This window comes from Artibeus jamaicensis, unplaced genomic scaffold, assembly GCF_021234435.1.
Source record: "Artibeus jamaicensis isolate MK-2021 breed Jamaican fruit bat unplaced genomic scaffold, CSHL_Jam_final contig_786, whole genome shotgun sequence".
Classification (NCBI taxonomy): Eukaryota; Metazoa; Chordata; class Mammalia; order Chiroptera; family Phyllostomidae; genus Artibeus; species Artibeus jamaicensis.
The window spans coordinates 4,409,499-4,480,373 of record NW_026521971.1 but is presented as its reverse complement, the minus strand read 5'-3'; the positions used below and the strand labels follow the sequence as shown (position 1 = coordinate 4,480,373).

The following is a 70,875-nucleotide window of genomic DNA, read 5'->3' as shown; positions in this document are numbered from 1 at the left end:
TCACAAAGGGCGCGGCAACGCTGTCCTGAGTACTAGTTAAGAGCTTATTAGTCTCCTCGGAGCAGTGTGATTCCACTTTGTTCCCGAACGGCCCGAGCGCGCCCTTTCATGCTATTGTGCCGCCGCGATTTAGCGAGGCCTTTGTGGGCCTGAAAGGACTGAAGGCTTCTCGGGGTGCACATTCCCGCGGCACCAGCTTCCGCGATGTTGCCGCCCCACCAAGCCCCAGGCTCGAAGTCCCCAGAGCCACTGCACCCTCCAGCCTGTCTTTGGTGTGCGGCAGCTGGGGTCGATGGCACAAACCGCTGAACCAGAGAATCCCTCAACCCCCGCTCCCGAAAGCTCTCGTCTCCTCCGCCCCGCTTCCAGTCAAAGTGAAAAAAATGTCTGTGCACCCTTTACCTCTACTTGGAGGCAATTTGACTGGGCTTAAAGAGCTATTGAGGCCTGGAGAGGCCGCCTCTCTGAATAGCTTTGTGCAATGTTTGTAGAGACATTTGCATCTGTTTGCGCTTGGGGAAAGGGCCCTGAAGCCTCGGTAGCCCGAAAGCCTGAGGATTGTTTTGTGTCGCCCCTCCCCGCCCTCCCCGCACCACTCCAATCCCGGCTGGCCCACGTCTTGCGCCTAGCAGAGGCATGCAAAACCGGCCGGGTTCAAAGATGGGGCACCCTCGCTCTCGGGTCACTTTTAAACAATTGCTGTTAACAATGCAATTTTAAGCAGAAAATCGTCTAACTAGATTAAATCCATATGACATAAAAACCAGAGGGGGAAAAGTCCGCAACGGTACAGGAGTGCGGACGCCTAACAGGATAGAAGAGTGTGAAATGCATGCAGAGGTGGAGCGACCGGCAGGTGCCCTGGCCTCCCTCCCGCGGACAAGGGCCGGACTGTCACTCGCCTCCCTCTAGGTCCAATGCCCCTGAAGAGGAAGCAGCTCGGGGGGGGGGGGGGGGGGGTGCGCCTGCGCACCTTGGTGTCCCACCTTGGGCAACCCAGGGAGGGGTGGTTTGTGCCCAAAATCATGCCCTTGGTTCCCCAACATCCCCGCTACCCCAAACTCCGCGCAGTCTCGGCTATTCCACCTCGGTTGCACCCTTCCTTCCCAAGGGCCGGGAGCGCAGGACAAGGCTGGGGAAGCCGGAACGCCCTCTCCACTTGGAAGACTGAGCAGGCAGGTTCTTTATGGAATCGAATCAAAGTCAGGCCTCAGAAACCCACATTGCTATGGCAGCAAAGATCCCTGAAAGCGACAAAGCACATAGCCCCTCCCTCCCTCCCTTAGCCGTCCTGTCCTCCGCTCCCCTCCCCCGCGCTGCCATGTGCCACGCTCTGAGCGCGCTCGGACGGGTTAATCACTGTAAAAACAAAGAGATGAAAGGCTCTCCAATTGGAGAGCTCTCAGAGGCCTAGCGAAAAGGAGGAGACCGCTAGGGCTGAACTTCCCCGGCGAGCTGAGAAGGAGCTCTTGCCCTCGACAGGGTGGGAGCCACAGCCCACCATCCCCAGGCGACGCCGCCCACACAATCTGGCGCCTCCTGAAGGGTAGGCTGACGCTGGCAGACGGGGACAGTCTGCCTCTTCCCTCAAGCCCCACACACCCCCATCAGCAGTCACAAACCCACAAAATAGAAGCACAAAGCCCCAGGATTTTTAATGGGCCCTACAGAAAGGTTTGAGATGAAAAACATTACTAGCTCTAAAAAGCAAAACAAACCCCCAGCAAAATATATTGATATTAATAAACATTTGTGTGTAATATGATAACATTGTAGTTAGCCAAGTTTAAACATGTCGCTCTATAAAAATTAAATTTAATATAGGACCTGGAGTCATTTTGATATCTTTTATATATTGTGGGGTATGACTCAGGAGGAGTTTTTAAAGGCTTACAGGTTTCATTGTAAACCCCCTGCCCCCCCTCCTGCTGAGGCATAGAGTCCAAGGCTGACAGGTCCCTGTTGATTCTGTGACTGGTCCATTAGGGTCCCTGACCCATGCTACACATCACCTCGGCCCCACCCCAAGCTCTCAGGCCAACTGACAGGACCTCTGTTCATGTACCGGGAGACCCTGAGGTAGGAAACAGGGTAAGGACCTATCTAGTCACTCTGCCTGTCAACAACCAGGCAAGCATGGGTCTGTGGTCTCTGACTGGTGGTTCTTCCTTCCTTCCTTCCACTTCTGAGTTTTTGCCCTTGGAGGGAACAGGGCATTTGGAGAGACATGGCATAGAGGGACTAGTCTGCAGTGGCCTCAGGATCCAGGGCTCCCGCTGGAGGTGGACTTCCCAGGGACTGTCTATGAAGTACAGGGAGATCACTGGGCATGTGGAGGGGCTGGGAAGCTTATGCTGGCCTTGCAGCACTGCCTGCAGGGACAGCTTTCAGGAACTCACTGTAGCTACCTGGAGATTTTTTTTTAGCCTTGATGCTGGACCAGCCAACCCAGTACATAGTATCACCTAAACCAAGTATTATCTAATCCCCTCACTGTTATCAAATTCCCGGGGTAAAAAGAGCACCCCACCCAACCTGATTTATTTCCTTAAAGCTCCAGGCTTAGGGTCTAGAACGCTCAGATATTCCCATAGTCAAGAAGAACAGTCAGAAAATCTCCCCCCTTTCTAATCTCGGTATCCCCATAATAACAGTAACCAATCCCTAAAAAGCTTTTTGGGCAGTGAATGGGGGGAGAAGTGGCTTGGGTGAGACCCATCAGATGTCCCTCAAAGTAGCCCTGAGGATGCAGGGGGTGAACAGTGGCATTAACTTCACTTCACAGTTGGAACATTGTGTGAAGTCACCCAGGATGAAATGGCTCTGCCACCTCCAGCCCTTGCACAGAACCATCTGTCCTCTCTGTCCTGGCAGGGCCAGCTTTGCTAGGGCCCCAGACTGTTCTCTGGGTGTCACTGGGGCAAGGCCCCCAATGATACGAATCTCAGGGAGGGAAGGATCTCTCTTGGAGAGCTTTGCTCCCGCCTGACCCCTCCCTTCAGTGAGGTAGAGGTTCCTCCTCTCTTCCCAGCTGCTTCTCTGGGGACTGCCATCTATCCCTGATTGCCACATCCATCATGGGGGGGGCAGGGCAGGGGGGGAGTTGATGAGCCCCACTGGGAGAGGGAACAGCATGGTGCCCACCCCCATCCACTTTGTTTCAAAAGGCTCCATCAGGGAGCCTGCTCCATCCAGACAGTGGACCCATATCCTTTGGTTCCTGCACCAAAACTTGCTGTGTCCTGGGACCCTTTCTGTGTCCTGCTGGAGTACAACCAGGAACCAGGCCACCAGAGCAATACCCCCTTCCTTTAAAATCTATCTTCCTGCCTTTAAAATCTATTTTCACATCTCCTATTTCTTCTCTTGGAGACACAGGCTTTCCTCACCCCTCCCTTCTTCACAGATGAACATAGTAACAGGGTGGGGGTACAGTCTTCTGACTCTAAGGGAGTATCATGCTCAGGGCCCAAGGCTGGGGGGCCCCCAGGATCTGGGAAGCCTCAAGCCCCCTCCTCTGGTGAAGACAGAGGGGGCTTCCCTTTCTATGCTCCTTCCCACAGGACCAAGAGGATGCTGGGACCCCAGTTTCCTTTTTCTCTGCCTGACCCCAAATCACTTTCTGAAATGGCTTGAGACTAAAGGGCAGGCCCACATTACAGTCCTGAGAACTTTTGTTGAACGGTTTAGACTCCCAAGATCTGGCTGAAATCCACATCCACCTCCAAGCCTCCATGGGCTCGTTTGGAAAACAAGGACAGTAGCAGCCCCTTCCCGTGGGGCTGCTGGTAGGGGCAAATGCCACAAAAAGCATAAAAGGTTGGCACCTGTGCTGCAGGACGCACTCCACAGATGTCAGCGGTTATTGGTGTCCACCAGGACTTTCATCCCCTACTCCCACTCTGGGCTCAAAGGGGCTTCCCATTCACTTTGGACATCACACTCAGTATCCTATCCTCACATCTCCTTCCTATTCTTGCAGCACGTGTCATTACTGAACAGTTCTCATGTTGTGGGCACTGCTCTAAGTGCTAAGTGCTTTCACATGTTACCTCACTGCCCCTTCACTATTACCCCAGCTTACAGATGGGGAGCCCACAAACAAGTACAGAAATGTCAAGTCACACACCCAAGCTTCACAGCCCGTAATGGAGCCAAGGATTCCTCCTAAATCCAGAGTCAGGCCGTGAAACCCCAACAGGCCCCTGGTCATTCCTGTGTCCACATCTGGTGTCCTTTCCTCAGGCCAGCCGCCTCCCTCTGAGCCACCCAAGATGGAAAAGGACAGTCCTGAAGGAGCCTGTGGCCTTGAACCAAGTACCCTGGAGAGGGAGTTTGAGCACACCTCTGAATGGAAACAGAAAGCCCCAGGAGGGCAAGGACAACCAGCATAATTTGTCACCTCCTCCACCTCCTTCTCAACCACTTCTTACCCACGTGATGCTCATCAAAGCTGCATCTTCTGTGGTGCTTCCTGCTGCAACCCACAGCACTTGAGGTGCCCCTTCTGTGTGAGACTGGTGCCTTGGGTGGCCCCCCTGGCAGGGATGTCGCTATCCTGATAGGTGTGCCTTGGCACTGCTCCTCACCAGTCTAACGAGCCAGAGGCAGGCAGGTGGAGGAATATCCCGCCCACTGGACGGACTGTGCTCTCAGGACAAACTAGCCCCCTCAAGCCTCGATTTTGCCCCATTGGAGGGGCCTGATGGACTCTGGCCCTCTGGATCAGAGCCATGCAGACAGACAGGTGGAAGGACTTGGGGCTCACCCACTCATTGCGCCAACACCGCCCAGCAGAGTGTGCTCTAAACCCCATGATCCATGGAGAAAACAGACTGCAGCCCCTACAGGAAGGCCAGGCAGGGCCAAACACCTCCCCTGCTATCCACCTTATCTAGCCTAACTTCCTCTCACTGCCCAAGAGCAGAAATATATTTAGGACTCCAGTGGACCAAGACAATGAATTCTCTTCCAGTGACTGTCAATCAATCATGTCCAAGTTCCTTATTGGAAAGATGGGAAAACGGAAGCCCTGAAAGTCAGTGACTAGCCCCAAACCAGAGCCCAACGGTTAATAACAAGAAACTGGAGTACAGACTGTCCACACCAGCAAGATGGTGTTTCCTTGGTAAATGAACGGCCATTCCCTGCGGGCCTAACTGTGCTTTAGGTTTCAGGGAAATACCTGTGAGGGACTTGTCTCAGGGCTGATGACGTGACCTTCTGGGGTGAAGGCTTAACCCCTCTTAACCTTTGCTCTCTGGCCATCAGTCCCCATCTTGGCCCCAACTCCTCTCAGGCAAAGTGAGTACAAATCCGGCATCAGTCTACACAGAGGCCACCTGGGGGGACAGAGAGGCCAAGAGGCCCAGCAGGCATAGAGCCCCTTTAAGCCGATCAGCCTTGCCCCAGTGAACCCTGGAGAGAGCGAGGTGGCTGCTCAGTAGGGTGATTGCTGCAGCAGGGCAAAGCCAGGCAAGACCCAGGCGCCCACGAAGGCCCCTCATGCCACAGGCCATAGCTGAGATGTGTAAAATGCTCTCAGGACTGCGGGGAGAACAGGTGGGTTTGAAAATCCCATGGCCCTGTCTACACAGGCTCCTCCAGGAGCCTGGAAAGGCCTCCGCAGAGACTTTTAGCCTACTTGAAAGAACAAACAGCTTTCAAGTGCTCTCTAGAGCACCTATTTCACAGCAAACTCTTGTTATGCTAATGAAAGACCTTCTTCTGTATTCATTAGAGCACATCTCCAAAAGACCTCCTCCCAGCTGGTGTGCACCCGCAAGCCTTCGTGTGTCTAAGAGCCAAGTGGGAACTCCAGAAAATGGGGCTGGGGCTGCTGCACAATACACCCCACTGGCATTCCTCTGACGTAGAAGTCACAGGAAAGGACATATCAGCAACATCTTCCCTACTTAGAAGCCACTTCAAGGAAAACTGCCCTTTCAGGGAGCACCACTAAGAAGCAGGTGGCCAGTCAGGGGAAAAATGTCTAGGCGGAACAGGGGATGTCACTGAGCTATGCTCGGGGCCACAGTACATCACAGTGTGTGCTCCTGAGTAGACAGGCCCCTGGTTCCAGTCTTGGCTTTGCACTCACGAAGCAGGATATCTGACACTGCTCTGACGTGTCGAGGCCGGGTGCTTTGGAGAGTCCCTATTAGGTGCAGGGCTGGCACAGACCAAATGAGCCCTCAAGGAGCCTCTGCTACCGTGGGCCTTGCCCTGGTCCCAGGCTCAGCACTTCACACCCAGTCAGATGGAAGAACCCGAGATGGGCAGGTTTGGATGAAGACTTTGGGGGAAGCTCCTGGTGTCTACTGAAAGATCACAGGGGAGAGTTCCCAATTCCCTCTGAACCAGGCTGGGAGGGCATGCCCATGGTCTGTGACAAGGTTCTAGGGACTAAGTTGTGGCCCCTCCTCCCACATTCATATGTTAAAGTACTAACCCCCAGTGTGGCTGTACTTCGAGACAGGGCTTTCAGGAGGTAATTGAGGTTAAATGAGGTCACAAAGGTAGAGTCTGAATCCTACTGGACTGTGGCCTTTTAAGAGGAAGAGAAGGATCCCTTCTCTCTCTCTCTCTCTCTCTCTCTCTCTCTCTCTCTCTCTCTACCATGTGATGAAGCCAAGTGTAAGCCAAGAAGAGAACCTTACCAAAACCCAACCATGCCAGTACCCTGACCTCAGGCCTCCAGCCCCCAGAACTCTGAGAAAATGTGTTTCTGTTAAGTCCCAGTCTATGACATTTTATCATGACAGCCTGAGTTGACTAATATGCTTGGCCTCTTCACGCCTCAGTCTCCTCATCTGTAAGGCAGGATAATAATAATAATGCCTTCCGTGTGGGTTATTAGCCACATTGAGGGAGCTTAGCCCAGCACCAGGCACCATGGTAATGGTTCAATGTATGTCATCGCCACCACGATGGTCCTCCTGTGGTACCATGCATCACATCCACTATATTCCCGGTGCAAAGTGATGTGCAGACCCTAAACGATACAGCAGTCTGGAGAAGCAACATCTTTCAGGCATCTTCTGGGGTCAAAAATGGCTTTCTGGAAGAGGAGAACATTAAAAGCTGTTTCTAGTGGCTTCGCTGCCCTCCCCCTTGGGGAGATGGGAGGATAAGACTAGAATAGGGATAAGAAGCCAGCAGGAGGAAACAGCTGTAGTGTGTAGCTCACCTGTGCCCCTTCCCTATCTCCCCCCTTACCTTGGCCCATTCCGGGGCCATGCAGGGGCAGGATGCTCACACAGAGCAAGAAGAAGGCTGTTGCCTTGGGGAAGAGAAAGCCCTCAAGAGCAGGCCACTGATCTCAAAGGGAAATAATGGGATTTTCTGGGATTCACATTGATCCCCAAAGGAGAAAAGCTTCTGTTTGCCTTTTTTTTTAAGCTGCCAAACAAGGAACTAAAGCCTCTTTCAGCCTTGAGTCAGGGCTGTCCTTTCTGAAGTCCTTATTATCCCTGGGGCACTGGGAGCACGGGCCCCAGTGCCCAGCCCTCCACACAGGGAGCTTTCCGCTGGTCAGAGGCCTGCCTGGTTTCCTAGCGACCCACACCCCACTGGACTGCAAGCGCTGGCACCTTGACCCATAGATCTTGACTGTGTCCTGGCAAGGGCCTGGCTCCTGTCCTTGATCTGCGCTGTGGTGCATTTCCATATCCAGGAGCAAACACAAGAAGCAACAGCTCTTCAAGCCACCAGACGCCACACACATCCCTCACCCCCGCTGACCAACGATGATGAGTGGTAACAGTCACAGGAACAACAGACCAGACAGCTCTTGAGGGGCATGATGCTCCAGGGGCTATCCTGCTCTCCACATGGCCTGACCTCTGAAGATCTCAACACCTGGTAGAACAGCAAACTGTGGCTCACAGCTCCAGGCCTGCCTAAGTGATTCCAGTGACTGTCACCTTCTGCCACTGGAGCTGTCCTTCTCATGACCACACTCTAGCTGTGGTCATCATCCACCACTGCTCCACCTCTGAAAGCTCCCGCACACTTAGGCAGTGGTGCCCACATACTCACCCACATAACATCACACCCCCACAACACACACACACACACTTTAGACTCAGCTTCTAGCCTTTTCTCCATCTAGCTCTCACACCCGGACTCCCTCAGACACTCCTTCACCCCAGCTGCTCTCCCCACCCCTGGCCAGCTTCCTTAGACTCCACAGGAGAACCGGTCCTCTGCCCCGACCCACCAGCCTCCCAGCCCAGGAACCGGACAGCTACCTGCTCTCCTCTTACTTCTCCCCCCTCAATTTCTCATGCAGATTTGACTTCCTGAAGGTTTCAGTTTAGAAAAATTAAACTACATTTTAGTGCAATTGACTCCACGCTGCACTTGGAAGAGATATAGCTGAAATTTCCTTTTGAGATGCTTAGGGCACATGACTTGAGACCTGCCCATCTTGACAGTGCCCCCCCCCATCAATATGGGTGCATGCACACGTGCACACACCTGTGCGTACCACCCCACCCACACACACACGCACACAGCATGCTGCTACACATCAGTCCTGTGCCTTCGTTGCTCACACAGTCCCCTCTGGGCTGCCTGGTCTGCCCTTCCCCCTCCTCAGTGAATGGCCAGCAGAAATTCGTGTTTTAAGACACCTGGAGGCCACCTTCTCCCCTCACTACCATGATCACCTCCTTATAGCACGTGCCTGTGGCAGAGACTGATGGTTGTCTTTCTCCTTCTGCATTAACAGAATGAAAAAAATTTTTAATTTTTATTTATTTATCCTTAGAAGGGAAGGGAAGGAGAGAGGGAGAGAAACATCAATGTATGGTTGCTTCTCGTGTGTCCCCTGCTGGGAACTGGCCTGCAACCCAGGCATGTGCCCTGACTGGGAATTGAACCACAATATTTTGGTGCACAGGCCTGTGCTCAATCTGCTGAGCTACGCCAGCCAGGGCTCTAATGGAATGAAATTTTTTAGTTCAGCCAACGGTCAAGAGACTTCCCAGCCTCCATTGCGGCTAGACGTGGTCATGTGACTAAATTCTGACCAATGGAATGGAAGCAAAAAAGTGGCACGTGGCAGCCTCCAGGTCCCCCTCCCCCCCTTATTTTGGAGAAAGTGAATATAAACATGTCTGATTGTCAGAGGATGGCACTTGAATCTTCCCATTTCGTTATATAGCTCCTACAAAATCTTTACCCCCATAAAACAGCCTCTTGAAGACTTGTAAAGTCGTGGAGGAAAAAAATTTATCATATTCCAAATATGCATGTCCTTCGAAGTATTAGCCACGGAGTATACTGGACTATAAAGTAACTCACGGAAGGGTTTTCCTCACTAAACATCACATAATTTCGGCCACAACATAGAAGAGTTTTATACCATTAAACCACTGGGATTGGAATTGACAAATACAGAGTCTCCTAAATATACACGAAGCAGTCAGGACCGGGGTCAGGACAGCAGTCAGCTGTCATAAAAGACAAAAATCACGTCCTACCTGAGGCGGGTTCTCCGGGGCCGCACAGGCAGTTCCTCGACGGAGGACGGCGGCCCAACCGCACAAACTGACACTGGAATTCCCAGCAGGCCCCGCGCACAGGCGGGCGGGCGGCCAGACCCGGATGCTGAGCCCCAGGCGCACGCGGGGCAGCGGCTGGAAGAGTGCGCAGGCGCTCGCTCCCACCCCTCCCTCCGTGCCCTCTGCCTGGTGCGCGTGCCCAGGACCCGCTCATCCCTCCCCCACTGCAGCAACGTTGGCACTACCGGGTCTGGGGGGGGCGGGGGAGTGGCAGGGGGCGACGATCCCGGGCTGGGATGAGGGCAAACCCAACCCAGCACCTTGTCCTGTCCTGTCAACGCTGCTGGGGACATGGGTATGAGCTTCTGCTGGAGAAGTTGCGCCCTGAGCTGCCTTCTTGCTGCTGCTTCTCAGGGAGGCGCCCCCATCACTCCTCAGGGCATTTCCCTCAGGAAGTTAGGAACCTTTTTTAAGAGACCGCTGGGATGTGTGTGCCTCTTCTTCATCTCGTTCTCCGTCCGCCACGTGGAACAGAGCTACCATCTTGGATAATCAGATGAAAGGCATGGACTAGGAATGGCAGGTTCCTGAGGGTTTTAGGGAGCAGAGCTATCCTGTTAGCCACGTACAGGAAACCTGGAGAGAAAGAAACTTTCACCATGTTTAAGCAATTCTTGCTTTGGATTTTATGTCACTCCAAATAGTGTCCATGGTTCCCTCTTATAACACAGGATATTTCTATCACCACGCCCATCACATCATGATACAGCCACTATTAATAGGTCTAGTCCCCAACCCCACGTAGAAACTGAGCTCCCTGCCCCCAGGGGTTATGTCTAAGCCTGCCCAGTATCCCCACAGCCCGGAGCGTGGTAGGTACTCAATAATAAATAGAGATAAATGGATGCTTGATGATCAGACAGGCAGATTTGAAATGAAAGACTTACCTGGGGAAGTCAACCGTCAGGTGCCATAGCACAGAGACACTGTTTGTGGACTCCATTCATGTGTGCCAGCTCCGATGTGCATGCTGGCCTTACACTCCAGCCTTCATTGTTCCAGTAGCTGCTTCTGGTCATGCTACAGCATAACCAGACCTGCCCCTTACTTCCCATAACCAGTTCCTTCCACTAGGCCTGTGAGGCTGCAGGCCACAGGTGGGCAGGCTGGGAGCGCTGATGCCATGGGCAGGCTGGGAGCAGCGCTGCAGGTGCCACCACTGCTGTTTGGGACCTGGCTTCACTAGCAGAGGGCCAGGTGGCACAGCCCAGAAGGACAGGGGAACCGATGCTCTAAGGAACTGAACTTTGACCAACCAGAGACAGAAACTAACAGATTAATTCTTCTCTGATCCTCCCCTGGTCTGTTTGGAGACAAAGTAGCCTTGTACCTTCTCTTGGATGATGTCTCGGAAGATGTCTTGCAGGACCAACCAGTCAGCTGTGCTGGTTATGAGCAGCTACTGAAACAATGACCAATGCATAACCCACCCCCTCATTTCCTCTCTTACTCAGCTTCTCCCTTACTCCTGCCTTCCTGGGATGGAACTCCCAACGAAATGTTACCACTTGAGTTTTGTGCTCTATTTTCTAAGGATACTAATGGTCACCACGTTTAGGGGATAGTGAGCTGCCTGCTGTGGTCAGAGAACAGGAGAGTGATAGGATGCTAGACTGGTAAGTTAGCTAGTGCTGGTTGAGGCAGCCGGGAGTGATCAGTTGTCAGGCCAGGAGTCTATGTTTCTTCTTGAAGCCACTTGGGTACCACGAGATGCTTGTGCTATTGCTGCCCCACCTCCTAGTCCCTGCCATGCAGCCAGGGACTTCCACGGTGCACAAGCAGCGGTGGAGCACTTTGGCTGTGTTAAAATGAGCATCCCCTCTGGCCTACCATTTCACTTCTAAGAAAATGTCCTACAGGCCCACCCACACATGTGTGCAAAGTTGAATATGCAAGTGATTCGAGCCAGGCCAATTAGACTCCATTCCAGGACCTTCGCTGGAATTAATGAGATCAACCCTCTTTTTGCTGAGGTTGTCAAGCTCATAAGACATAAACTTGGAATAGGATAGTGGCTTTCTTGCCTTCACGTGGAAAGAGCCTCTCTGAGAACAAAGCCAGACAGGAGCAAAGCCAAGAAGAGGAAGGAGGGAGGGAACAAAGAGAGGGAGAAAGTTAGCTGAAGCCACCATAGGGGCCGCAGGAGGATTCCACTGTCAAAGTTGAAGCCAGACTCCTAGCTTTTCAACTACACAAACCAATACATTTCTTTTTTCACTGATGTCGGTTTGCCTTCAGTGTCTATTATTTGCAAGTGAAATGTGCTCATGAATACAATGGGTAAGGGTGTTTATGGCAGTGTTGTTTTAATAGCAAAAATGAGGCCCTACCTAATGCCTGTGACAGTACTTTATTTAAATAAATTGCAGTATATGTACATAATGGAACTGGGCAGCCGTCACAGGGGAGTAGAGAGAGCTCTACCTACCCACACAGAAAGACACCCATGCTGTTATTAACACATCACTGAAAAAGCCAAGGAGCATGACAGTGTATGTGACAGTCTCCAAAAAGTGTGTGATGTTTGAAGGGTGGACAGACATCATCATATATCACATTTGCTTGGGTTTACATGAAGTTTTCGGAAGTCACACACATGAGTTTGTTACTAAGCATAGTTTCTATGTGTGTGCATTGGAGCGTGCTCAGTGAAGGCACCACTCCAAGGTCTCTACACACATCATCTTGTTTATCCCACCACAGTCCGATGGGATTGATAGCATTGTTACCCCATTTTACAGCTGCAGAAACTATGGTGCTGAGAGCTTGAGCACAGACCTAAGACACAAGACAGCCAGTAGCCCCTCCCTGGCCCAAGGTGCTGCTTTCCTCAAGGCAGTGGACAGACAGGTCAGGAGGGGTGACTCACTGTTTGCACTGTTCCTTTCCATACTGCTTGTTTGGTCATAAAAGTCACTCATGCGCAGGGCAAAATGCAAAGTAACTGAAGAAGAGTTTGCAGAAGACCGTCCTGTGCGTGGTGTGGCAGACTGAGCAACCAGAGCAAGCTGGCTTAGCTGAGGGAACAGCTCTGTGGCTCAGACAGGAGCCTGGGGTAGCAGCAGGGGCCCTGAGTCCCCTGGGACTTGGGGGGGACCCCCAAGTCTCTGCTTGGGCTGAGCCTGAGCCAGTGGGCTGCCTACTGTCTCCCTCGTCCAAGCAGACAGGGCCTGCCGACAGTCACCCAGCCTCAAGGAGGTTAGTCCCTACTCCCCAGGTTCAAGGAGTCAGGGGGTATCCGGACCCCCAGAAGAAGGTCAGCCTGGGCTGGGAGGCAAGCAACCCCACTCTTGCTATGAGTGACATTGCCTCAGATGTCCAGCATGGTGTCCGTCACACTGGACCTCCCCAACAGAGGCGTAACCCCCACACCCGCCCTTGTCCCCAGGGCCATGCCCTTTGTTGGGGGACTTTAAGAGGCTCCCCTGAAGGCTTTGACATTGCTGCTGCAGTGACCTCACCTCCTGAGGAAGAAGATTCAGCCATGCAGGGAGCGCCTGCTCTGGTCTCTTCGTGCTGCAATTGGCCACAGGTTGCCTGTGGGGCATTGTAAGTAGCCCTGGCCTAGGGATTATCTCTGAGCTCAGAGCCCTCCGGTGTGCCAGGTGGGCGGTCAGCCCTGTGAGGGTTCGGGGGCAGTGGTGGGGGGCAGAGGGCAGCACCCAGCAGACCCCCATCAACCCGTTTGCTGCGGGATTAGCCTGAGCTGACCCCACCCCCTCCTGCACACTTCCATCCCACTCCTTCGGTGAAAAAAAAAGTCTGTCGCCCCCACCCCAACCCACCTGCAGCCCCAACTTGATAATGAGCCCTGAAGCTTAGAAGCCTCAGTCCTCTGCTCCTGTGACCTGTCTTCCCAGGAAGCCCAGGAAGCCCAGGGTGGCCAGGTTGAGAACCCAGGTTTGGCATCCGAGCCCTATGGGTTTAAATCCTAGGTTCCTCACTTTTTATATGTGTTCAGTCAACAAGCATTAACTGTGTGTCTGCTCTGTGCCAGGTACTGTGCTAAGCCCTGGAGACAGAGGTGTGATAGAGTGATAAGAAAACACACAGGTCCTGCCTTCTTAGAGCTTACAGTCTGATGGGGAGAGAGATTTTTAACGCACTGTTTGTGTGGATCTTTTGGGGAACATCTTACTAGTACAAAGGATACAAAGAAGGGGCACGTATGCTGAGACTGCTGAGGGTGGGGGTGGTGGGGGATCCCAACCTAGTCTAGGAGGTAGGCTCTTGGGAAGAAGTCTGCTTAGGAGCTCACTTTGGAAGTGGGGGGTAGGCAGAAGATAGTCCACTTGGTAGAAACGGCATGTGCAAAGGCCCTGTGGGTAAGGAGAGAGTGTTACACAGAAGGCCAATGTGTCTTTAGTGCAGAAAATATGAGGGAGAGTGATGAGAGACAAGAGTGGGAAGTTCAGCAGGCACAAGAGCCATGGAGAGGCCCTGGGGTGGGGGGAGGGGGGAGGTAAGGCAGGGGGTCCTAGGACCAGTTCGTGTTTTTAAAAGACCATTCTGGCTGCAGACAATGCAGGATCACAGCCTGAACAAGCCACACACCTCCAAACCTCAGTGCTCTGCTCTGTTAAATAGCAATGACACTGTTCCTGCCTTTGAGGTCGTCCAAGAGGATTACACAACCTCCTCTGTGAAGCATTTAGCACAATATAGGGCCCATGGTAGCAGCCCAAACCAGGAGCATTGCTGTCATCGGGAAGCAAGGCTGTCCTGGGACCTTGGAGTGGGGGAGTTGGCAAGGCTGAGGAGTGAGGCCCTGTTTGCAGGTCTCCAAGTCCTCATTTCATTGAGTGGGCCAAAAGGCTCCCCAGAAGACAGGTGCTGCTGCAGTGGCTTCCACAGGGAAGGAACTAGAGGCATTCACCAAAAAGTGAGTGCAAGAGAGGGCCTGGGCTGGAGCCCAGAGGAAGGGCAGGATGGAGGAAAAGGGGCAGAGCCCGGGGAGGGCTGGCCTCCTGTGTGCATGCGGCTCACACAAGCCTCAATTCAGGGACAGATAGGGAAAGGCTGTCTCCATTGTGCAGACAAGGAAAGTGAGGCCAGGAAGGTGAAGTCAGGACCCCTTAGCTGGTGAAAGGCAAAGACAGGCTGTGAGCCCAGGCTGTTCACTTCTAGAACCACAACTACTGAACCAGATTTATGTCAGCAATGAGGAGTAGGTGTCCAGGAAGGGACAGATAAGCTGAGAGGAAAAGGGGTTGAGGACAGAAGGACAAGGCCCACCCAAGAGCTGCCTGTTCTTCCCAAGGCTTGATTACCCAGCACCCCTGGGTGCTCTGGCAAGTGGATCCTTTCGATTGCTTCTCTCAGCTCACTGGTCCTGCTCCTGACAACCCGACAGGACAGGAGGGTCCTGGAGGAGGCGTCAGTGACTCTGAGCATTGAAGGATGGACAAGAGTCAGCAAGGACATTCCAGGTGGAGTCACAGCAGATCAAAGGGCTGGAGACAGAAGTGGGAACTGCTCGGCCTGGGTGGGGAGCGGGAGCAGCCTGGCCCAGCTGTGATGAAGGGAGGGCAGGGGAGGGGGCACTGGGAGATGCTCTCGGGGCAGGTCCTGGGGGGCCTGGAGCATCAAGCTAAGGAGCAGATTGTGTAGACAATTGTGTGTGAGCAGATGACTCACAGGCTAAAGGTATCTCTTTATCAGCAAGATGGACTTGGTGGGAGGGGGCGGGGGGCAGTGTAGCAGAAACCAGGTCAGTGCCTTGGAGGCCCATCAGGGCAGGTGTTTGCCTGGTGGCTGGGGGGCAGGATGAGGCAGGTGCAGAAGGCTTCAGCCCTGGCCCACCCCCACTCCGCAAAGGCCGCTCCAAGGCCTGATTCTGGCCCGGCTAACTCCCCTGCTGATGGCTTGTGTCCCCTCAGACCCCTCAAGGCTAATCAGCTTAGGATGGCTGCAAAGGAAAGGCTCCAGACCTGAAGGGCCGTACTCTCTGCAGCTACAAATTAACACTTCGATTAAAAGCCAACCAAGCCAGACCCGACATCCACACTCTCACTGGGCGAGGATTTAATTAAGACATGGTGGGGAAGTGGCAGGACAAGAGGCGACCTCGGAAGGCCCCACCTTGAGCTGACCATCTCGGGCGACCTTTTGTTTCCAGCTCAGACCACGGGCTCCAGACCACTGAGCACACTGCAGGCAGAAGAATTTCCCAAGATGCCAGGGGTTTCTGTCACCAAGAATACCCATTCCTAGGCCCTACTTCAGGGCCGCTGAACCAAACTCTCAGAGATGGGCCTGGGCATCTGCATTTCCACAAATTCCCAGAGCAGAGTCTGATGCCTGAGTGTGTGAGAACGCTCCCTGTGGGGCACTTTGGCAGCGCAGCACCTTTCAAACTGGGGCGACGCAGCTGGAACATCAGAGTAGAAAGTATCAGAGCACATCGCACAGAGTGGAGGGAAATTTTATTTTGTGAACTTTGGCTTTAGTTATATATGTCTGTTGCTTATATATTGGGTTGCTATGAAAAATATATACGTGCAATAAATATACAAAATGTGTGTGTGTGTGTGTGTGTGTGTGTGTGTTACTATGGGTTTCAGATTAAAAAAGAGTTTGGAAGCCCTGCATTTACAATTCGTCAGCAACAAAGAGGCACCCACGTCCTCCACAAAGTGCTGGGCACCCAGTGCACGGATGTGCCCACACCGCAACCTCACGACAGCTGTTCCTCCGAGCCTACTGGTCCGAAACGCCGTGCCCACTGGCAGTCTGCCCTCCCCCAGAAGACAGGTGGGAGGACGCAGCCACCCGCCAGCTGCTCCTGGGGGTAACAGCCCCATTCCTGGCCCAGGCTGGGGCAGGTATTAGAAAGACGACCCCACCCCCCACCCTCGCATGCACGCACACACCACCAAAGAGACTGGAGACCGGAGCTGGGACTTTCGTACTGGTGGCAAGCAGAGTCCCCAGGTTAGCCTCTGAGCCTGGGACAGCAACGAACACACCCATACCTTCCAGAGCCCACTGCCTGCTTGGGAGAGAGAGAAGCAGGTGCAGGAAGGAGCCTGAGGACATCACAAGGCCTGTGGAGCAGAGAGAGGGACATGGAAAGAGGCCTGGGCGTGCAGGAGGTGGGCCGGGCGGGCGGGCAGGCTGTCTTCCGAGTGCCACATTCCCCAGCCCTTGTGGGGCCACGCTGGGCCTGCCCTCTCTGCCTTGGAAATCCCTTTGAGCTCGAGAGGGCAGATGGGGGTCAGAGAGTGATGAGCCCTGGCCCCGGCCCTGTTTGAAATCGAAGCATCCTGGGCCAGGGGCGAGGCCTTCGAGGTGGGGTCGCCACCTCCAGGGCAGTGGCATCCTCCCGCCTGGGCCTGGCCGTTGCTAGGGCCCCTCTTCGGAGGCATCAGGTTATAGGGCCGCGTGGAGCAGCCCATCTGCCGGCTAACTTCTCACTTTCCCCCCTAAGGCTGCCTGTGACCCGGCTCCCCAGGCTCTGGCCCGTGTGTAAAGTGGCGGGGGGCCTTTATTCCCACCGAGCCCCTCTCAGCAGCTCACAGCCAAACTGCTCTTGGATTACATTTTGATGAGTTTTCAATTTAGACCCAGCAGACAAGGGAAAGGAGGGGAGGGGAGAGGGGGCCGGGGGTGGGGTGGGCAGGGGAGCCCTCGGAATAAATGCAACAGATGGGTCCAATTGTGCTGCCTAGGCAAATGAAGGAAGACATCTGTAGCTCCCGAATACTGGTGGTCTGAAACGCAATTAGCCCTCTGTGAAAGGGGCCCCTCGCAGCCCCCTTGGCCAATCCCCTCCGAGGCACTGCTCATGTTACAATGGCCTTGACCACAATCCATTGAGCAGAAAAAGGAAAAAAAGAAAAGAAAAGAAAAGAAAAGAAAAGAAAAGAAAAGAAAAGAAAAGAAAAGAAAAGAAAAAAGAAAGAGAGAGAGAGTAATCCAGGAGTTGCTGGGCGCTGGGGCTGCTGGAAGACTTGCTATGCAGGAAAGGAAAGGCTACTTACATTTCTGCTTTTCTCTTTTTTCCTCTCAATATATCTGATGCACGTTCTTACTGAACAGAGGGAGAGGAGGGAGTGTCTTATTTTTTTGACACGGTGAGGCTATGTGGACCCACATCTTGAGTGGTTATTAATCTGCAAATTGTTCAGAACCCTCAATTTTGTACTGACATTCGGAAACTAGTGAATGAAGATGGAAGTCCCTTCAGTTGCTAGAGGGCCCCACCTCCTGCCCCCTGCGGGGCGAGAGAAAGTTGTTATGTGATAAGTCCCCTTCTGCAGGTGATAATTATAATGGTTGCTGCTAGTCACACACTGGGCATTGGGTTCTGCCTGGCTCCTCTGAGGACCCGCCTCTCCCCCATTAACAGGGAGCCCAACTGGAGAAGTGGGAATGGATTGGGGCCTCCTTTATTCATGCATATTTATGATTGGTGGTGCCTGGGAGAAAAGGGGGGAACCCCAGTACAATGGTGCGTGCTGCCCCTGGGGGGTCAGGGCACCTTTAAATTACCCTCTTGGCTTTGTTCCCCTCCGAGCTCTCCTGTGCCTCATCTGGGAGCCGGCAGCTCCGCCCAGGGAGGTGAAAGAAAGCCCATATTCAGCAGCCCCCCTCTTCTGCTTTCTGCTGTCTGTGCCCAGGGAGAGCCAGCGGGCAGCCCACCGGCTCTGAAGCCCTGGTCTCAGGGGCCCCTCTAGGACATGCGTTCAGCGGTCCAATCCTGCCTTTACTAACAAGAACCTCTGCTCAAAGTGGACGGGCACGCTCCCTGTTTGCTTTGTTTCATTGTGGCAAAATGTACCTACAGAACAGGCCCTGGCCGGGTAGCTCAGTGAGAGTGTGTCCCACCGTGCCAAGGTTGCAGGCTCCATCCTCCGTCAGAATCAACCAATAAATGTATAAATGCGTGGAACAACGAATCTAGGGGTCTTTTTGTCTCTCTACCTTGCTCGTTCTCTCTCTCTCAAATCAATGAAACATATATACACAATATAAAGTTTACTGTTTTTAAGGGTCAGGGTTATTAAATAGCACATTTACACTGTTGTGCAACCATCGCCACCATCCCTTTCCTGAGCTTCTCCAGCAACCGGATGTGAAACTCAGTGCCCATTAGTAAATAGCTCCCCGTTCTCTCTGGCCCCAGGTGCTGGGCCAACACCATCCTACTGTCTGCCTCTACAAATTCGACTACCCTGGGCACCTCACAGAAATGGACCCTACAGAATTTGTCTGTCTGACTGGCTCACTTCATTGAACTTAAGTCCTCAGGGTTCATTTGTATTGTAGCACACGTCAGCATTTCCTTCCATTTTTAAGACTAAATAATATTCTACGATATGTATAAACCACATATGAAAAAAGATTTATTTCAAACTTATTCATGAATATAATTTCGTACTACTTTTTATCCTCACCTGAGGATAAGTTTATTGGTTTTAGAGAGAGAGGAAGGGAGGGAGGAAGAGAGAGAGAGAAACATCAAGGCAATAGAGAAACTGCAATCCCTTGCCTCTCATATGCACCCCGACTAGGGACTAAACCAGCAACCTAGGTATGCGTCTTGGCCAGGAATTGAACCTGAGACCTTTCAGTTTATGGGATGACGTTCCAATCCCCTGAGCCACACTGTCTAGGACATATAAGCCACATTTTATTTACCCATTCACCCATCGACATTTGGGTTTTTCCTGCCTTTTGGCTGCTGTGTATAGTGCCACCATGAGCACAGGGTACAAATACCTGCGTGAGTCCCCGCTTTTGGGTCTCTTGGATACAGACCCAGAAGTGGGAAAGCCGGATGATGTGGTAATCCTATGTTTCATTTTGTTTTGTTTTTATTTGGTTTGTCTGTTTGTTTTTTTGTTTCCTTTTTACTCCCAGTGTGGATACTCCGATGAAGGAAATATCAGTTCAGTCCCAGGAAGATGCATTTTAAAGACTGAATTTGATGATGAACCTGGTCCCTAGACTCATGTTGAAGTCAGACCCTGCAGTTTTCATTGCTTTGATTTGGAACCATGCACAATACATGCCCCAGGGGTCTCCATGGAACTCAGCTGCTTATCGGAGCCAGTTTGGGGTTCACAATCCATTCGGCTCAGGCCTCCGTCAGGCCTGCTCCCTCCAGCCCCTCCCTCTCCCCAAGTCAGGCTGAGGGTGCTTTTGTGATCCAGTTGTTTTGGGGGGTTTTCCTTGTTATTGTTTTAAAATTATTCTCGAGGGCTTAGACAAAGTCATAGGTGGTTGGACTTAATTTTTTTATATTTTATTTATTTATTTTTAGAGAGAGGGGAAGGGAAGGAGAAAGAGTGGGAGAGAAACATCAATGTGTGGTTGCCTCTCATGAGTCCCCTGCTGGGAACTGGCCTGCAACCCAGGCATGTGCCCTGACTGGGAATCGAACCGTGATACTCTGGTTTGCAGGCCCGCGCTCAATCCACTGAGCTACGCCAGCCAGGGCTTGGACTTAATTTTTTGAAGCTTCCAAACCTAGTGCTATGAGATTCAGGGATGTCCCGACTCATCGGCACCTGACGCTGATTTACTGCGGAAGCCAGAACGGACATGCGCCGTCCACGCTGCGTGACCGAATTCCTGAGAACGCCCAGTGCCTCTCCCACACAGGCCCATGTCTTCCCCTTCCCCAAACCCCGGCACCAGCCACAGACTCAGTCTGGAAAACTTGGCAGCCACCCATCCCCGGTTTCTTAGGGTGACCCTGGTTTCAGTGTCGTATTTCATAGGTCATGAGGCTTCTGACACAGTCCGAAAATCTCAGTGTTCCATCATCCAGACTCGCTCTGCTGTCCTGGCAACAGGACCAAACAAAGTCTGTGTCATAGACCCCGGGGTTTGGAAAAAGAACTTCCATGGGCCATCAGAATGTGGAAATCACCAGACCCTCATTGAGTGAATGCCCCCCACGCCTCAGGAATCTTCTCCCAAGTCTGAGCCAATTCCTCCAACGAGACCATGAAAACCCCTAGATGGGTTCTGCCTCCGGGCCCCTTGAAATGGGTCAACCAGGCAATGCCAGGGCCTGCGCTCGGGGCCGTGCACGAAGCCCACTTCCAAGTACCAGCTGTCCCTCCTAAACCACCTGGTCCTTCACCCCACTGCCTAACAAGGCTAAGTTCTCTCTTAGACATGACACCCTGGCTCAAGCCAGATGTAAGGGCCCAGTGGGGCTGGCTGATGAGAGTAGCGACCTGCAGTGAGGTCATGCGTGTGAGGCCATTTCTGCAAGGACTCCCCAAGCTGGTTCTCAAGAACTCCTCGCAGAAGCTGCAGCCCAGGCCTTGCCCTCAGCTAGGCCTGCCCAGGAGAAGAGGGGTCCCTGGCCTGCCAAAGGCAACCATGCTCTCCTCACTAGTGAGTTGCACCCGAGTCCTTGTCATGGAGAGCTTTCACCCACGGAACCAAGGCCCCACCTCCAGGCAGACTGCCTGGCTTTGCCCAGCCCCAGCATCTAGACCTGTGCACAGCACATTTAGATAAAAACAGCCCATGTGCGGGCTCAGCTAATGCACGTCCCACACTTTAGGGCTCGGGAAGCATTTTCAGACTCAGCCCTCACTGGAAACTCCAACCATCCGGACAGACCAAGGAGACAGTGAGAGCCCTTCCCCATCCATCCACCGTTTCCATTTATCGAGGCCACGTAATGTGGCAGGCCCAGGTCCAGGCACTGAGGATATAGCAGTGAGCAAGAAAAGACAAAGGGCCTCCCCTCCAAGAGTTTACCCTCTAGAGAGACAGAGTCTATAAGTAAACAAACACCTAATACGACAGTGATGCTGTGAAGAAAAATAAAGCAGGGGTGCTACGAACTCCTGGTGCTCAGCCAGCACCAGCTCCCTCTTCCAGAGGTTCATGTGTCCCTGCCCCTGCAAGAGTCATGAAACCAGGCATGGCCAACAGGCCACATGTGGAAGCAACACAGGTCACTCCCAGCCTGTGGCATTTCATGGTTAGTACGAGATTCTCCAGCCCCCTTTTCCTCTGTCACAGTGGCCCACAATGTTGCAGAGAGTGGATCTTCCTGTAGCTGTTTTAATGGGTTATTATCGCTGCAGAGCCCAGCCCATTCCCAGTAAAATAGTTAGGTGCTACAACAGGGTTCTCAAATGTTTCCGTCTGTCAAACATTATTGAAAACTGCGGAGGGCTTTGGTTTCTGTAAATTACAACTGTTTACCTTTTTAGAAATCAAAAAAGAAATATTTATCTAATTTATTCTAAAGTAGCCATCACAGGGGAGGAACTAAGCCAGTGACATAGGAGATTCCTGAACTTCTCTCCTCTCCTGGACACCCCAAATGTGAAGCGATTTCCTCTGAGGGAAACCCAGAAACTAGCTGAGCTGCTCCTACACCCGGAGAGAACGAGAAACACACCCACACCCCTACTGGTAGGGTAGGAACGGCTGAGATGCACTCTCATCAGAACCCTGCCCCCAGCCCAGTGCTGAACAGTCAGGAGGAAGCTCCCAGCTCCCAGCTTCTCCGTCAGCAGCAAAGGGTTTAGACCCCACATCTAGCATCCCAACTTGAAGCTCCCCACCCAGTAGACTGGCCCCCCAAATATGGAGCTCTGCCAGCCAACGGGACTTGCTTCCACGAGTCTCTGTATAGCAAATACCTATGGGTGGTTAGCACTGGCAATGCTGTCCTTCAAACCCCACGCTAGACTCAGAGCCTCAGCACAGAGGGCACAGGCTAAATCACCCCTTTGAGAGTCTTTCCCTGAAAAGGGTTTGACTTTATACCTTACAAGCTGCTGCCTGAGAGTCCTGCCTCTAATCAGCCTGCCTCCAGAGGCTAACTGGGACCCTCCCCTTTGGAACATTGATTGGTCTTCCCACACCCTCTACTGCTGGGAGCCAATAAGAACAAAGCATCCTGTTTGGACAGTCACAATGACTCTAAGTAGCCAAATCAAACTTAAAAAAGGAGAACAATGCTGGAGTTATTGACATCCTGATTTCAAACTATATTATAAATCTATACTAATCAAAACAGTATAGTATCGGCATAAAAACAGGCACATAGATCAGTAGAGCAGAATAGAAAGCCCAGAAACAAATCTATGCCTATATGGTCAATTTTCAACAAAAAGGAATATACAAGGGGGAAAGGATAGTTTCTTCAACAAATGGTGTTGAGAAAACTGGGTATCCACCTGCAAAAGAGTGAAATTGGACCACTGCTTTCCACCATAGACAAAAATCAACTCCATATGGATTAAACATGGGGTTGGCCTTGAACAAATGGTCTTTTTTTTCACATTATTCTTGTTCAAGTTCAGTTTTCTGCCTTTCCCCCCACCCCTTGAACAAATGGTCTTAAACATAGGACTGGAAGCCATAAAATCTAAAAAATATATAAAGGGTGAACTCCTTAATATTGGTTATGGCAATAATTTTTGGATTTAACACCAAAAGTAAAAGAAACAAAAGCAAAAACAAACAAGCAGGGCTACATTAGAATAAAAAAGCTTCTGCACAGCAAAAGAAATTATCAACAAAATGAAAAGGCAATCTATGGAATGGGAGAAAATATTTGCAAACCATGTGTCTGATAAGGGGTTAATATCCAAAACATACAAGGAATTCATACAGCTCAAGAACAAAATAACAAATAATGCAATTTAAAACTAGACAAAGAACCCAAGTAGACATCTTTCCAAACAAGACAAACAAATGGCCAACAGGTACATGAAAAGATGCTCAGCATCACTGATCAGCAGGCAAATGCAAATCAAAATCTCAGTTACATTTCACCTCACGCCCATTAGGATGTCTCTTTTCGAAAAGACAAGAAGTGACAAGTGCTGGCGAGGGTGTGGAGAAGAGAGAACCCTCACACACTGTTGGGAATGTACACAGGTACAGCCACTGCAGAAAACCGTATGAGGTTCCTCAGAAAATTAAAAGTAGAACTACTGCGTGATCCAGCAGCCCCACTTCTGGATATATGCCTAACGGGAATGAAAACACTATGTCGAAGATATATTTGTATTTCCACGTTCACAGAAACATTATTTACAATAGCCCAGAAACTAAGGGTTCGTCAACAGGTGAATGGATAAAGAAAAACTAGTAAGTGCATATTAGTTTTTTCCATATGATGGTTCTAGTTAGGGCTTAGTTGTTTTTAACTTCATTCAAAACAATTTTGTTAGGTTGTATTGTGACAGCTGTCATATCAGTGCGCACTTAAAAAAACTTAATCGAAATTGGTGAATTTTTGTGCAGCCATTTTAATATTGGAGATGGAGGAAGAAATGCAACCTTTTTGATGTATTATGTTTTATTATTTCAAGAAAGGTTAAAACACACTGAAATACAAAAAAGAATTGTCCAGTATATGCAGAAGGTGTCGTGAATGATCAAATGCATCAAAAGTGGTTTGTGAAGTTTCTTGGTAGTATTGATATTTTGGCCAAATAATTCTTTGCTGTGGGGCTGTCTTATGCATTGGATATTTAGCAGCACCCCTGGCCTCTACCCACTAGAAGCCAGTGGTGGAAGAGAACCAACATACTCAAAATATTTAAATCAATAAAGTTATTGGTAAAAGTGAAAAACGTGTCTTTTATTTTACAAAAGAAACCTAAATAGACTTTATGACCAACCCAATATATACGTATATCACAGTCTTGAGAAAGAAGACAATCCTACCATTTATGACAACATGGGTGAACCCAGAAGTCCTCATGCTAAGTGAAATAAGCCAGACAAAGAAACAAATACTGAATGGAATCTATCTCTTTTTTTTAAGGTTTTATTTATTTTTAGAGAGAGGGGAAGGGAAAGAAAAAGAGAGGGAGAGAAACATCACTGTGTGGTTGCCTCTTGCACACCTGCTAGTGGGGACCTGGCCCACAAGCCAGGCATGTGCCCTGACTGACAATTGAACTGACGACCCTTGGTTCACAGGCCAGCACTCAATCCACTGAGCCACACCAACCAGGGCTGAATGATACATCTTATATGACAAAAAAAATGTCAAACTCATAGAAACAGAGAGTAGAATGGTAGAATATTAATTGCTAGGAGCTTGGGGGTAAGAGAAATAGGGAGACTGGGAAAAGGAACAAACTTTCAGCTGTAAGATAAAGTATGGGATCTAATGTATAACATGTAACTATAGTTGACAATACTATATTGTAAAATTGGGGCTTCTTAAGACTAGAACTTGAGCCCTGGCTAATGTAGCTCAGTGGATTGAGCAAGGGCCTGTGAACTAAGGGGTTGCTGGTTCAATTCCCAGTCAGGGCACATGCCTGGGTTGTGGGCCAGCTTCCCAGTGGGGGATGCATGAGGCAACCACATATAGATGTTTCTCTCCTTCTCTTTCTCCCTCCCTCCCCTTCTCTCTAAAAATAAATTTAAAAATTTTTTAAGAGTAGAACTTGAGTGTTCTTTAAAAAATGAAAAATAGCCCTGGTTGGTGTAGCTCAGTAGGTTGAGTGCAGACCTGCGAACTAAAGGGTCACCAGATAGATTCCCAGTCGGGGCACATGCCTGGGTTGTGGGCCAGGTGCCCAGTAGGGGGCGTGCTCGAGGCAACCACACAGTGATGTTTCTCTCCCTCTCTTTCCCTTCCCTTCTCTTTAAAAATAAATAAATAAAATCTATTTTAAAAATGAAACCTAAATATGTGAGGTGATGAATGTGTTAATGTGATAGTGGGAATATTTTAGAATATATATGTATATCAAGTCATGTATACTTTAAATATATTAAAATTGTATTTGTCAGTTATACCTCAATAAATTTCTAATAAATAAATAATGTTAACATGTAACATTTTTAATGAAAAATAACTATATTTTTCCAGATGAAAAGTTAGTGGGAAGTGTGACATTGCTTTATTTTTATTTTTATCTTTCTGCAAATCTTTTTAAATATTTGGCTTAATAGAAACCTAGATTCACGTACCTGTTTTCGCAACCAATCTGGTCTGATATGTTGTTGACGTATATGAAATGCAGTCTCAGCGAGCATGTAACTGGAAAAGCATAGCCCCTACAGTCCCCATGGGAGGGTCTTAGGGAGCACCAGGGTCCATGGGACACCCTCTGAGAGCCCCTGAGCTAGAGCAGGCTGAGAGCGCTGGCAGCCGGAGGGGGTTGTCCTGTCCAGAGCAAGGGCGGGCTGGACACTGAGGCAGGAAAAGAATGGATAAGCTGGCAGGTTGAAGCCACTGGCCTGGCTCTCTGGAGGGCCTGTTGAACACGAACGTAGGAATAGATGAGGAAACCGGGAGGCCAGCGGTGGGCCTGAGTTTCTGCACTAGTAAAAGGGGGAGCAGAAGTTGGGGCCCCCTGGGCTTCTGACAGCAGCCTTCTCCTCTGCCTACTTGGCCCACGCGTTAAACGCTAGGAACCTGCGTCTAAGACAGTCTTCACCTTCACCCACCGTCACACTCGATATTTATAAAGCTATTTATCAGATGCTGAGGTCTTAGCGAAAGGCAAGGCCCTGGGGCTCATCTCAAATCATCTGAGGAGGGTGAATCTGGGAGAATTTCAGCCCCATTCCAGGCTCCCGACACGCGCCCTGGAGGCTCCTGGCAGTTCTGAGGACCTGAGGCATTTGCAAGGGGCCAGACACCAACCAGGAATACCCTCCAGATCCCCCATGATGTGAGGGGCAAAGGCATGCGCCCTCCTCATAAATGATTGTAAGTAAAATTAGACATTGTAAAAAATCTCTGCTTTATTTTTATTTTTATACAAATTTAATCTTCATTGTGTTGTCTTCACATTACCAGTGTCCCCCTATGACACCCTCCCCCCAGCAATCACAAAACCTGCTTCATTTATTAAGTTCTCACAAAATGCCAGGTGTTTCACCCCAACCTACTTCAGGGTCAGAGTCTTATCTCCCTTCAACTGTTTCAGAGCTTAGATTCTTGTGTGTGTCATACTGGTTTTTTTTTGTCATACTGTTTTGATAACTTTTTATTTTAGTATAAATTCAAACACACACAAAACAGTCGCAAAAATCCCGAAAACCCAGCTTCCTGAATTGTTGACATTTTCCCACATTTCTCTTTGTATCAGCCTCCAGGTAGATAAGAAGATAAAAGTGCTTTTTTAAGTTGCATTATTGGAAAGCAAGTTCATTACCCTTTAGTCCTAAGAACTCCAGTGCATGTTTGCTCAGAAAAGAACATTTTTTTAAACATTACCTCAGTACCATTATCAAAATAAGGAAATACAATGTTGACATATGCTAATACCCGATGCCCTGTCCCTATTCGAAGTTCTCCAATTGTCCCAATAACGTCCTCTTCACCTCTCCCTTTTTCCCCAGGTCAGGATCCAATCTAGAATCCCTCGTTGCTTTTGTTCGTCAAGTCCCTTTATTCTCTCTAATCTGGAATTGTCCTGCAGCCTTCCTTTATTTGTCATGATCTTACTGTTTGGGGGGAGGACAGTTGTTTTGCATAATGTCCGCAGCATAGACTTGCCTGATGCCCTCTCGCATCAGATGCCGGCCTTACGTTTGGGGGACCACAGAAGTGCTGTGTCCTCGGTGTGTCCCATGAGGAGGCACTTGGTGTCTTGAACCGTCTCAGTGTTGGTGACGTTCTCTTCCGTCACTTGGTTCAGTAATGTGGGCCGGGACTCTTCACCAGGAAGTTTCTACTTTCCCTACGCAATTAAGAAGTAACTTGTGTGGGGAGTCTTTGAGACATTTACAATGTCCTGACCCCCACCAAACTTCCACCCACCGGTTTTAACACCCATTGATGGTTTTTGCTCAAATCAATTATTACTTGTGTTTTCAAAATGACAATTTTCCAACTTCGTTATTCTTTCTACACTCATTAGTTGCCTTCTACAGAAAGGCAATATTTTCCCTTCTATGCCACGTATGATTCATTCATTCACTCATTTTGTGCTAGCTTAGATTCTCAAGCTCATATTTCATTCAATGGATATAGTCTTTTCCAGTCGTCATTTGTTTTGATGTTCCAATTGTTCTAGACATGACTTGTGGGATCTCTTCAGTCCAGCTTCTAAGGCACTTTGACACGCCCCCATCATTCCTTCCAGCGTAAACCGAGGTTCCACACTCAGCTTGCACTCTTCCCGCCCCAGCCCTCTCCCAAGGAGCCCGGGTTTGTTTTTAGTAAGGAATGGCGTCTAGAAACCAGGATCTAGATATTAAATGTAATCATTGCAACTGGGGTGTTTTTTTGCTTCTGGGCCCTTTCATTGTATGGAGCTAGGAAATACATGCATGTATGTGTGTATACATGCGTGTATATATGTATATTTGTTTATATCTGTATGTATGATATAAGTTTATGTGCTGATGCCTCCAGTCCTACAACTCCAACTCGCAGAATTCTCCCTGGCCTTCCTCCTCCACTGGTGAGAATCTAACTGACAGTGTCAGTTAATCTCCATTCACTCATTTGTACAATACCAGAAAACTGCTGCACCTCTACCCTGTGAAAAACATGCCTCCTCAGTACAGTTCTGTATTTGCAGCTTTTTTTGCCTTAGACAAAGGGTGTACAGTCATAGTCCTGTGTTCGAAAGTGTCCTGGGTTACTTTTCCTTTTCTCCCTTGGGTGTGATTGTGCTGCTCGCCGTTGCTGTTCAGGTTGGGCCCATTCTTCCCTGGCTGACTCAGTCTCAGGGGTTCTGTCACCCCCGCTGACTTAATGCATCCTGGACCCTCAAATACTAACTACTGTCACAATTTGGGTCCAGGTCATGTGGAGCTTTTGGGCATAGTTCTGTGGTTTTTTTCTAATTCCTCGACGACACATATTTTCATCCTGATTTACATTTCTGGGCGACTTCCCCCTATCTTTTCAACTCAGCAGCTGCAGACTGTCTTCCCTCCTTGCAAACCTGAGTTGTACGAACACTCCCCTGGCTCCTGGCCCCGTCCACCCATCCCTCCTCTCAGACACGCCCTGTCGCTTCTCTCAGGCACCGAACCCTTCAGGGCCCAGCCCAAGTCCCAGTTCTCCGAGCTACTTAGGATGACAGGCTGGACCCAAGGAGGTCACCTCCAGACTTCCAAGTGTCAACCTAAAGTGGCCCCTGGGGTGGTGGGTGCCCTTCTGCTTCTGCATCAGCTCCCTCGAGATCAGACCTGGAGGAAGGAAGTTGGTGTGAAATTTGCGCACTGAGGCAAGTCTTCCTACGATGGGATGCAGCTTGCAGGGAGTGGACCTAGCAGAGGCCTGAGACTAGGGGCCAGAGCAGACCACCTTGGTCTCCCTGTGGAAAGTCCCTCCTGGAGGGGCACAGCCCGTGAGCTTCGGGATGCAAGGAATGAAGGCTGAGGTCTGTGGCAGGCCCTTCCCTTCCACAAATCCAGGCTCCTCCTCTATTGCCAGCCCTTGGCAACCAACCACCCAAGGATGCCTTCCCTTGATCCTCTCTGCCAGACTCTACATGGGGCATTCACTCCACAAGAGGGAAATTTAAAATTAGATGTCAAATATCATCACCTCATCATTCAACAGAGTAGCCCCATTACAGGGGTCCTGTCAAGCCCTCTTGTTTCTCAGCCAACACCTTCAGTTCCCAAACTTGGAGATCAAGCATTCAGGGACTCGGGCCTTCCCTTTGCCTGGGCTATTTGGCACACAGCTGGTCAAGGTTCCCAACTGCCACCTGGGGGTTCATGAGGGTCGAACCCAGGGTGGGTGCCTAATGTCCTGCCACTGAGAGATGTCCCCTGCTCCACCTGCAGATGTCCAGGCCCCTGCTGACTCACAAGCCCAGCACCCATAGCCCACGGGAGGGACCTCCCTGTGCCAGGTGGCCCTGGCCTGACGCTGTTGTGGAGATTGGCAGGCATTGCCGCGTCCTGGGACTCCGGGCTGTCTCTTTCCATTTGGGGACAGTGAGTGCAAATTTAGCTCTTGTTACCACGACACACCTCGCTCCGCATGCACTTCTAATGAGGCAGCACATACGCACACACACACACAAGCTGCTTGACTGCGGACACGCCGCAGCTTTCCAATGAGAGGGGATTTCAAGGGTGGATTTTTATAGGGAAGAAATGACATAAGCGTCTGTCTTTGTTATTTAAATTTCATGAAAATCAACTATAGACAGTGTGTAATTGAGCACAGAATAGAGCCCAGAATATATTCTGAAATAACGGGAGTTCTTTTATCAGGTTATATATGAAGAAAAGAAAGTCAAAGAAAAGCAAAATCTCCATGCAAAATAATGGACTATTGGAAGGAAGAAAAAAGAGGGAGACTGGGGACCAAGCAGGGCTGGGGGAGAGTATTCAAGGGGCTGGTTTGGAGAAGTCGCCTGGGACTGTGGTTTAGAGATGGGGTGGGTTGTGGGTTGGTCAACTTGGGCTCAGAATCAGGCCAAATACAGAACTTCCACCAGGAAGCCTAATCAGGGGCAGGCCAAGTAAAGAGACGAGAGCCACTCTAGCTGGTGTGCTCAGTGGATTGAGCACTGGCCTGCAAACTAGAAGGTTGCCAGTTTGATTCCCAGTCAGGGCACATGCCTGGGTTATGGGCCAGGTCCACAGTTGGGGGCATGAGAGGAGCAGCCGATTGCTATTTCTCTCGAATTTCATGTTTCTCTCCTTCTCTTTCCCCCTCTTTGACCCAGGGCCTGTAGGAGGGCAGGAAGGACTGTAAATCCGGAGAGGACACTTTCCCAAGGCCCTCCTCCCCCCTGCCCTCTGTACTCTGCACCCTGTGGTCCCCAGAGGCACACACTGGGGCCAGGTGGCCAGGTGATGGACCAAAGCTGGCCTGGGGCTGATTCAGGGGCAGCTGGATGGGGGCATGTGGTCAGGAGCTGGCCTGACTCAGGAAGAGGCAATCGCTGACTCTGCTCTCATATAGCCACACACAGGTCCCTTCTCCAATACCAGCAAAGGGGGAGGCCGACCTTAGTCTCCCCCCAAGCACCCCACCATGTGCCAACAGGACAGCTCCTCCCCGTGGGCCACTCACGCATGGTGCAGACACCTGGGCCTGAGACTTTCCTTCTCTGAGCCTCCATCTGCTTAGGAGGAAACACATAGCCTGAATGGGTTGCTGTGAGGATGATGTAGGAAACAGCCCAGCCCACTGCCGGCCACTTGTTCCCTTCCCCGCCCTCCCTGCTGCCCCTGCCCCTGCCCTGTGGCTGGATCTCTCTTGTGAGGCGGGAGCAGCCCCGAGCCTGGGACACAGCTGCTTCAGAGAGGGTGCCCAGGTCACCATCATGAAACTCTGAGGAGCCAAGATGTCCCCAGGAAACCACACTCTTGCCACTGCTGGAGCACCGCGGGGCCAGGCCGCTGACATCTCTGTGCACAGTCTGCAGAATGCACTCATCTGCTCTCCTTTGTTTCTGGAGAACTGTGTGCCTGGCGGTGCCCGGCCCCAAACGCCCCCCAGGCACAGTCCTGTGAGAACACTAACTCCAGCCTTCTCCCCAGTGGGCGCACGGCTACCCAGCCCCAGAGCGAGGTGTTCTGGAAGCCCCCAAGCTTCTGCCCAGGACCCTCTTGCCCTAGCTGTGGTCACGCTGAACTGCAACGGTCCATCTGTCCTCTCCATTGGACCATGAATGCTGAATACTCAGCACACATCATGGGTCCAGGTATTTCGTAGACGCCAGGTAGGTGTCTGTTAAGAGGACAGTGAAGAAACAGCCCTTGTTCTGGAAGTGCGGAGGACTCCCGCCTCCCAGCGAGTGTGGGATGGGCAGGCTGAACACTGGGATCTTGGAGCTCAAGCGGAACAGCTTTGACTGCAGAACAAGGAGCGGGGTCGCAGCGCCATCTACTGGCAGCTTCGCAGGCCGGCAGGAAGGGCCGATGGGGCAGTGGGAACCCGGGCCCCTCTAAGACCCTCCCTCCGACTAGAGAGGTCAACATGTTTGAGACGCTGCTCCTGAGTCCACGCTTTGCAAACGCTCTACACACTGCCCCGAAATCACCAGCTGACTTGACCGCCTCATTTAGAAAAAAAAAAGGCTGGGGCCCAAGAGTGATAGCCAGTCCCGAATTGCATTGGGAATATCCAGGAGTGGGCTTCTCTTCCACAGGCTTCTCCGGGCCAGGCATCTCTCAGGAACTCCTTGTAGTGAGACCTTGGTCAGGAGGCAGCAACAGCAGCGAATAGAGAGCTGAGGCAAAGGCCTGCTCCTTGATGGGGGTGCAGGGCAGGGCCAGGGGTGGGGGAAGACCAGCAGGCTTTGGGGTCAGACAGACCCAGTTCAAATGCCAACTCTGCTACTTACTAGCTGTGTGACTGAGGGCAAGTTACTCACCCTCTCTGTGCCTTTGTTTCTCCAGCGGTGAAACAAGCTCCATGGTAGTACCTCCCCCGTAGGGTTACCATGAAGATGAAAAGTCCTACCTATAATCCAGATGCCCAGACACCAACTGCTCCCAAAGGTCAGCCTTCCCTTTGGTGCCAAAATAGCACGAGACCAACCCAGCCTTCACCCTACGTGGTCATGCTGTGGCCAGCTGCTGTCAGGGTCCCCTCCCCAGTGTTTCCGGGAGTCTGCAGGCTGAGGACGCCCTTCCCTGAAGTCCTGGATGCTGTTATTTCCCAGTCTACCTCCTGACGCAAGCTCCCCACTCACTGTCCTTTTCCCCGGTGACCCTCTTACCACCTCGTAACAAGTTTTCCCAGGACCTGCCGATCCCTTCAGCCCGGTCATGGCCAAGGCCAGTCTCCCCACACCTCAAACCCAAGGAGGACCGACTTGCCTGAAAGGAGGCCGCAGAGCATGACGGAAAGGCCCAGTCGGCTCCGGGGTGTGGCCAGGCTCAGAGTCCCCGGCCCCGGCTCCTCCTGGCTCTCTCCCTCTCCGGGGTCCCTGGCTAACCCCTCCTGAATAAGCAAGAGCCCCAGCCAGGCTGCCCCTCCCCAGTTCCAGGAACCCCTAGTGTTTTTTTATTTCTGCAAGCAGACTGGCTAGAGACGCCGTGCTGCCCTGAAGACAACCTTGCACATTGAAACAAAACTCAAGTGTTTCTATTCTGGTGCCTGAAGCCTCTCCATCCCCAAACAGCATCTTGGCGTGTTTTTCTATATAAAATCAAATATCCTGTTAGTTGTTTTTTTCCATTTTTCTGAAAACAAAGGAATAGCTTGCTCTCAAAGTGGTCTCCTACAGGAACTAAAAATCAAACAATGGTTAACATGTTTTTTAATGTCCTAACCCAAGGCCCTGCAGTCAGCCCTTTGCCTGTTTTAAGATCCTTTTGAAGGTTTACGACAACACGTCCACCTCCGTTTTGTAAAGGAGGTGATGGGATGCCCCCACGGCCCCACAGTTAGTAGGCGTCTGAACCAGCCGGAATGCCAACCAGCTGTGTGTTTGCAGCAAACACACAGACGAACAAGAGCAGTGGCATTACTTGTTCCAAAAATGACAACTTGATGGAAAGCTGTGCTCTTGGTTTTTCTTGAATGCTGGTGTTAGCAAAAACAATTCCGTCCGTACCAAACGTCGTCCAGGTGCCCGCACTTGTGGAGGGAAGGATGAAAGAGGGGGAAGGAAAGACGGCGTCCTGTTCCCTCCCAGGTGTACTGGGGTTCTCCCCACTGGAGGCTGAAACGGACTCCCCAGGGGGGCCGGAGGGCTCCAGAGGAGTGAGGTGGGGGGGTTCTTGCCCTGAGGAGGAGGCGCTCTGCTGGGGTCCCAGCAAGCTGACTGAGTATGGGGCAGCCTACCCACTGGGCATCCTGCCCTCCGCATATACAGGCTAGAGTCTGGCAACCATCCTCCTAGGCATTTACTCAAACAGGTCGAAATCTTATGTCCACATAAAAACCCGCACGTGGGTGTGCACAGCAGCTTTATCCATCGTGGTCAAAACCTGGAAGCAGCCCAGATGTGTTTCAGTGGGTGAGCGGATGAGTAAGCCCTGGCCCATCCAGACAATGGAATATGGCTCAGGGCTAAAGAGAAATGAGCTATCGGGCCATGGCAGCAACTCACACACATGTTACTAAGTGAAAGAAGCCATCCTGAAAAGACCAAACACTGTATGATTCCAACTGCATGGCATTTGGAGAAGGCGGACTATGGAACACTAAAGAGCTTGGTGGTTGCCGGGGGATGAAAAGTTGGCGCACAGGAGATTGTGAGGGCAGTGAAACTATTCTGTGTGGTACTGTAATGGTGGACACACATCATTACACAGGAGTCAAAAATCCACTGAGTGAGGACAATGTGTCGGTGCAGGTTCACAGACTGTAACACAGTCTGCGGCAGGGTGTAGATTGTGGGGGAGGCCAAGTGTGTAGGGGCAGGGGCTATCTGGGGAATCTTTCTGCTCAGTTTTGCTGTGAACTTAAAGTGCTCCCAACACCGAAGTCCATTTTTAAAAATCCAGGGAAGACCTTTTGAGCACACAAAGGTTGCCTCACAGTGCCCTCTAGTGCCCACAGACTGTAAACTCTCGCAGAGACTAGAGCTGGGGTTTTGTTTTAATATCTGAGAGCAAGAGCGTAGGGGATGATCCAAGCGTCCATCAGTAGATGGGTGAATAAAACAACTTCAGTACATTTACACAATGGAATACTACTCAGCTGTAAAAAAGAAGAAAATTTTACCGTTTGCAACAGAATGGGTGAACCTGGAGAACACTATGTTAAATGAAATAAGCCAGTGAGAGAATACCATAAGATTCCACTCATATGTAGACTCTAATGAGCAAACTGACTAACAAGCAAAATAGAAACAGACTCACAGATGGAGAGCGGGATGACAGCTCTTGTGGGGGTGGGGGGGCTTGGGGGCGGAGAGATAGAGCGAATAGGAAAAAGGACTCATGGACGTGGACAGCAATGTGGTGATTGCTGGGGGGAGAGGGGTATCAGGGGGCTAAATGGTAGTGGAAAAAATTGATAAAAATTAAGAAAGAAAGAGTGTGGGGGAGATCTGTTTCTCTGAGCCACACTTATTAATAATGTGTGTGTGTGTGTGTTGGGAGTTAGCAGGTAGGGCAGAAGGGGGAAGGAAAGGCAGGTGACCACTGAGCCCTGGCCTTGGTCTTTCAGCCAGGACCCCAGGTGTCAGTCAGGCCGTCCAGATCATGGCTTACACTAAAGGCTCATGAAGTCCTGCCGAGTTTGAGCCAAAAGCCCCTGGGCTTTGTTTGGAGGTGGTGGAGGCATTCCACTGTGCAGTGAACCCTGCAGCAGTTAGGGTTGCCTCCCGATGGCTGAACCGCGGGCCCTCAGCCTCCAGTGGAGACACGGCAGCTTCACCAGCCGAGTCTCTGCGGGAGATGGGCCCGCAGGCAGTGTGTGTCCACCCTGGCGCCCGGTCAGCCAAGGGCAGGCAGAACCCAGCTCTACACAGCAGGGACCTGTGGTGTCAGGCAGCCAAATGGCCACCGTGAAGAAACAGCCATGCACCAGGCCCATTGGGTGATTTACGCTTCACGAGGTGACACCGTCCCGGGGAGCTTCTGGAAAACCACTTGGAGCGCGAGGCCTGTAGTCAGGGTTTTCATTTTCTCATCGCTTTTCCATTTGCATGATCTAGTTCCCCCCAGGGCCGAGGGGAGTGGAAAACGCTTTGTATTATATTAGTGGCCATGTGGAAAAGACATATTTCCCGTGCCATTCCATCCAGAATGGAGACGCACGCTTGTAAAGCTCCTGTGAAAAATGTCGTGCATGAAGAGTTTGAAGTATTTGTTCTCGTGGCTTGGGCCAGTTTTTTGAAATACCGTAAGACAGGGAGAAAATTTAAGAGTGAGAAACCTTGGGGAGGAGGATGTGGGCTGCTGGTCTTAAGGACAGTGTCACAAAGCACGACACCAGTGTTTAGGGAAGAGGAGAAATGGTCAGGATACGTACTCGGGTTTGCTTGTGCCTGAATAAAGAATATCAGGAAGGAGTCACAGGACGCTTATTAAAGCGATTATCTGCTGGGAGCGGTGAGACTTTTCACATAACTTCTTTCTGTCTATGACTATATTACCTTTTTGAAACATCGCATAAAAATAAAACAAGCACCCTGCCCAGGCAGCTCAGTGGGTTAGACTGTTGTCTCCCATACACCCAGGTTTCAGGTTCGGTCCCTGGTCAGGGTACATACAAGTGGTCAACCAATAAATGCATAAATGAGTGGGACAACATCTCTCTCTCTGTCTCTCTCTCTCTCTCTTCATCCCCCCCACAGTCTTTCTGAACTCAATCAATAAAAAAATTTTTAATAAAATAAAGCAAGCAAAAAGCTGTTTACTTTGTGAGTCTGCATCTCAGAACAGAACTAGGACATTCAGAAAAATGTTGCATATTTTAACCAAAAAAAAATTTTCAAAAACGAAACCTCCTCCCTCTAGCCGTCCCTTTCTCTGCACCCCAGTGTTGGCCCTCGGCCATCAACCACTGTCCCATTCACAGCGACCTGCCTCTGTCTCGAACAAGCCCCTCCCAGGGACATCTCCCCTGCAGCTAAGCCACAGTCACTACACTGTTCTTGGTTGTTCCCTTGTTCTGCACTGTAAGAAGCTGGAGGGCTGACTGTCGTTCTTTCCAGCATAGCAGGTCTGGGGTGCCAGGGTGGCCATCAGCCTCCCTCTGTGTGAACGAATCTGTGGCTGATGAGCCCAGCTCTGAGCTCATGTGAAGTTCAAGCTCATGAGGTCTTTCACACCCTTGACAAGTAGTATACTAGCAGGCTGGGAAAGAAGAATAATTGTATTCCAATACCTGGTCTGGCTTTTTTTCTACAATAACAGAACCCTTCTTTTATCGCTGAGTACATGGCCACTCAGTTTCCCTTGCAGCTAGATCTGGTTGCTGGCTAAGACCGGGCCAATAGGATGTGAGCAGAAGCAATGTGGCAATCTCCAGGTCATGCTTTTAAAGGCAGAGGCTGCATTCCACACCTTTCCCTCTGCCCACTCCCACTGGTGGTGATGCAGACATGGTGGGGGCAAGCTATTTGGAGCCACATGAATGGGAGCAATACTCTGGGGTCAGCTGAGTGACAAGTTGGAAGGTGCTTAGGTTGCTGACACTGTGGAGTCACTATTATGAGCCCTGGAGGGGAAGAGCCAGAGGACCTGGGGGCAATGGTGACAGGAGAACCCCAAGCGCTTGTGCAGAGGCCTGAGCAAGCAGCAGCCTCCTCTTTCTCCCACCACTCTCTCGATGTCTGCTCCCTCGCACTCCTCAATGAGCCTTTGCTCATTCACAGCCCCTTCTTGGGGTGCCTGCCCCTCCTTATCAGCTCAGCCAACTCCTACTGGTTCTTCAGGACCTGGGCTTGGCATCATCTCCTTGAGGAAGACAGTTATCCACAAGGCTGCTCTCAGCACCTTGTCAGGACTCCCTCATGGGTCCCACTGGCGGGTCCTTGTCTGAGAGCCTGTTCCCTGCACAGGCCCGAACCTCTGTGAAGGTGGGTGTGTCCTGTGAGCTCGGCCACTGCAGAGCCCATCTGGGGCTGGAACAGAGGAGGCCAGTTCCCTCGCGTGCAGCCTGCTCCTTGGGAAGAGGTCCAAAGGCCCCACTCAGAAATGCAAGTTGACTGAACTCGGCTCTGGAGGCATGTGGGCCTGAAGCAGGGAGGTCCGGGAAGCTAAGCCACTGCTCTGGTCTGTGCGTGGAGACAGCAGCCGCTCCCCCAGAGCTCAGAGTGCTGTGCACACGGGGCCACCCCAGCACCAGAGCCTCTGCTCCCCGGAAACTCTCTTTGGCCCCGACGGACAGGCAGGGCACGCGGTATCTCTCATCCACTCCAAAGAGATTTCTGTCTTTTGCAGGATTTTGAAATTCCAGTTTGTATTACATTAGTAAAGGAGGATTAAAAACAGGCAACTTGATTTTGCAAAAGAAACTCACAAAAATTGCTAGAGGGCCTTTCCTTTGTTTTGGCAAAACTGAGCCAGATGGCACGACCCACGGTCAGAGTGGCTTCCTGAGGCGGCATTTGAGGCTCAGAGCCATAAAGCTGGGCCAGGCTGTTTTTTTGGCACCAGAAGCTTCTGTGATTTAGCATTTTTTTTTCAGGAAATTTGGGTCCTGTCCCAGCTCATGATGACCATCCCAGGCGCAGGAGATGGGCTGAAGTGTTGGGCGGCAGGAGTGAGGGGACATCCCACATGACAGTGCAGGCCTCTCACGACCCCACTCCGGGGGCAGTCCACTCAGTGGTCAGCTCTCCTGGTGGGTACTCCGCAACAGTTTAAAGAATCAAGCTTCTAATATGAATTTTAAATTATGAGGACATTCAAAAGTTTGAAAATGCTTTGAATTTCTGCGATTCGTGTGTCTGCCTTCTTGGGCAGTTCAGAGCCCTGTTCACGAGTCTGGGGCCTAAACCCACAAAGAACAGACCCTGCTAGTGACCGGTTGGCCCCAGCTTTATTCAGAAGCCCATGGAAGGAAAACATAATGAGAGCATTATTGTCCCTGAAAACCTGTGGCATCCGGGACACCAGGAAAGAGCAGCGGGTGAGTGGCACGGGATCCGGCTGACAGGCAGGAAGCGCAGGACGCAGTACCTGGCAGGTAACAGGGCGTGGGCGACGCACTGAGCCTCCCATTCATAACCCCTGAGGTCTGTACTGTTGCAACACAGTCCACACTGCGGGCACGTGCTGTACTGTTGTGAATGAAGGAGAGTTCTGTGAAACAATGTAAATGTGGGAGCACAAAGTTCAGGAAAGCTACACATTGAATTTGAGTGGTTTTTGTTTTGTGTTGTTCCCAGGACATGTAAACATTTGAGTCAACCAAATTTGGTCAGTTGTAACCATCAATCATAAATTTTATCTTAAGATAACGTTTTGTAAGAAAACTGGAATCCCCATGAAGTGGACCCTTAAACCATACACAAAAATCAACTCCAAATAGATTAAAGATTCCAATATAAGACCAAAAACTCTAAACCTCCTAAAAGAAAAGCTTTACGACATTGGACTTGGCCATGAGTTATTGGATACCATTGGGTATCTCGGATGCCTTGTGCTTTTCATCGAAAACACAGGCAACAAAAATTAAATTAGACACGAAGGACTACATCACAACCTAAGATTTCTGTGCATCAAAGGACACTATTCATAGAGTGAAAAGGCAACAAACAGAATGGGAAAAGTATTTGTAAACCTACTTCCGACAATGGGTTCATATCCAGAATATATAAGGAACCTCTGCAAGTTAACAGCAGAAAAACAACAAGCTCAATGAAAACATGGGCATGGGACAAAAGCAGACATCTCACCAATAATGATACACAAATGCCAACAAGCATATAAACAATATGCAACCTCAGTAATTCTTAGGGAAATGCAAGTCAAAACCACAGGGAGACATCACTTCCTGTCCACCAGATCGCTAGGTTCAAAAAACCAAAAAGTAACAAATGTCAGCGCGGATGCGGGGAAAAAAAAAAAAAAAAAAAAACGGGGGCCCTGGTGCGTTGCTGGTAGGAATAGGAAATGGGCAGCCACCTCGGACACATCTGGCTGCTCCTCAAAAATTGGCCCAGAATTACCGTATGGCCCAGCAACCTCACTTCTGGGCGTATATCCAAAACAATGGAAAGCAAGCAATCTAACAGATATTTGACCACCATATTCATGGTAGCGTCCTTCACAATGGCCGAAAGGTGGAAGAATCCCAGTGTCCATCCGCGGATGAACAAACCAACACAAGCGGGGTATCCGTATGGAATGTCATTCATTCTTAGAAAGGAAGGTCTGGACACGTCTACAACAGGGATGTTCCAGGGTCAACCTTAAAGGCATTAAGCTGAGTGAAATGAGCCCGTTGCACAAGGACAGATACCGCAGGATTCCGCTCAGATGAGGAAGTAGGAGGGGCCAAACCCATAGACGCAAACAGTAGGTGGCTGCTGAGTGGGTGTAGAGTTCCGGTTTTGCAAGACGGAAAAAGGTTCTGGAGGTCGGTTGCACAGCACTGTGAATCTCTTATTAACATGGCTGACCTGTACACTTAAAATGGCTCAAGTGCCCATTTTAAATAACACAAAATAAATTTCTTGTATAAACACGTGTTGGTGCATTACTGCAGAGGGACAGTTGTTTCCCCTGCCTCCTGCCGTCAGGTCAGCGAGAGGAGGCCCGGGAAGCACCAGGAACCGCCCACAGTCCCACACAGAGGGTTTTCAGGGTGTATTAAATATCCTCCTTGAAGACACGCTAATTTCAGAATATGCTTTATTCCTAAATTTTAGTTAGAGGTATTCATGCCGGGATAGATCTACCTCACTTAATTAAAAACACAAAGCCCACGTTTGATGTGCACCGTGCTGAGTTTGAGGACATCTTTCCTGGCCAGATGCATTCTTTAAATAAGACCGAGCTGTGTCGCTGCACTGCCCGTCTAGACTGGAAAAGGAAGCGGCAAGGCCTTGGCAAATCCTTTTGACCAAGTGAGAGCCGACTCCTCTCAAAGTATTAAATGTGGACTCTAACGCTGGGGCAAGGGTGGGGGGCTGGGCAGGCGTGCTCACCCCACTGTACAGATGAGAACACTGAGGCCCAGAAAGGCAAAGCCACTTGCCACAAATCATATCCACGGCGGAACTAAGGCTGGGCTCCCGTGAAGGCTCCCTCCCTGCCCTCGGGCCCTCGGTCGCTCTGGATGCACTTGGCCAAAAGAGAAGGGACAGCATGTGGGCCAGGGGACAGCCCTTTAGCTCAGTGGATACAAAGGGGGCCAAAAGCTTGAGCTGATTGCTGGGTATACCTGCACCAGCTCTGTGTGGCCTGGCCACACAGCACCAGGAAAAGAATCAGGGAGGCCTGCAGAATTTCTAAGCACCCCAGGAATTACTCAGGGCCCTAGGCATGGCTGGATTTAGCATTTGGTAAAACTGACACACATTAAGAATCTAGAACAATAACAAAATTGGGCTTAGCCATGACCCTGGAATAGGGGAGGGAGCAGGGGCCAGAATGGCAGCAGCTCCTACGTGTCCTCCTCTCACCACTTCTTGCCCCTCGGCAGACGGAGCCACCCTGTCATGACAGCCAACCCTCCCCCTGCCCTGCAGAGATGCCTGCCAGCCCTTGGGAGGAGTGCCACCCAAGTAAGTAGTCAGGGCCACCTGATAGCCACCTGCTTCCCAACAGGGTGCGGGTCAGGATCATCCAGGCTCGTCATCAGAAGAAGGTGGGGACCTGAGGCTCTAGGAAGGGAATGGCCTGACCCCTTGGAGGCCATAGGACACAGAAGCTGAGGACAGGATCTGGAGATCAGAGCCGGGTTTGAGATGTAACTCTGTAGCATATTACAGGGCCGATCTTGTGGGAGTTACTCAGCCGGCCTTCAATTTTCTCCTTGGTGAAATAAGGTGAACGCTGGGACCTATCTCGGAGTTGCAGTGAGGATTAAGTAAAGCAATTCCTATAAGGGCTTAGTAGAGGACACGGCACACAGTAGGACTCATTGATGGTCACGTTATTGTTGTGTTAAAACTCAACACAACAATGTTGTGTTCCTTCTGTTACCATCTTACTGGCTGATGGAGCAGGCGAGGCAGAGCCATTCCCAGAAGATGGGGATCTGACTCCCACCCCCTCTACCAGGTAACATCTCACACACGATCAGTTTCTACCTGTCCAACTCCTAGCCGTCCTGCAGGATGTCAGCACAGGTGGTCCCCTCCTCCAGAAAGCCCACCCTGAAGCCCTCTCCATCCCTGGTGGGTCAGGTTACCTTCCCGGGATTCAAGATCCTGTGCAGCCCCCGTCACAGTGGAGTTACCGGTTCTCCTCTCCTCACCTGAGAGCTCGGGGTACACAGGGAGCATTCTGCTCTGATGACCGGAGTAACTACACTCCATCCACACTCTGAGCACTGACTGCGCCCGAGGCCCTGGTCTGGACTAAGTGCCTTGCATGCATTTCCTCACCTGGTGCCTCCTCCCCAGAGAGATCATCCTCACTCCATTTCACGGATAAGGGAGCAAACCTGGCTTCTTATGCTGGCTGTGCTGTACACTAAGCCTGTGGCCTCAGGCGAGTTATTTAATGTTTCTGAACTCACCTGTGCATGGAACCGCTGCTCCCACAGCCCCGCGCTCCGAACTTTTGGTTTCGTCTCCATGCTCAATGAGTTGGTGTCCTCTGGTGAGGTTTTCTGTGGACTCACGTTGGGTCATTTCAGGGCACTGGAGTCAGAGAAGCAAGGACCCTTCTCCCATCCTACTCTGAGCTCTAGGACTGCCTCAAGAACCCCTCCGAACCCCTCCGCCCGCAGTTCCTTGAATGGCTCCGCCAGACTTCCACCTGGGACAGCAATCCACAGGGTTTAGGGATGCTGCCACCTGGCGGCCATAGGCCATCAGGACGCAGGGGAGAGGATGGCACACTGACTTGGTGGGTTGGAAGCAGGGCCCCTCTCTGCTTAGTGTATGGCCAGCGGTCAGCTGTAACACGTGTTTGGGGACGGCAGGGCAGCTGACTCCAGTGAGCACCACCCATCAGACACCACAGCTCCACGGTTAAGTCCAAGAGTCCCACAGACTGGGTCCAAGTCCTCGTTCTGACCCTCTCCAGACACGTGGCCTCGGTCCGCTAATCACTGTGAGTCTCAGCTTCCCCTCTGGAGTATGGGTAGCCTCCCGCTCCAGTGTCAGGGCCATGTTCCCCATCAAGAGCCTGGAGATTCTTCCTGGAGCCTCCTCTTGACCTCATTGTTGTAAAAAGGGAATTAATATTAGACTCATGCCAATTGCGTATCCAACTCCAAAATCCTGTTTGTTCTGAGCAAAACCTGAAGCCTTCCGAGAACTGGGGTCTGTGCAGCTGCCGGCCGGCTCTGCCCACCCCTCTCCCCAGGTGCCTCTTCACTCTGCTCTGTGTCCAGGGCTCTGCCAAGGGCAGGTTTCCCTCTGCTCGGCACTCGGTGCTTCAGCCGTCACACAACAACAACAGATTGCCCTTGTCTTAAAGAGCAGAAACCAGGTTCAGAGAGGTTGAGTCACTTGTCGGGGGTCTCTGACACCAGAGTCCTTGCCTGCCCATCAGTGCAGAAAGCCCCAGAAGCTCTTGTTCTGTCCCTGAGTTCTCCAAGGAGCACATGACAGGGGACATCTGCTGGAAGGGCCTGTCCTAGCCGAGGAGGCCAAGCAGAGGGAAACCAGCACCTCCACTCCCCCTCCTTTCGCCTGATTCCCGCCAGCCGGTGGAAGATGCAGCTGGGCAGGGCTTCCTCTGGCCAGATCAACTCCCTGGCTGTTTCGGTTCCCTCTTTCTGGGGGCTGCTCTGAACCGAGCTACGCAAGGACTGGGAACATATCTCTTCTGCCTGCCCTCTCCGGCCAGGGCTGGTAGTGTGGACAGAGCCCGCCTCTCACAGTGGCAGTGGGCAGTGGGCAGGAGGTGTCCCATCCCCAAGAGAGGACAATGAAGGCCCAGAGAGAGATGGGACTCACCCGAGATCCTACACATAGGGGCAGCAAAGCCCCCTGCCAGGCTTCTGTCCACGGCCCACCGCCCTCCTCCTCTGGTAGGCGGGAGTACATGGGTACCATCAAAACTGGAAGGTGGGAGGTGAAGGCCCTCTCCCATGGCCCAGAGACACTCAGCTGGCCAGGCAGTCCGGGCCAGGGAGACCGATGGGCAGAGAGGAAAGGCTGTGGAACATGGCCAGCCACCTTCCACTCCATAGGCTCAGCCCCATGTGCGTTTGCAGCCCCTGAAGCCCCTCGGAGTGGCCATTGGGCTTCTGTTTCTGCATCCACATGCCAGGGAGGTACAGCTGTCTGTACTGAGAGGGGGCACGGTGCTGGCCAGAGTCCTGGGCTCTGCCCGAGCTGCCCAACCTGCACGTGGCTTCTCTCCCTCATAAGCCAGTCCGCATGCCTGCAGTGCTACTATTAGAGCCACCACCTAGAGGAAGAGTGCCGTGGATGAAGGCAGAGATCAGGGCCGCCCTTTCACAGCCATGGGAGGCCAGTGCCTGCTGGCCAGCCACCCGGAGCCAGGTGGGAGGCCTGGAGCAGCCTCTCACGCAGCTCTCCAGAGGAGCCCACTCCATCGAGAAGATCTGGGACTTCTCCAGGCCTGCCAGACAGATTTCTATTGTTCAAGGCCCCAATGTGTGGTGCTCTGTAATGGCAGCCCCAGGAAACCAATACGCCAGTCAATCCCCACAGACATAATTCAGCATTCTGACCTCACCACCACAGGCCTGTCCTGGGGATTCGTGGGCCTGGACGCAGACCGTCCGGGGCAGCAGTGTGCCTGGCTTCTTCGGCTCTGCCTACGGTTCTGAGCTTCATCTGCGTTGTGTGCGCATCGTTAGTTCCTTCTCTTTCTACTGCTGTGTAGTGTTCTGTCGCACACGGCACACGACTGATTTATTCGTTCTCCTCTTAATGGACATTTGTGTTGCTTCCAGTTTGGGGTTAATGCTTGGTTCGCTCTGGGGGCAGACACAGTTCTCGTTTCTGGGGAGGCTGGTCCCCTGGGAGGCCCTTGGTGGTGCACTGGCTGGGACAGGCAGTGGTGGACAGCAGTTTTCAGAGCTCTGTTCTCTGTTTTTCCTTCTTAGTTACTGAGCAGCCGACTAGGGTCTAAATGCTTAGAAAAGAGGAAGCAGGCAAGGAGCACTGAATGGGACCCAGAGGGGCTTCAATTCCATTATCCCTGGGGTGTGGCCTGCTGAGACCTCCGGGGCCACAGGAACCAGCCCTGAGGAGTGAGTCAGCAGCCAGCCGGGAGGTGAGGCAGAGCAGGGAGGCTCCTGCTGGTTGACGGGGGTGGCCGCCTGCACCACTCACCCGGACACCCTCCAGGAGTCCCCAGCATGGGGTTGTTGGAAAAAAGAGAAAGGATTCTGTTCCCAGCTCATTCTGGGACTTGGGCCACACACTGTCTCCCTTAGGGCCTTAGGCGCCTCCTGTATAAGGTGGACACAGGTCTATTGCCGCCTTGGCAGGGTGGCGGGTACGGTGGAGACAGTGTGACCACACTGGTGAACTGTGAATAGCTGTGCCGGGGGAAGGATTAGCACCGTCGTGGCACTGGGTCACTTCTAGGACAGCAGAACCCACGTGCTGAGCAAGCATCCATCTCGGTGTCTTCCAGACTGCCCTCGGAGGCCAGCAGAGCCCAGGGGGTGGGGACGTGGAAAGTGGCTTTCTTGCTGTCCTTCCATGAGGGAGGCCACCCAGTGTGAGTGGCTGTTTCCTCCCTTCCCCTGAGGCCCTGCCATTTCCTGGGCTCTGGGGGGACCGCCACGGTGCCCCAGCGCAGCCTCAGCGCTCCCTTCGCAGCTCCCCACAGGCAGTGGGGGCACCAATGGGCATCCCGGCCCTCTGTCCAAAGAGGCTCCCCTTTCTAATAAGCCTGGGGTGCTTTGCCCCCACATGACCGGCAGGAGAGAAGAGGGACAAGGCTGATACCCCGGACACAGCTCTCAGTCCCTGGGGACAGAGGGACACAGAGACTGGCTGGGCTGAAACCCAGGAGGGAGCCAGTCTTTCCAGGGGCCTCTCCTAGCAGACTGGGGGTGCTCGACCTCCCAGCTGTGGGACTGCACTTCTGCAATAGAAAGCCACACTTCGTTCTCTCTTCTAAAAGGAAAAGGGAAGAAGCGACACAACTGGTGAGAATTCTGACACAGCACCTCCCTGAACCGCAGCCGTAATGGTCGTTTCCGAAAGCGCCCATCCGGGGTCCACTTCCTCCTAAGAGCTCACGGCAAAAGTGCCAGAGCCAGCCAGGCCCCTGGAGGTAAGGTAGGTGGAGGTAGAGGGATCTGAACCTCCAGTGGGGGGAGGAGCCCTTGTGGGGCTGGCGGGGAGGCCCCAGGGCTTCCTGCCAGGTACACACCCCAAAGTGTCTTCCTCCTGCCTCGTTCCGCAGGCAGCGTTGGCAGGACCGGGGTTCTGCTTCCAGAGAACAGCTGGGGTCCTGGGGACATGAGTCACAGCTGCTCTGGGGAGAGTGCCGCTCTGGAGTGCTCGGAGAACAAGGTCACATGAGTAGCAGTGACCGTTCTTTCAGAGGGTCACTCTTAGGGCCCCCGGGTCATGGGGTCGGTTGCTTCTTGAGAGCGAACTGAGTTTCTGGCCAGGCCAAGGGCTTGGATGCTGGGCCCAGCTGTCCTGGACCAGCTTGCATCACACTCTTCACGGAGGAGAGTCTTTCTGCAGGTTGGGGCTGGAGCAGGGTGTGGATGGAGACGTGTGTGTGTGTGTGTGTGTGTGTGTGTGTGTGTGTGTGAGTGTGTGTGTCAGGGAAGAGGGGGTGTCCTGAGGGGCCCACCCCTCACCATCAGACTGGAAGGTCTCCATTATTAGCCAGCTTCATCCACTAGGCAGGAGGGACAGAGGGGCAGGGACTCAGAGGGACATCGAACCTGCACCACAAGTGACAGGCTCCCTGTCCCACAGCCTTTAAGGACCAGAGTCCAATATTGGGTCAGCGTGAGCCTGATTCCATGTGATTCTCGTTTAGCTGTTTGGCGAATGTGCCCCCAAATCCCTTCCCTGGCCAAGCCCCATCTGCACTGGGCAGTGTGGCAGCTCGGGCCACACTCTGCCCTCCCAAGGCCTCGGAGAGATGGGAGGAGGGGAGCTCAGGGAGGACCGGACAAGGACCCAGAGCTCTGACATGTCATGCAAGGAGGAACCGAGTGGGGGGCTGGCCAGGTGGGTGCCCAGGTTGGAGGGGTCTTCCTGCTACGGGGGTCAGAGGGCAGGAAGCGAAAACTGCCTTCCCAGAAGAGGTCACATTGGCATCAGGCCTTTAGAGAAGAGCAATCTCTGGACACAGGGTTGGGATGGAAGGTACACTCTCAGTAGAGAAAATTGTGTGAGCAGAAGCCTGATGCTGGGCAAGCGTGTGATCAGTTGTTCAAACACACTCAGCCCTGTTGGAGGCTGGTTTCTGCTGCAGGCAGGTCCCAGACCACATGGCACTAGTGGCTCCGGCGCAGAGTGTGTGTCCCTCAGACAGGTGCAGCAACAAAGCTGGCCATTGTACTTAGCCTTCCCACCAGTGCCAGTGAGGCTTGAAGGACAAATTACTGGAGGCGGAGTGACTGGGACAGTGTGTGTGTTTCACGCTGAGGCGGAACACTGCCGGCAGCCCTCCGTGGAGCCTCGATTAGTCCTGGAGCAGGACACCTTTCCTGCCAGGGTCTGCCTTCCGCCCCAGACAATGAGGATGCGACACTCACCAAAATCAGGCCCATAAGCACTTGGCTTCCCGTGGGGATGTGCTAGATGTTTTCATTGCTCCTTTGGGCGCGCAGGCAGCCTCTCTGATCTCCCAGAGCAGGGGTTCCCCCTTCTGTGTCCCTCCGTAATCTTGACGCTGGAAGCTCCTGGCTCTCCCGCCAGCTGGGGGTTTGTTCCCTTACGTCCACCGGACCCCAGCAGCTGGTCAGAGGAGGGCCCAGCAAGGGTTCTGTTGTGACTGTCAGATACAAGGAACCCGTCTGTCCTTCCCTTTCTGTGAAGCAGGGCCAAACTGTCCCCAAATACAGATGGTCACCAGAATTCCACTCAGCAAGCCAAAACATCTTCTACTTTGCATAGGCAAGGTCGGGCACACCTACGTTACAGAAAAGAATATGAGAATTCAGAGAGGGCAGGCGGCAGGCCCCACTCGCAGGCTGGGAGAAACGAAGCTGGGTCAGAATCCTCCCCAGCACCCACGGTCGGTGCTTGGCTCTGTTTGGCTGGAGGTGCTCCGGGGTCCCTGAGCCGGGCAAGCACGTCTGGGCTCAGCGAGTCAGAGGTGGGCCTGGCCCCAGCCACGCCTGTGTGTCTGTGTTCCATCCTTCCCAGGCTCGCATCCATGGAGAGACACCTCACGGTCCTTCGAGTGAGCCTGCACCACCCCACCCGGGGCCCCGCAGTCTTCGCCACCGTCCCCCTGAGGCTGCAGCACGACACCAGCCCGCTGCTGGTGGGGCGCGGCCTGGACGCCCACCTCCGGCTGCCTCTCCCTCGCCTGTCCCGCCAGCACCTGTCCCTGGAGCCCTACCGGGAGAAGGGCAGTGAGGTGCTGGCCTTCAACCTCAAGGCTCTGAGTCGCAGGGGCCAAGTGTGGGTCAACGGGCTGACGCTGAGATTCCTGGAACAGGTCTCCCTGGGCACTGTCAACAAAGTTGTCTTCTCCGGCCTCCAGATGGTGGTCTGCGTGGAGGGAGGCACCTCCCTGGAGGCCTTTGTCTGCTGCTTCCAAGTCAGCCCCTCGCCCCTGATTTGCAGGCCCCAGGCTGAGGAGACTGACGAATGGGAAGACATCCCGGAGGAGCCACCTGCCCCAGGTTCGGAGCAACTGGCTCCAGGCCACCTGGGCTTTCTCCATGGCCCTGCCCAGACTGGGGACAGCTCACCCCAGCCAAGCGTGGGAGGAGGCCCAGAAATACAGCCCCAGAGGGAGCCCACAGACGGCATGCTCTGCTAGCCCCGCCGCCAAGAGCACGCCTCGGCTGAAACAGGGCTGGAAATATTCGAACTATAACAGGCGACTCTGACAAGTGGGGCCTGCCTGGCTAATAATGAACTGATTCTGCAAACACGAACTGTGCCGGGGTGGGGGGACGTGCCCTCCGTGCTTCCAGCTCTGCAAGGCAATGAGAACGTCATATACTTTTAGAGGTGCTGAGGGGCTCTGGGAGTGCTCCTCAGCATTTTTCCACATTTCACGGTCTTGTCTGACTAGGAGTTACTTTATGTTGCTAATTTTGTGTGCTGCTTAAGAGTGGGATTTTGAGGTTGCAGCAGGAACGCACGGACACATGTAACAATTACGTTTGTGGTAGCTGGGGGTTACCTTCGGCTCTCAAATACCCACAGGCACTGGGGGCTTAGGGAAGCCTGTGTTTAATAAACTACAAGTATTTCATTAAGCTGGCATGCCCAATAGGAGCCCCTGGTCCCCAGATGGGCTGCATGCATGCCACATTGTCACAGAGAGGCAGGGGCAGGAACTACAGAAGAGGTGTAAGAGGAAATTGGAGAGGCGGAGGCTCGCATTTCTGGAAAGGATGCAAGCAGAGCTCGGGGCTTCCTGGGCATGGGGAGCTGGGGGCCGGGCCTGCCTGAACATTCGTTGTCACCATTATCCTCCTCATCTTCACGCTCCACCATTCTCGGTCATTTCTGGATCAAAGCCTTGGCTGACTAGAGGGCGCAGAGGTCTTCGGGGAAAAGGCAGCTTCCCAGAGAAAGGAGCTGTTTCAGGATTAATTCTGGGAGAGGGCGGGTGGGAGGCTGTGTTAGAATTCGGCCAGCAGTTATTGCACTCAGGGCAGGTCATGCATCCATGGGACGGGGTGGTCTTTTCAAATAAGGGACCAGTAGGTGCCGGGTGGGATAGTTTTCTCGGCGAGCAGAGGACCAGAGGAGGAGTGTCAGTGAGATGCTGCATCCCTTGAGCCCTGGGTCCAGGGGGACACAAAGGCAGGAAGAAGCTCCGTGAGGACGTGGTGGCAGATGCATCCGTCAGCACCATCTTGGCCATGGCCTAGAGCCAGGAAGGCCGTGACTAAGCACAGGCATCCCACGCAGGACTTCAGCTCACTGTGTCCACGGCTTCCTGTTCTGTGCCCGCGAGACCTCAAGTTCCATGCAGACAGAACCACGGATTGTCCACGGTTGTGTTCCCAGTGGTCATCACGGAGCTGGGCAGAGGACGGACGGGCAGACAGGTGTGGGTGGTCAGGGAAGCAGTCACCTTGGCTGTGGCTGGGCACAAGCCAGCTTTCCCGGGCAGGGGAGGGCAGCGCAGGACAAGCAGCGGGCCAGGCAGCTGGGTCGGCAAGGCTGCGAAGCCACGGGCCGACTGCAGGCAGCAGCTCACAGCTCTCACTGGCACCGGGCCTTCGTGGGGGCATCCTGGGCCCTCGGCTGGGTCCCAATAAGGCCAGTGCTTCTGCCTCATTACTGACTCCCCGAAGCCCAAACTCAACCAGATCTCTGGGTGTTTGTAATTCTTGGTGGTGACTGCTGAGGAAGGTTGATAGATTTGACAGTGCCCCATGGCACTGAGAGATAGCTCCTAGCCAGCACATCTGTCCTGCCCCTAACAGAGGCCCAGAGTGGGGACAGACACCTGCAGGAGACCCTGGTTCAGGAGCTGCAAGCAGAAGCAGTTGGGTGGCTGAACTGAACCTTGGCCTGCAGCCCACCAGGTCTCCACAGGACCTGGCTGGACCCTCTCCCCAGCCCTCACCTGCACCCAAGCGCAGTGCAGGCCAGCCCCTGCTCACCTCCTTCCTCAAACTCACCGAGGAACACCCTCCCTGTACCAGCGCCCCACCCACACAGGCCAGGCAGTCCAAGAGGCTCCCTGCGGCTGCCGAGAACTGAGACGTGCCTCGCTGGAGGCATCTGCATTTTGAAAGGAGAGACTGGAGAGGGTCTCGCTGGCCCCAAGGAGTGAGTTTCCTTGCAGGAAGAGTGATGTGACAGTTCACAGGGTGCAGACATTTCCCCTTCCCCTTAAATGCATGGTCCCTTCACACTTGCACAAATCCAGATCTGATCCAGGGGCTGGCTCAAGGTCTCCCTGTGACTAAGTCGTAGAGCTGAGACAGGAACTGAGAGCTCCGTCTTTCCACAACAGCATGCTGGGCAGCCAGTTCTTTAGTCCGAAAAGGAACAAGCAGAAGCGAGTAAGCCCCAGGCAGCCTGGGCAGTTCATCTGCACCTTCAGGGCCTCCCCCTCCCCGACCCCATGCCGCCCTCCACTGGTGGACTGTGTGTGCTGCGCTCTCCACCTCGGCTCTGTGTCCTCTTCTTCCTCCACTCCCCTCCAGTGGCATCTGGTGGTGCTGACGTTGCAGCCCGTTAGCTGGCTCCCAGAGCATCCGGACCCTCCAGCTGCTCTCCCTGAATTCCCGAGCACCCCCGCACTCCCCGCCGGGCCAGGCACCCATGGTCCATGGCAGGATGTGGGGCAAAGAGTAAACAAGCCCAGCTCCTCTGCCTTTGAGAGGAGATCCCGCAGTTAATGAACTCTGTTCGCATTGCAGGGCTGTGATCCCTCTTACCTTGAACGTGAACTTGCGGGTGGATTACAGTGAAATAAAACCTACTATTTGAGTTACATTCTCAGCTGATTGGAAACATACATTACCTCCCCATGACCGGGCTGTGAGAAGGGAAGTTATTATCTTTCTTCAGAGTCTGTAAACTCTTTATGGCTGAGGCCAGCTTTAATCCTGCTGGAGAAAAAAAAATGATCCGGGGAAAAAATTGCTCTCATTTACCTTTGTTTTCCAATCACATGCTCCAGTGGGAACAAAACATCTTAAGTGAGGGGATGTGGGAAGCCAGGTGATCCCAGACAGGAGAGTTTAATTATTTTCTTCTTCAGGCACAGGGTTGGAAGGGCCTGCCGGTGCCGGTGGCGTGGGGGCTCGCGCCACATACACGTGCGTGACACCCGCACTCCTGCGCGGTCACTGGCCTCTGCCTTTCCCTCCCAGGGGAGCGTGGCCTCCACTTCCCCACAACACCCACTTCTTTGGGGGCAGGGCACTGGCAGCCACAGCACCCAGCTCCGGGCACTTGCAAAGACCAGGGAGGGGTCTGAGAAAGAGTAGATTGGGATCGAAATCTAGTCCCAGCCCAGGACGGGGGAAGAGACCGTGGGGTTCGTGTTTCTGGAAGGGCTTTCTTTCCGCCTCTGTTAGTTCTCTGTTCCCTAACGCGGAGCTTACACAGAGCGGAGCCGTAGAGCAGGCACCCAGCACAGCCACCAGGTCGACTGCTCTCACTGCTGGAAGGCGTCCCAGCTGAGATATCTGCCTGTTTTCCTTTCAAGATGCAGAGGAAGGGGTGGGGTGGGGAGTCTGCTGAAGATGGCAGAGACCGGCACCTTCGGAGGGAGAGCTCAGGCAGGCAGCCCACCCCGCGGCCTCCACAGTGGTCTCTCTACATTCTCTCATTCACTGCAGTTTGCTGAACTAAGAAAATGGACCCGACCTATCACGTCACCTGCTTGGGGGGTGCGGTGGGGAGTGTATCAGTCAGGATCCAGTTGGGAACATAGAAGCCGCTCTAAGTATTTCAGAAATTTAATTCAGGGAAACGGGTGCACAGGCGGTGTTGCGGAGAAGCCACACGGGCGATGCCATTCAGAGTCAGAGACCGGCCAGAGCGGGAAGTTGCTGCCACTGCCCATCCCCACCCCAGGGCCGCAGGGGCGCCTGGGAAAGATGAGTCCCTGGAGCCAAGAGGAGACGCAGCTGCTGAGATGCTGAGAGAGAGGGCCACATACCCTGGCTTCTCCCTTTCCCAAGGAGTGGGGCCCCCACTGGCTGAAGCCACCCAGAAGGCAGCTAACCGGCAGCCTAGGCAATGCGGCCTGCAGGCCAGAGTAGGGGAGGCAAATGGTCAAAGCCAGCCCAGGGAGCGAGCCCACTTCAGTGCCCCTCCGTCCCAGCCTGGAGCCCTGGGGTGGCCGCCACGAATGGAGAGGGACACACAGTGGAGAGGCCTCCACAGCCCAGGGCCTCCGGGAGGCAGTCGGCCAACACAGGTTGCCCTCCACCAGGGGCGTCCGCACCTCTGTGACCTTTGGCGCCTTTAAAAAAGGAGTGAGAAGGGCACAAAGGACAAGTGCCATTCAGGGAGCTACAAAGAAGAGCTGGGTTTAGTCCGGCCTGGCCCACAGAATCCCAGCCACTGGGACATCTGCTCTGAAACCCTACCCCTCCCCTCTTAGAGGCGGGGCGTCAGAGCTGGGTCTACATCCCCAGCCCCTCTGCTTACAGACAATGGCCTTCCTCCCCTGAGTCCCTTCTCCTCCAGCGTTAAGTGGGGACAGGACTGGTACCTGCCTCACCTCCGTGATGACAGAAACACACCTGGAGGGAGGGGACTTTGCTCCTCCCCTGGGAAACGCTCCAGTCTCACTAACCACCGCCCATCCCAAAACATTCCTTCCTCCAGGACGCTGCCCTGACTTTTTCCACTAAGGAGCCGCTGGCTCCAGGCCAGCGTTGGGGCACTCAGAAGGGATTTCCAGGCAGTGGTCCGTGGGTCGGGAGGTGTCCCCTCAGCTGGGAATGTGCACCGGCTGTGTGCTCTGTGTCGTGCTGGAACCTCCCCCAGCAGAACCCCAGGGGGAAGAGCTTGTCGTGGACCTGTCTGGATTTGTCCCTCTTGGACGGAGCAGCCACCTGGCATCCAGTAGAGGGTGTATAAGGGTCTGTTTTCTGACTCACAAGACACGGAACTGAGAGAAAGAATTTGGGCGGGGTGATAGCCGACCTTCAGGAATGAGGCTTTGGGAAGAAGCTCAAACAAACAACAAATCTCCTAGCCAAAAAGTTAAAATGAGTTTTAAACAAGTCGCTGCTCAGGGTGGGAGGAGACTGGCGTGAGCGGTGGGCTCCGAGAAAAGACTCCCTGCGTGCATAGGCCCCTGAGCCCAGGAGCCAAGGGCAGACCCGGTAGGACCAGGAGAGGCCCACAGCCCCAACCACTGTCCCGCTCCCAGAGGAGCCTGTCTCTGGGACGCAGCACGACCGCCCAGCCCCTCCCCACGCAGAAACACACGCATGAGGACCAGGGCCCCTGAACTTGGAGCTCTGCCCTGGGAGCCCTGGAGGCAGGCAGGCTGGATGCTTGGCGTCAGGGGCGTCCAGAACTAGCTTGGGGCCTCATTACTGAGGAGTACATGGTCCCCCGTGGACACTCGTTGGAGGCCAAGTCGGGGAAGCGAACGAGACAGGGGCTCCATCGTTCAGTTTTACACTCCTCTCCCCTGGGCCTGCAGTTGCCGGGCAGGTTCCAAGTGGAAACATCAGGAAAGCCTCAGGCGGTCTGACTCCCCCTGCCCCTGCCTGCCCCCCAGCACTCACTCACACGTGCACACACACACGCACACGCCTGCCTCTAGGCTCCCTCAAGCACCCCAGGTAAAGTGTCGGTTGGGAAACCACAGGGTAATTACGAGCCGAGAGATTTGCTCCTCGGTTGCAGAAAGAAAATAGCTCCATTTGAGAGTCTCAGCACGCTTTACAAACCAGGGGGAATGCTTTGGCTCAGCGCAGGGGAGAAGTGGAAGCCAAGGAGAGATCTCATTAGAGGGAGGGAGGGGGGCACCTGGAGGAGGCCGGCGTGTCTGGACAAAGCAACGCATGCACCCTGGAAACGAGACCCGGGGTGGCTGGGCCAGCTCTAGCTGCAGTGCTGACCGATGCCCAGTTCTGCCACCAGAGTCAATTTCAAGGTTCCCAGATGACGCCCGCTGAGTCTGGAGTTGAAAAGAGAGGCACAGTGAACACACCGTCATGTGGTATTTCCGCCAGACAGAAACGCAGGCCAACGTGGAAATGACCTCAATGGCACAGACGTGCTGGGACAACATATGAACCAGTTAGGAAGCGGTGAGCTCTGATTGCTTATGAACTTTGTACTTGATAGGGTTTATTCAAGTGTAAGTTTGTACAATGTGATGTTTACTAACGGGTGTTCGACCACCAGGCCTTACCAGGCAGTGCGAGATAGCCCCCACACACCGCTCCACAGACAAAGGCGCAGCCCCTTCTACGAAATAACCAGCACAGAAACTGAAGAGGCACCTGCGCAGAAGCCCTGGCAAGGTCAGAGCAGCCCTTCTAAGAAACTGGCACGACATTTTGCTGTTTAAAAGTGGGTGTGTTTATAAGGATAGCATGAGGTGTTCAACAGAACCTTAGGAGGATGTTAAACCATCCCATACTGCAGATGAGGGGGAAGCATGCCCAGATTCACCCAGCCTACCTACCAGCTGGGACCAGCGTCTGATGTGTGCCAGACCCTTGCTCTTCTCCTCACTTGCTCCACCCGTGCACACCTGGTAAGGGGCAGCCTGCTGGCTCTGGCTAAACTTGTGTTTCGAGCCCCACCCTCAGTGCCCGCCTATAGATGTTACTGGGTAATGGTTCACAAGTGGGGTCCTGGGATGAGTTCTCTGGCTCAGAACATGCAGCAGGAGAATTAAGTAAGAGCTCACACTCCCCTTCTTTCCTGGGGCCTGTCTCTCAGACCTCGGGGGCAGCAACAGGCCCCTGGCATTTAGAAGGTGACTTCCTGCTCTGGAGGGGGGAACTCACAGCCCTCTGGGCCCCGCCCCTCCCTCTGCCCTCTTGGGCACCACATGCTGGCGTCTCTGGTAAACTGGGAGCAGACAGACTTTCACTCAATTTCTGAACCACAGCCAAACCCCAATGACAAACCTCCTTGACAATGCCAGTGGGGCAGTACCTGGTTGGCCACCCAGGTTGTGTGTGAGCGCGCCCCAGAAGCCCATCAGGGAGCCCCGAATAGGCCACCTCCCCCTCAGCCCAGAGCAACTGGCATTGGATTCCAGACAGGAGCAGGATCCGGCTTCAGGCTTGGATCCCAGACCCCAAACTCACGTGTGGCAAGAAACCAGTCCCTAGAAAATCCTCCAGTACAAAATGACCCCTCTCCCACCTCTCAGAGTCTCCCAGCTTGGCCACAGCCCCTCTGGCTTGTGGGTAGGAGTCACCCCATTGCCCAGGCCACATCCCCTCAATCCTGTGTCATTGCAAATTTTCTGGCATATAGGTTTGGTATGCTTGGCTCTTTCAACCACCACGCTTTATGGCCTTTTGCAGTGTAATTTTGTTCCTGTCCTGCCATTCAATTTGAATTAAATATCAAACAGATGTGAGTCTTTTTTTTTTTCTTTGCTCTTTTGAAAGAAAAAAGTTTAATATTAGGGAGCATGCCCTCCTATATGATCAGGAAAGCCATTCAGAGAAATAAGCCCCTTCAAATTAAAAAAGAATCCCATTGGTTAACATTAAGTTGCTTTCAAGTGATACATTGCGAAGTGCTAAGGAAAGGTGTTTCCAGCAAGCTATAAAGCAGCCAGGAGAAAAGAGGAAAAGATATACGGCCCTAGTCTGATGGGGAAATTGGAGCTCAGAGAGGGGCATCCCCCCCTGGGGAGGAAGCTCCGAGTGTGGAGATGAGGTTCACAGATGATGCTGGGGGGAGCCATCTCCCCCAAAGGCCTGGGCGGGGGGGGACTGCTCTCTGCAGCCTGTGTGGTCAGGGTGGGACTGGAACAAGGAGCAGCTCCGTTCGGCTTCGAGAGCCAACCAGACCTTGGGAGGCATTTCTCACCCTGCACACTCGCACCAGCCTGGCACACCTCCTCCGCCAGCTGTCCCGGGATGGATCCTTGTGTGTGTCTGCACACGCTGAATGGCTGAATTCCCCAGGCCCTGCTGCGGGCTCTTGGATAGTGGGGTCTTTTGCCTTTGGTGGGTCTTGGACGCCTCTGAAAATGCAGAGAAAGCTATGGCTCCTCTTTGGACACGGGAATGTGCGTGGACTGGCACACAACCACAGAGGCGCACGGTCCTCTGGTTTAGACCCTCCCCTGCCCCTCCCCCCGCAAGGCAGCCACGGCACAGAACATTCTGTCGCCCAGACACTCGGCCCACAGGACCAAGGCCCTTCTCTCACAGGGAACCCGAATCCATGTTCCCAAGCACTCCCACACCCAGCACCGTGCAGGGCCTTTGCATGGACTGGGGCTCCGGGCAGCCTCCAGACCCCTCTGGCTTCTTGGCAATACGCATGCCTGAAGCTCAGCGTTATTGGACCTGCCGCCGTTCACAGCTATGAGCCAGGGCTTCTCCAGTGCCGGCTCAGGCTAAAGTGTTTCCATGTGGCTGACTCACCGCGCCTGAAAGGCGGCTCTCCAACTGCAGCCGGCTGACTACAAATGATGTTTCTGTGTGGTGGGGAAAGGGGCCAGAATGCCTCTGATTCCAGCTGGTTCTGGACACCCCGGACCCGGAGACCAGGCTCTGCACACCCAAGCTTTCCCTCCAGGGACGATGGTCAATTGCCCAGAGACCCTGTTCTGTGGGGAGCATGAGAAAACACGCTGATGAGAAAAAGAGCCAACGCTTCCTCGAATTCCGCAGACAAAAGAGAAGGTTGAGTGGAGGGATTTAGAGCGAAGACAAGCCTAGGCTTTGGAGTCAGACAGCTGAAGTCTGGATCCCGGCTCCACCACTTACTGGCTCGGTGACCTTGAGCCAGAGACTAGCCTCTCCCAGCCTCGGGTTCTTCCACCTGTAAAGGAGGGATAGCGCCTGCCCCATAGGGAGTTTGGGAGGGTGAGAAGGGAGCAGACACGTGCAGGGCTTAGCTGACCTACAGCGAGGGCTCGGCGTTTGAAAGTTACCTCGCTTTGCCCTTCCCTCCAGGATGACAAGCCCCCTGTCTGATGTTCCATGGGACCTGGAGGGCTGGGAGCAGGGTGAGAGGCAGGTTTACCCAACAGTAACCACACAGGCGACCACGAGCGGAGCAGGAGAGGAGAAGGGAGGAATGTGAGTTACGGCCTCATGATTCCTGTCTGGGGGGTGGAAGGCGTGGGGAGGAAGGCAGCACAAGTATCTGCAAGCGGTTTTAGAAAAGGAATGGAAAGCCTGTGGGGAGAGGGAGGTGCAGCAGAGAAAACCACACCCAGGTTCTCAGCGCCGCAGGGCAGGGCTGGTCAGAAGGGGTTTCTGGTCGGAGTAGGATGAAGCCGTGCCTCGGACGATGGGGTCTATTGATGGAGAGAGGTCCACCCTCTATGCCTTGTTGCCCAATGCAAGGGTTCAAGAACAAGGCAGTCTGTTTTCCAAGGTCTCAATTTAGACCCCCTCCACTTTCCAGCCTACACAGCTGCACACAGACGCCACTCATCAGGGCTTCGCTCCGAACCAGAGGCCCTGTCTGCCGTGCTGCTCAGGCGCCCAGCCTCTCAACTCCTGATGGCACTGAAAACACACTTCTCTCACCTTACAGCCAGGGGCAGCCACGTGCGGGTCAGAGCCCTGAGGACACTTGCACCCTCCCTGGGCGCCCAGTCCCTCCCTGGGATCCAGGGGCAGAGGGAGCACATGGGGTCATGGGCTACTCTAACAGCGGGAAATTGTACCCGTGGGGGTGTCTAGCCCACCCACCACTCTCCTGACGTTGCCGCTGTGAGTGCTCACTCTGACTACTGTGTGGCTTGTAGATGAACAGTACGTTTGCACAAGAATCCTAGGAACTGACTTCAAAAGATGACTCCACCCTGCAGGCATCCTGGCCCCAGGAGATACGTGGGTCTCCAAACGTAAGGCCGGGGTGACGGGGAGCCGGGATGACTCACCCCGGAAGACACTCACCACCGTCACTGGTCTCCTCGGACTGGACTGTGCTCGTCCACACACAGAGCACTTTGCAGGCCCCTCCCTCAGTCGCGTTCCCTTTACCTCCTTATAGAAACCTCCGCCTCCACCGAGATGGGAGACGGCTCTGTGACTCGAGTCCCTATCGTCCAGGGTGCCGGCACCTGAGCGCCCCCCCCTTTATATCAATGCCGGCCTCTTGAGTGTTGGCTGTCGTAGCAGGGGGCAGGCAGACTGCTTGCGGCCACGCTCTGACTGGGGCTTATGCCCCAGGATTCCCAGCACATCCTCTCCCTCGCAACCTGGGACCTCACCGGGGCGACCACGCTCATTCCAGTGGCCCTGCTTCTATGTCCCCAGGGGCAAGGTCTCAGCCACAGGTTCTCCTCCAACCGTTGGGACACTCGTGTCTTGTTGACCTGGACCGATGTCACGGACCCTCTCTCATCCTCGTAAGAACTTGACAACTTAGAATTCTCATATTTATTTTTCTTCTTAGTGAATTTTCCTTTAAATTATGCTCTTAAATATCAAATGGCTTAAATACGCTTGAACAAGCAGTCACTTCCATCTCCCTCCAATCTTTGTCAGGGACACGTTTTCCCACAGTTGTGACCGGGGCGCACAGACTGGCTTTCTCCAGGGAAGTTCATGTGGCTTTCACCTCGTCGCATTGACCCTGTTCGTTATACGCTGTCACATCACTGACACGCCTCAGTCTACAGTCACTTCCTGGGCATTTTCATTTGGTCACAATTGTTTTATGCTGTGTTTAAAGTTATACCCCAAACTGTTCAGAAAATAGTTTTTCTTTTGAGGACTCCTTCAGGGATGCCCTTAGGAGCAGCATGTCCCCAGGGGCAGGTTGCCCTGTAACCCACAGTGGGGCCCAAGGATCTGGGGATGGTATTCCATTCATCCATGTGCAAACCCAGCATGTTTGTTCCAATGATTCCCATTCTGCAGATGAGAAAGTTGAGGTGGGTGGGGTAGTGGTGGACATTTGCCCAGAGCCCCCCACCCCCGTCCCCGCAGGTCCATTTCTCAGTGTGGCCCCAGGCACACTAGGACCCAGCAGGAGCCTTTACCAGGGCAGTGAACCGCAGACAAATGGTAGAAATGCCCGGCGGCAGCGTGGGGATGTTGTGGGGCAGAGAGAGCTGCTTCTTTAGCCTCTGAAACAAGCCCTGCAGATGGCTATCTCAGGCAAAGCTGGAGGCTGCCCCTCCAGAGACCCTTTAAGCCAGAGAGGGCCTGTTTTTCGGGTACCTAAGCCCTTTAGAAGATGTGAAAATGGGGGCAGGTCAGCCACATGAAGTGCCGGCTACAATGTGTAAACACCACCTCAGGGCGCTGCTAATCTCCCAGGTCAGGCCCGGGTGCCACCAGCTGCCCACTGCAGGCACAGAGGCCGGGGTCTCTCGCCACATCGCCTGCGTGACCTCGTGTCGGGGGCGGCAGTTACTGGGCTCCCAGGGCCAGACAGGGGGTCACTTGCTGTTACCTCTGTCTGCCCTGCGGTGGCCTGATTGTCCTGCCCGGCGTCCTCTAGATGCAGCTGCTGGGCCAGAGAGGCCCCGAGATCACAGAGGCACCCCCGGCCCCCCAGTCGTGCCCCTGGGCGAGGTGCGGGGGGCTAACCAGAAACACCTGTGTACATGGAATTTCCTGCCCGGGTTCAGCCTTCATTTCCTCCTCCAGTAAAAACCCAAGGCGTGTGAAGGTGAAAGAAACCAGCCGGTCAATCACCCAGACGATGGCCACCAGGGCCGCAGAGACAGGACTTTCTAAATTAAATTTTAATTCCCGCCCGATGGCCTGGCCCGGACAGCCGTGACTCCCAATGCACCACCCGCTGCCCCGGCCGGGAAGATCCCCGCCCAGGTCCTGGCAGGAACTGACCTTCCCACTGGGCCCGCGGACAGTGCCGGCTGCCCTGGCCTTCAGGTTGTGGAATGAGACCCTGAGGACAAGAGGGGCCCCTTTCCTCTCCATCTCATTGTGCAGCTGCCAGGGACGCCCAGCTGATTAGCTGCTCACTATCCCAGGCTGTTTGAATTATTAGGTGCTGGAGAGATCAGAGCCCATCAGTGACTCGGGGACGTTTACCAAGATGACATCAAAGCCGGGGGCTCCCAGGCCCAACGTGTCGGATGAATGGTCAGAGCCCTGGGGTCTGCATGCCATCCTGGCCCAGCAGGTTCAGGTGAGGAGAGAGTCGTAAAAATGCCTCCGTTTTTCCAGATCATTTTTCCAGAGATTCCTGCTGGTTAGAGGAGGTGGGGCTTAGATCAAAAAGGAGAAAGATACTGAACTGCCTGTTTCCTGGTCCAACCAGCTGGCTTGACCACAGAGCTGGCCGGAGCTGGTTCAGCAGACTGAGTTCATCGCTGGAGGCTAAGCTGTGACCCCCGGCTCCTCACCTGGGCCAGCGGTGGGGAGGCAGGGAGGTGGCCTTGGGAGGCTGTACTGGGGATCGGGCCCAAAGCCCAGCATGTGGCCTCCTGAGAGTTCATTCCCTCAGTCTCCCTCTCGTGGTGCCTAAAATGGGGAACGGCGAAAGCCCCTCCTCTACACAGTTGTCAAGAGGAATACGCGTGAGTCTGCGTGGTGCGTTGTACCGAGGACTGTGGCAACCCGGGCTCCAGAGGAGGTGACCTCTGCCGGGAGACCTCTGTTTCCCTGTGTGCCGGGGGCATGTCAGCGGGTCGCCACAGGAAAGCCGCCCTTCGGGACAGTCAGGAGGGCCCGGCCCCACTCCCCGTTCAGCCTCGTGCAAGACGCATGCACGGCCCCCCACTTCCTGCCTACTGGTCTCCTCATCCGGGGGCTCACGCACAAATCCGCATCACGGGGGACCGTGGGTGAGCCAGGCGATGGTGCAGTCAGCCCAAACCCTTCCTGGTCCCGGAAGGCAACTGAGAGAGGCCAAGCAGCCGCGCTGCAGGCCGCGGCCAGCTCCCCGGCAGGGCTGCCCCCGGCAGGGCTGCCTGCTCTCACTGGGAAACAGAAAGTGTCCAGTTTTAATAGCTGCCATCTGCCATCTTTTAAAAATAGCTTTATGATTTTAAAAATAACATATGCTCATCATAGCATACTACAATGCCATAGCATAACAGGGATGAATCTCACCAACAACGCTGAGGGGGGGGGGGGCGTGAGTCCGCACGGCGTGATCCTGTTTATATAAAGTTGTAAAGTAGGCCAAAGAAACCCATGCTGTTTAAACCAGGAAATGGGTCATCCTTGGGGGGTGGTGACTGCAAGGGGACGCGAGGGGAGCTGCCAGGAGGCCTGGCCGTGCCCTGCTTCTTGACCAGGGTGACGGTTACACAGGTGTGCCCACTTAGTGGGAATCCGCTGATCTGTACACTTAAAATCTGCACACTTTTCTGCATAGATGTTACATTCAATAATACATTTTCTTAAAGTAAATTTTTGGATCCACAGCAAAGCTGCATGTAAACACCAATAAATATAAAACATTCATGCTCAGTGTAGAAGAATGTGTTCTTTTAAAAGAAAATTGGAAACATGTCACTCATTTGACCATCCTGTGTTAATTCCTTTTATGTTTTAGTCTGTTTCCTTTGCACCTCTTTCCATGTGTGACATGTGTGGTTTTGATACATTTAGTGTTATTCTATGTGTGACTTTTTCCCTTAACACTGTGCTGTAAGGATTTGTGCACACATCCCTAATGACTCCAGGACACTGTCCTGTGACTCTGTAAGCTGACACCACCAGGACATCAGGGGTTCCCACCTAGTGCCTCTCAACCAGAGTCGGTTTTGTCCCTCCCCCGGGGCATTTGGCAATGTCTGGAGACATGTCGGGTTGTCACAATTTGCAGGAAGTGGTGACTGTTGGCATCTGGTAGGTAGAGGCTGGGGTCGCTGCTGAACCTCCCACAACCCCCGGGACAGCATCCACAGCGAAAACTATCCTACCCCACACATGGACAGTGCTGAGAATCCATGTATCATCATGACCTATTGTCACACATGCAAGCTTCTTCCAGCTTTTACTGTTATTGTTAAGGCAACAACAAACCTCCGATTCTCTCCTTAGCCTCAGTTTCTGCTGACAAGCTCGCTGTTAAGGCCACTTTAAAACTTTTTACGTACGACTAGACTGCCTTCCAAAAGTGGTCTGGGGGTACCCTCACCATCCCCGGCCTTCTGCCCCCTTCTCTAGCAACAGGCTCTGGCCCCTCAGCCTCTGGAGGCTCAAGGGCCTCCCACCCCCAAAGACAGCCCTCCGCGTGTGGACACCCCTCCCACTAGCACTTTCTCGAGCGGGAGGGCTGTCCACGCCCTGCTCCCTCACCCTTTCCTCCCCTCCCCCCATTGCTGGGCACTGCAGCAGAAGGACCCCTACCGCTCCAAGGATGCTGCCCTCAGAGTCACTGCAGGACCCCAAACGAAACCTCAAGGCTGTTTCTCAGTGTTTGGTCTGCCCTCCGCTGCATCTGCCCCAGGCAAGCACCCCAGCTCTCTTAGAAGGTTGCTGCTGAAGGTTGCTTAGAAGGTTGCTCCCCCGAGCTACCCCTCTTGGGGGAGTCAGCCGAGGGGTGGACCCCACCCTTTCCTCACCCAGGACAATGGAGATGATCTGAACTTAGCCCGCTTTCCTGAACCCCAGACTTCTGTGTGGCTGGGTCTCCCGCCCAAGGCAGGAGAGGCGAGTCTCCCAGACTTCACCTTCTCTGGGTTCTCTTCCTAAAACAAAAATCACAGGCGCAGTACGTAGGCCTGGCTGACATCCTGGTCCATACAAAGTGACCTTGAAGCAGACGCATTTGGGGGATGACCAGGGAAGTTTGAATATGAACTTGGTGTTAGAAGTTAACAAGTTACTGTTAATTAGGTGGGGTGTGATAATTAATGGTAGGGTAGTTTTGTAAAAAAAAAGAAGAATCCTTGTTGGTAAAGGATATATTACAGTTTTTAGAGGGGAATGGTTAGGATGTCTAGGTTTGCCTTAAACTATTTTAGGTAAGTCTAAGAAATACATCAAACAAGCCTGAAGAAACAGCTACAATCATTTAATTGAATCGTGGGTTCGTGGAGGTTCAGTTTTTTACAAAAAAATTCTAGACATTCAAAACTCGCATCGAATCTGAGCACACATCTCTGCTGGGAATCCTGTGGTGACCCTACTGCCTTGAGGTCTAGTTCAGAGGCGCACATGCGTCCCACCCACCCAAGGGGCCTCCCGGGGCCAGGCACGGCCACTCCCCAGCCTCCCTCCCCTCCTTCACTGCCCTCCCCCTATCAGAGACCATCATCGTAACTCTGCTTGAAAAGCAGGGGAGACTAACCCACCTTCTCTGCCTGCAAAAACCTACCCATCCTTCAAGAGTCTCTTCAAAGTGTCCCCTCATTTCTGAACTCTTCCCTGAGTCCCCGCATCTCCGAGCCTTCAGGCCAAGCCACTGACCCTCCCTCCACACCCCTGCCCTGCCCGCTGGTCAACTATTTTACAGCCGCCAGTTCTCCTTTGCTCTCCACTCTCACTCCCACCCCACCCTCCACGTACCACCACCCTGGACTGAGCTCCCTGTGGGCGCAAGCTGTGCCTCGTCCGCTGGCCCCTTCCCACGGGGCTGGCACAGATGCAGCGCCCGGCCGAGACTGAATGAAAGTCCGTGACAGGAGAGAGAGGGCGGCTTCCTTCCTCCTCTTTCCCTCCTGAAGACGAGCAGTCCTTGCACATGAGTTTCCAGGCTGGGCTTTTTTTCTGTGCTCTACTCTGAGTGGGGCCTATTTGAACAGGGTCTGAACACAAGTCGTAAGGTGTCAGGGTGGAGGTGTGAACCGAGCTCAAAGAACACCCGGGTTGCCGGGAAACAATAGGACACAAGTGCAAATTCTGAGATCTCAGCCCCACAGGTGTTTCATAATTGCTCGGGTCATTTTACTAATTTGCTTACTTACCTGCAAGGTAAGATGCATTTGAAAAACACAGAGCATCGTGCCAGTCATTGGAAGGACACCAGAAGTGAGATCAGGCACCACTGACGGAAGAAGCGCAGACCTGACCTGGCACTGGGAATATTAGGGAGAAAGGAGACAGCGTGACCAACTCTGAGAAGTAAGTGGTCAGGACCCAACGTCGCCTCCTGCCTTTGGCCTTTGCTGCACCCAGCAGAAGAGCCCATCTGGGGACGTGCAGGCTGGAGAAGGGTGCGCGACTGCTGCCATGGAGGTGGGTCGATGGCCCGCAAAGCCCAGGATCTCAGGGCCACAGGGTTGGTTGGAGTGACCCTGCCAGTCCTCTGCTCCCCGGAGTCAGCCTGGGTGGGCCAGTGGGACCAACGAGTGGAGCGTGGAGCGGTGGAGCGGCCTGCCTCGCCTGGTCCCTAACTGTAAAGAAGAGCGTCCTTTCAGGACAAGCTCTAAAAAGCAGCGAGCAGGCCTCTTTTGTTTTTGTTTCTTGTTTTTCACAGGAGGGCTGTTAGCATAAGTTATGCATACCTGCAATTCCAAAGGAGGCCCCTGGATTACCCACGTTCGAGACACTTGAGAAACTGGTCAAAAAGGCACACATGAAAAGATGCTCAATATCTCTAGCTATCAGAGAGATGCAAATTAAAACCACAATGAGATACCACTTTACACCGGTGTTGCTTTGTTTATGAATGGCCATCATAAACAAAGCAACACACAACAAATGTTAGAGAGGTTGTGGGGAAAAGGGGACCCTAGTTCACTGTTGGTGGGATTGCAGACTGGTACAACCGTGATGGAAAACAGTATGGAATTTTCTCAGAAAAATAAAAATGGACCTGTCTTTTGACCCAGAAATTCCACTGCTAGGATTATATCCTAAGAACTCTAAAACATCAATCCAAAAGAACCTGTGCGCCCCAATGTTCATAGCAGCACAATTTACAATAGCCAAGAGTTGGAAGCAACCTAGGTGCCCGTCAGTAAATGAATGGATCAAAAAATTGTGGTACATATACACAATGGAATTCTATGCAGCAGAAAGAAAGAAGGAGCTCCTACCCTTTGCAACAGCTTGGATGGAGCTGGAAAGCATTATGCTGAGTGAAATAAGCCAGGTGTTGAAAGACAAATACCATATGATCTCACCTTTAACCGGAAGCTATAAAACAAAACAAACAAGCAAGAAAAATAAAAACAAAGACACTGAAATAGAGAACAAGGGGACAGTGACCAGAGGGGAGGGAATTTCAGGGGAAAAAGGGGAAGGATTTACAGGAACTAGTATAAAGGACACATGGACAACAACTAAGGGGGTGGATAGGGGAGGGAGGTGGGAGGTATGGGGGGTGGGCTGGAATGGGAGTAAAAGACAGAAAACTGTACTTGAAAAATAATTAAATAAAAAAATTATGTTTTAAAATAAAGGCACTTCTTGGGCCCGTCATGGACTTACTGACTCAAGTCTGGGAGCACATTCCAAGAACCTGCATTTCTGCAAGCTCTTCAGGCAATTTTTTAAAATCATGGCAAAATATTTATAACATAAAACGTGCCATTTTAAGCATTTTAAAACGTACAATTCAGTGGCAGGCATTAATCGCATCAACACTATTGTGCAAACCTCACCAGGGTCTGTTTTCAAAACTTCCCATCATCCCAAACAGTTCAGCATAACCCCCGGTTCCCTTGGCCTCTGGGAACCTGGAATCTGTTTTCCGTCTCACAAATGTGCCTATTCTAGCTGGTTCACGTCAGTGGACTCCTCCGATACAAGCTCTTTTATGTCTAGCTTATTTCACTTAGCGTGACGGTTTTCAGGGCTCATCCATGTTGTGGCGTGTGTTAGAACTTCATTGCTCTTCCAGGCTGAGTGGGCAGTCATCCACTGCATGTGGAGACAGCATTCGGATCGCCCATTCCTCTGAGGAAGGACACTGGGCTGTGTCTACACCTTTGGCTGTCGGGAATACGCTGCTGTGAACTTGGGGGGGATGAATATGTGCTCAAGTCTCTGCTTTCAGATTTCCGCTGTTTATACCCGAGAATGGGATGGCTGGGTCACGGGATAATTCTATGTTTTAACGTGGGGGAACACCGAAGTGTTTTCCACCAGCTCCACCACTTTCTGTCCCTGTGGCCAAGGGCTCTGTCCCCATCTTGCCCACACTTGTTTTCCCCATGTTTTCAGTTATAACCATCCTGATAGGGGTGAAGTGGGACCCACTGTGGGTTTTCAGGTAATTCATAGGCGCACTAAAGTCAGAGGCCCCTGCTGTGTGTGAAGGAGACAGAACATTCTACACAGAGAGGTCAGGACTTGGGGGAGAGGGAAGGGGCGGTTATCCCTTTTCTAAGAATAAATTTTTCTCTCCTCCTCCTTCTCCTCCTCCTCCTCCTCCTCCTCCTCGTCGTCTTCCTCCTTCTTCTGCTCCTCCTCCTGACAAACACTTCTTCTTAGTGTTTGTTAGGTCAGCGGTCCATCAAGAGCACCTCACAGTCCACAGTGAACCTGATGAGTCTGGGCATTGCAAGGGCCGGGCTAAGATCTGAGAAGACGAGGCCCACGAGCGTGACTGCACTGGGGACGGGGGCCCCGGGGGCCCCGGGGTGGCGACAGCAGAGCTGTGGGGGCCCGCAGGCAGGGAATCCGTCCTCCTGGAGCTTTTGCCAGTGGAAGGACTGAGTCCAAGCCTCTCTGCAGGGTCTCGTGATTTTATGAGTCGGCTTCACAGGATAACTTTGCCTTTCAGGAAGAGCTGTGATGAGAATGTGCAGTGGGAACAGTTCCACCCAGCTTTTTAATAAAAATAGAAATTGAACAAACAAAAACCATGCCAGTCAGGGGAGGAGAGAGTAACTTCCCTGCCCTCCCTCCAGCAGTGTCTGTGGAGCAGCACTCGGGGGTCGAGGTATCAAACTCCGCACCCGTCCTGACGGACACCCAACCAGAGGGGTTTCTTGTGCTCTGGGACGTCAGCTTGGGCTGAGGGAGACTCTCTCTGGGGGCAGCGAATGCCCCTCATGACCCCCCATCACCCTGATCCAGAAGCGGCTGCCCACTAGCTCAGGGGGCTCTGAGTGTCTGCGTAGCGTTGGGCAGGAGCCGGGGCAGAGCCTGAGCACCCACAGAGGCTGCCCTCCCAAACGCCACGTCCTGGCCAAGTAACACTTGTGGCTTGAGGTGGAGTTTCGCTTCTCTGGCTACACCAGGCCAATTAGCCTAGCGGAGCTCTGTGGGTAAGCACGCTCTCCGTGGGACTTGCAGGAGCCACAAACAAGAGATCAAATCACCTCCTTGCTCTCCGTGCAGCAGGCCTGGACTCCATCAGAGGGACCTGCCCAGCCAGCCAAGACGTAACTTCGGTGCAGACAGCAGGGCAATGAGGCAAGCAATAAAAAAGGCCTAATCTCTTAAGGCAACATGAATTGTTGGCGAGAACATAAGGGGGACGCAACAGTCGCCAAGGATCATTTTCCTCTTGTTATGGATGCCTGCTGACTGCTTGGAAAAAAACAAAGTGGGGGAAAAAAGTCCTGCTAACACTGGTGGGCAGAAAGATGTCATTTACAGAACTGGTTTCCCGCACATTTTAACAGCCAGCAGTTAGTCGTATAGCGGTCATTAGCAACTATCCTTGACTAAGTGCTCCTGCCGTGACAGGAACCACAGCTGGCCTGATCCCGAGACCCTGAAAAATTAGCGGTATCGTCATCCTGCATCAGTTAGGTTCAGTGAGGGAAGCAGAAGCCCCTTGAGGTATTTTCAAGCAAAGGAGTGGATTTTTGTGTAGTGAATCGGATGCTCACAAGATCACCGGGAGGACTGGAGGAGCACACAAAGGGTGACAATGAGCCAACGAACCTAAGGACCCACTACGCAGCTGAGACACCAGGAGACTGCCATCGCTGCCAGCAGAGCTGCTGTCACAGCCACCTCTCCCACTGGGAAGTGGGTGACCATCTTTCTTGGCTGCCTCGTAACTCACCCAGAACCAAGCCTGCCTCAGCACAAGCAAGGGGGCTCCCTCGGCTGTACCTTCCAAACATCCCATGAATACTATCAAGTAGTGGCAGTTTCCTCCCACCCAGAATTCTGGCTTCAAAAGAGTCTGCAGAGCTTTCCAAGCTCCCCAAGGAGAGAGGGTGACGTTGAGAATAAGAGGGCCTCACAACCCTATTTTTCAGCTGCGTCTAGAGAGGTTAAGCCAGTTGTACAAGGTCACACAGCCAGTGCATTGGCACCGTTACTTGAGCCCAAGTTTTCAGGATTCTGAAGCCTGTTCTTACCCACTGCTGTCAGGGGAATGAAGGAGAAAAAGCGCTCTGCATGTGCGAAGCCTTCCTATTAACTATAATTACATTGCCGTTATTATTAGATCTTTAACATTTAATGGAGGAGCCATCATAGCCCAAATGCTGTGCAGCGACTCAGCACCTTGGACACACCCTTCCTCATCACCAAGAGCTCCCCAGCTGCCCTTGCTTGTCGGCTTCTGAGACCTGGTAATGTTTTGTTTCTCAGTCTGGATAGTAGTCACATAGCTATATTGACCGTGTGAAAATTCATAAAGCCAATTACTTACGGGATCTTTTGATTTTTTTTGCACTTTTTTACATTATGTCAAACTTCAATGTAATGCTTATTAACAATAATGTTGGCTAATTAGACTTCCCCCAGGACCAAAAAAATATTCCATGTTTTAATTGAAGGGTATTTTTCCCTTCCAGTCTTCAGAGGCTGAAAATGCCCTGTCCCATGCGGCTGTCAACTGAGGGTTTGAGACAACTGAGGGATAAAATAGCCCAGAGGCTTTGGGGACAGAAGCAAAGTCATTTCTTTACTTCCTCTTCAGGAGGTAGAAACACGCACAGGAACATGAGCCCCGGGCAGAGACCTGCAGCTGTCCACGAACTATTCATCATCTGCCTTCCTCCTAGGCAACCACGAGGCGACTCTCCCCGGCCGCCCCTGCAGGCAGGCGCGGCCATATGACTGGCTTCTGGCCTATGGAACACCCATAGTGGGAGGAAGGGATGGCTACAATTTTCATGCCTGGCCCATAAACCTCCCCATGTTCAACCTTTGATTGCATTTTGCTACCTACTGGCTAACTGGAGAGTTCTCTGAGAGCCTGGAAGGGGGATGAACGAGCCAGAAGACCAAAGGATCCTGGGTGCCGTGACGTCACGTGCAGGAGAGCCAGTAGGAGAGTCACCCAACCAGGAAAACCTAGGGTGGGACACTGCATCAGAAAGAAAGAAACTTCGTGGTGTGAAGTGTATTTGTTTCAAAACTTAGCCTGTTCAGAGTAGAGCCATTTTGAAACTAGGCAAATCCTGTTTTCTAAATCACCCCTGCCTTTTCAACCCAGAGCCAGCCCCAAAGCGTTTTTTAAATCTGAGAAGCCGAAGCCATGTCTTGCCTGTTACCTATTGACTCTTAGTTAAGTAGAAACAGGTACAATTCGCCAGTTTCCTAGCTGAGTTAGGGCAAAAGGTCAGGGGAGAAGACTCATTGTTGTAAGATGTGTGTAAGATGGCAGTCTTTTTTTTTTTTTTTTAATTGTTCTTTCTCCTCCTTTCCTAAACTAACAAACCGCTCAGAACACTGCATTCCAGGCCCATTTAATACGGGGGCTAACCGTTCTGCACCACCAGAGGGCGACACTATGTAATAGCAGACGCACGTAATAACTGAATCTCGGTGACAGGGAGAGATGGAGTCAGCCTTCGCCTAACAGGGCAGGAGGCAGACACCAGAGCCGTGCCTGGCTGGGATGGACTACAGCGAGGAAAGCATTTTGGAGATGCATGCTCCCCACCTCCATCTGCCTCGCAATTGTTCCAGTGGCTAAGTTGGCCTGTGTTTTTCCTACCCGTATAAAAATTCTCCAGCTGCCTGACCTAAGGAACAATTGTGCTGCAACCACCTTCCACAAAAACATCCAAATGTGTAGAGCTGTTAGAAAATGAAGACAATGGGGGAAAAAAACAGAAATGAAAAGAGAAGTGGGTGAGAGGACGGAGCCCATTTTGTTCTCTGAAGGGCTGGGGGCCTGCAAGAGTATAGGAAAATAGCAGTTTCTCTGGCAATGCCCTGTGGTTTCCTGGGGAAACCCAAGGTAGTGGGTTCTGCTTCCTGGAATGGGGAGCTAGCTTTTCTCTAGACCCAGCTTCTAGATAAAGAACTGAAAAGGAAGACAAAGGTGTGTCTTTAAATTGCATGATGGCATTAAAGAGCAAGCAACCTTATGTGCATTATAGTAAGTAGATGATTTTGAGATTCAAAACAATAAATAAATAAAGAGCAACCAAAGATTTCTGGAAGCAAGATCCCAGGGAGAAGAAGAACCCAGGAATCTGAGCCCAACCAACCGTTGGCATCCCTTCCTGCCTTGAGATATTGGCAAGTCAGACTCTTCAGTGGAATGGCTCATCAGGAAGTGTCAGCTGAGAAGCTGGGCAGAGCTTCTGATGACCTCTCATCAGGGTGCAGGGACAAAAATTGGAGTTTGAGGCCTGCCAATCAGGAAGGGTTCTGATGAGCAGTGCAGGTTTCCGGCTGGAGTCTCAGAGCCTCAAGATCTATCACCTGGAATAAGAGAGCCCTAGCCCAGCCTGGCCAGGTTGTTCAGTTGGTTAGAGTGTTGTCTCATGTACCAGAAGCTTGTGGGTTGCATTCTGGGTCACACGCATTATTGGGTTGGCACTGTCTCTCTCTCTCTCTCTCTCTCCCTCAAATCAATAAACATATCCCTGGATGAGGATTAAAAGAAAAAGAGAGAAAGAGAGAGAGAAAGAGCGCCTTCGCCCAGATTTCCTAGAAGCCAGATCCGATGCAAAAACTTGCATGCTGACACTTTCCTAGAAAATACAGGGGCAGGGGAGCTGGAGTGAGGCAGAGCAGCAGGGGAAACCTCCGTGAGGGAGGGTCGCCTGAGCTCTGCAAGACCCCAGTGCTCCTCAAGGCTCTCCAGCTCATCAAAAATGAGGAAAATCTCACAGACCAGAGGAGGACAAGCCATAACAACTAAATATGAAGTGATGTCCTTAAACAGAAAAAGAACATTAGGGAAAAACTAACGAGATCCAAATGGAGTATGGAGTTTAGCTTAGTTATGAAGCGGGTTGGTTCCTTGGCTGTTGCAGGTGTGCCATAGTAACGTAAATGGTTACCAACAGGGAAAGTGGGTATGTGGTATGGGAACTCTCTGTGTATCTTTGCAATTTTTCTGCA

General features: G+C 52.7%; 1 protein-coding gene across 1 annotated transcript; it reads left to right on the top strand.

Moving 5' to 3' along the window:
- The first annotated feature begins 45,069 nt into the window (after positions 1-45,069).
- On the top strand, positions 45,070-48,387 carry TIFAB (TIFA inhibitor). Its single transcript, XM_037138405.2, has 2 exons — positions 45,070-45,259; positions 47,318-48,387. Exon 2 carries the CDS (start codon positions 47,328-47,330, stop codon positions 47,940-47,942), a length of 615 nt encoding a protein of 204 aa, XP_036994300.2. The 5' UTR covers positions 45,070-45,259; positions 47,318-47,327; the 3' UTR covers positions 47,943-48,387.
- Positions 48,388-70,875: the final 22,488 nt, after the last annotated feature.

Excerpts from the sequence above, each read along its gene's own strand:
- TIFAB (XM_037138405.2), top strand. The coding sequence starts at position 47,328 with ATGGAGAGACACCTCACGGTCCTTCGAGTGAGCCTGCACCACCCCACC.